The 72,089-nt window shown below is 40.1% G+C and overlaps 2 protein-coding genes and 1 pseudogene across 2 annotated transcripts; all 3 read left to right on the top strand.

Moving 5' to 3' along the window:
- Positions 1–15,612: 15,612 nt before the first annotated feature.
- Positions 15,613–16,364, top strand: LOC127220191 (3-hydroxyacyl-CoA dehydrogenase type-2-like; annotated as a pseudogene).
- A 34,550-nt stretch (positions 16,365–50,914) lies between these two features.
- On the top strand, positions 50,915–52,610 carry LOC127220208 (arylamine N-acetyltransferase 1). The gene has a single exon (XM_051181932.1). The coding sequence runs from the start codon at positions 50,964–50,966 to the stop codon at positions 51,834–51,836; it is 873 nt and encodes a 290-aa protein (XP_051037889.1). The 5' UTR covers positions 50,915–50,963; the 3' UTR covers positions 51,837–52,610.
- Positions 52,611–57,089: 4,479 nt separating this feature from the next.
- On the top strand, positions 57,090–62,817 carry LOC127220209 (arylamine N-acetyltransferase 2). The gene is made up of 2 exons (XM_051181933.1): positions 57,090–57,153; positions 60,875–62,817. Exon 2 carries the CDS (start codon positions 60,881–60,883, stop codon positions 61,580–61,582), a length of 702 nt encoding a protein of 233 aa, XP_051037890.1. The 5' UTR covers positions 57,090–57,153; positions 60,875–60,880; the 3' UTR covers positions 61,583–62,817.
- The last annotated feature ends 9,272 nt before the right edge of the window (positions 62,818–72,089 follow it).

The raw sequence follows: 72,089 nt of genomic DNA, 5'->3' as shown, positions 1-72,089 counted from the left end.
CAATCTTATTTTACATACCGACTCAGTTCCCTTTCCCTCCCACCCTCTCATTGACCCCACCATCTCCCCAAACCACCTCCTATCCATTCTTCAGGAAGGGTAAGGCCTCCCATGGGGGTGGTCATCAAAGTCTGTTGCATTATTTAGGGCAGGACCAAGGCTCCCCACCCAGAATCTAGTCATCCTGCTTTCTTATAGAACCTAGGACCACAAGCCTACAGATAGCACCATCCAAAATGGGCTGGGACCTCTCCCATCAATCATCAATTAAGAAAATATTCTAGAGGCTTATGTAGAGCTTAATTTTGTGTAGTCATCTTCTTAATTGAGGTTCCCTCTTCCCAGATGACTTTATCATATGTCAAGTTGAGTTGACACAAAACTGTCCAGCACACCACTGGGTAGAAGACCCAAGTTTTTAGTTAAGGGTATCTCTTTTCTATTAAGCCTAGATGTGGGAACCATAGCTCTGGTCTCTTCTGGAGTCATAAATTTAGCATAATTGAACTCATACTGACATCTTGTGGCAACTCTGAGTTCTACAACTAGACTTAGAGGGACAAAGCATTAGTTTTGACCACTTTCTGATGTTTTTGTTTGTTTGCTTGCTTGCTTGCTTGCTTGTTTTCCAAAAAAGCCTTGTGGAAGTGTGAACAATCTCAACTTGCAATATATTTTATTCCAGATCAGAGGTCTAGGAGATGGGATGTTCCTAATAGGTTGGCGGTCTCAGCCACTGCCTTGACTGGTGGCAGTCTTTATTTTTAGCCAACAAAATAATTTTCAGAAGTATAATGTGTAATTCCCTCGAAAACATAGTTAAGCAACCTCTCCTAAAACTGTACCTAGCATTATAATTCCTCTGCTTCCTCCTCTTGTCTTTATCTTAGCCAACAAAATAATTTTCAGAAGCATAATGTGTAATTCCCTCGAAAACAGTTAGGCAACCTCTCCTAAAACTGTACCTAGCATTATAATTCCTCTGCTTCCTCCTCTTGTAAAAATATTAGCACATGCCTCCCCCCCAATCCAAGATTTCAAATTGTATTAGCCAAAACAGAGATTTTTTTTAAATTCCTAAATTATTTTATTTGTATGCAAAATTGGAAAAGGCTACATTTATGACCAAGTAAAGAGAGGCTGGTTTTTTGTTTGCTTGCTTGCTTATTTGTTTGTTTGCTCATCCATCCATTTGTTTCCAATGGCTCCAAGAAACTCCTAAATATGGCTGGAAAAAAGAGTATTTCCTTCCAGGCAATAATGTGCCATGAGCAGGATCTTTCTGTTCAAATCCCTGAATGGGGTGTTTCATGTCACAACCTCTCTCTGTATTGCCTTTCTGTTACTAAGAGCCTTGTCACAGACACCTTGCCAAACTGTAACGGTCATTTGCACTTAACACTCTTTTCAGTAAGGGGAACCCCAAATCTCATGCACTACTTGCTGAATTTAGAGCCATCATTAAGGAATTCTCTGATATTGTCACCAACTCCACAGTACCTGGCAAGCAATGAGGGACAAACCTAACACCACTGGCTACAACAGCCTGAGAAGGTCTTCTGAAGCCCCTTCTCATTGCAGCTGGCATCTTGATTATAAGGCAAAAGAACCCCCGGAGCTTATGAGTGTGGAGTGACGTCAGCTTTATTAAGGTAAGTGCAGTATTAGTAGTCCCACTTGGTGTCTTTAATAACAGGTATCCATGTGACTTTGTGTCTTTTGAAGCTGCATTCTTCAAAGGGCTTAAAAGGTTAAGTTAAAATGTTGGGTTTACTTCTTTTTTATTTGAAGAGTTTTTCTTTGGCAAATGACATTATAAGACTGTTTGTAAAGTACATTACACACATTCACAGACAAGAAAGGAGTGGCAGTAAGATAGAAACCATGGATGCTAAGGGCAAAGGAATTCTCACTACACATAGATTGGAGGAAATCAAGGCTTGTGCTGTGAGCGTAAACATGGCTCAGAGTCTGTAGGGAATCTCAGAAAAGCACAGGTCTGAACATGAAAATGGAGTAAGGGCAAACTCAAATGATGCAACTTATAACCTTAAACACAATCCAGTTCTTTTTAACATTCTTGTTTGAAATGTCTCTTAAAAATTAAAAGGTGCTGTGTGTCTATGGGTGGGAACTTTGTCTCTATGGATGGGTTTTGTTTCTCTGAGGGTGGGTACTGTGTCTCTGTGGGTGGGTACTGTGTCTCTGTGGATGGGTACTATGTCTCTGTGGGTGGGTACTGTGTCTCTGTGGATGGGTACTGTGTCTGTGGATGATTTTCATAGGGTGTTTTTGTTGTTGTTTTATTTTGTTTGGGGCTTGTGTCATCATTCTTGGCCTCAGACAGTGCAAAATCTCCCATCAGATCCCTGAGGTAAAAGCTCTCCTCGAACTTCCTGTGTACCCTGAACTTTCTCTGCCTTTCCACCCTGGCTTGGGACATTTTCTCAAGGAATCTGTTTATTAGAGTGGGTGAGTCAGGCTACTCTGGTCTTTCCAAGCTTGTAGACAGGCTCACTGGAGGAGGGAAGCTTGGTAAAGTCAGCTGTGGACAACTGATGAAGATACTGCTGAAGGGCACAAGAACAAATTCACCTCCCTCATCAGACAATCCCTGTGCTCTTTCCAAAGTCTGAACAGAGACAGATTCAGCAAGGTAAGGTACTTCAATGACTTTTAAAGGTCTAAAGACACTATTAAAGAATGCTCAGGACTGGAAGATAGTGAATTTCAAAATGCCCCAAACCGCTCGGCTTTAGTTACTGAAGTACTCCATTCTTGATTTTAGATAGGCTGTCTAAAATGCTTTCTGGGAGAAAGTTATGCCTTAAAAGGAAATCCCACCCCACCCCATGAGGATTCTTGGTGACTCAGCCAGGACACTAAATGACTAAATGAACTCCTCCCGAGAACATGTGATCTTTCTCCATAACCCCTGTACTTTGCTTCTCTCCTACTACTGCCTTTCTTTTTTGTTTTTTTATTTTACTACTTATTATTATTATTTCTTATTTTACTTATCTATTCCAGTTCCTTTACTCTCCAGCTACTCAGTGGAGAAAAAACAATGGAATCTTAAATCGCAAGCAAATGAATGGAACTTGAAGAAACCATCCTGAGTAAGGTAACCCAGGCACAAGGCATATACTCACTCATAAGTGGATTTTAGACATAGAGCAAAGGATCACCAGTCTATGATTCACACCACTAGAGAAACTAGGATACAAGGAGGAACCTAAGAGATTCATACAAGGTCCATCACAGAAGGGGAAAGGGACAAGATGTCCTGAGCATATTGGGAGTAGGGATGGGGGAGGCAGTGAGTGGAGAGGGAGTTAGGAGAAAGAGAAAGTGAAAAGAGGAGGAGTGAGGATAACATGAGGGACCAGAAGGATTGAGTCAGGGGATGAAAAGATAAGAGCAAGAAAAAGGCAACATAATAGAGGGAGCCATTATAGGTTTGAAGAGAAAACTGACACTAGAGAACTGTCCAGAGACTTACAAGGATGACCCAACTAACATTCTGAGCAACAGTGGAGAGGCTACCTTAAATGCCCTTCCCTGATAATGAGATTAATAACTAACTTATATGCCATCCTAGAGCCTTCATCCAATGGCTGATGGAAACGGAAGCAGACACCCACAGCTAAACACTGAGCTGAACTCCTGGAATCCAGTTGCAGAGAGAGAGGAGTGATAAACAAAGGGGTCAAAACAAGACTACAGAAACCCACAGAGACAGCTGACCTGAACAAGGGGGAGCTCATGGACCCCGGACTGATAGCTAGGAAACCAGCATTGGACCAACCCAGACCCCCTGAACATGGGTCTCAGTTAGAAGGCCTAGGCCGTCTAAGGGACCTCTGAGAGTGGAACCAGGATGTAACCCTGGTGCATGAAAGGACTTTGGGAGTACATTCCCCATTGAGGGATACTCCCTTAGCCTAGAGGCAGGAGGGAGGGCCTAGTCCCTACTCCAAATGACTTGACAGATTTTGATGATCCCTCCTGGGAGGGTAAGGGAACTGCCTTTCTTTTAACTACTGCTCCCAATCCTCTTCTCTGGGGACAGAAACCACAAATGTCACATCCTGTGACCACAGGGCCAGCATTTAAAAAGCCTCAGGATATCCACCACTTGGGAATTCCTATGACAGTAAATGGACACAGAGAACAAGAGAAACTTTAGTTTCTCTAAGGACACCACTGCAAGAGAAACTCAGAAGCCAGCTAGAAAGTCTGTGAATGTGCCTTGTTCCAAACCCATGGCAACTCCTTAACAACACCATGTCCAGGGTTAATAAATGCTTTTAACACACCCACCCCCCCCACACACACACGCACGCACACACATGCACACACACACACAGAGGGGGGGGGCATACACACTTTTTGTTGAATATTTGGGCTTTTGTTTGGGGAATTGCCTCAGCTCCACACTCTCCTTAGCCTTCCTGAAGGAAACAGGGGTCTCAAATTCTCAATTTTTTTCTTTAATTCCTTTTCCAAGCTTCCTCCCAGGTAAGGAGATATAGGTATTGCCTGAGATGCCCTTGTTTCATTTATCTCTGGCTAGCTGACATGGGCCCAGGGAAGAATGGAACTCAGAAGTCATCCCCCAGTGCCCTTACATTCATTTCCCAAGCACATCAGTGTCCTGATTTGGGGGAAAGAAGGATGCCACTGTTATAATCAGACATGCATGGCTTGCCCTGCTTCCTTTCCATAGCTGTGTGCCATGACATTTGGTGAAAAACTCTCACTCCACCATGGCGGCAAATGAACCAGTGCTGGGTACTTGGTTTCTCAACCCCTTCTGCCCCTGGCCCAGGCTCTGGACCAGTCTTCCCTTCTGTGAAGATGATAGATCCAGAGAGCCCCATAATGCACACACAGGTTTGCACACAGCTAACCTGTTCCTGCCCTTTATCCTTGGAGCTCTGTGCAATGTAGTTGCTGTGGGATGATCCTTCTGTATGCTGTGATTTGTATTACTCTCACTGGTTAATAAGGAAGCTGATTTGGCCTACAGCAAGGCAGAATGAGGCTAGGCAGGAAAGCCAAAATGAAAATATAGAGATTGTCACTGACTATCCCCAGCCAAGTATGGCAGTCCCTAGAATTAGGGTACTCAAAGACTAGGTGGGTAAGGATTCGGCAGTGACAAACAGAATCAAACACAGAGGCAGTTTGAATCTGAGTGTATTTTGCAGCTTTCAAGCAGAACTTTTATAATAAAACAAATATCTTCTCAGGGTTTGTGTTCAGTGAAGCAATACCCATATGGCAACATTATTCCTAGGCATAGTAAAACACAACTTATCAAAGGTTAAAACAATAAATCAAAAAATCATTCAAGGATAACCGCCTATTTCTAAGATCAGGTTAATAAACTTTTATGGTCAGTTATTGTTTGACATCTGTTACCTAGTTCACAATTGGTTGATATCTGTTGCCTAGTTATAATCAGTCTTTGAAATAGTGGGCTATTTTGACCTTTTCTTATTAAAAAGCTTTCTTTACCAAACATTTAAACCCACTCTCAATTACACATGTACAGCCATATGAGATTTTATTGTTGGGAAAGTTTTATCAATACTATATGTACTTATGTAAATCTCATCAATGATTTGAAAAGTGTTGGTTTTCCTGGAGATGAGGCCAAGGTCAGTGACCACATTTCAGGGGACAGTTTCTCATTTATTCCTTTTGTTTAAAATGTCACCAAAGGCTTTCAGGAACATTTTGCTAATATGGGAAAAGAACAGAAGAATAGAAATTGCCATGAGAACTAGGCTCAATATTTTTCTCTGGCCAAAAGTTCCACAGCCATTTTCAGGAGACCTCCCTTTTGAAATTATCGCCTCAGTCTGTGGCTTGTCACACAGAATCTACTGGATTTGATGTGGCAAGAGATGAAAAAGGACATAGTCAAGGGAGAAGTGAGCCAGTCACAACAGGAACATGTGCTAGAGAACAGGTAAAGTCACAAAGCCACATGACAAAAGTAGATTAATAAACATGGGTTAATTTAAGTTGTAAGAGATAGTTAAAGAGATAGTTAATAATAAGCCTGAGCTTATAGGCCAAACATTCTATAATTAATAAGAGCCTTTGTGTGTTTATTTGGGACCAGGTGACCAGGACAAAAGAAAAGCTCCACCTGTGTTTACATGTGGTGCTGGTGCATATACATCCACATAAAATCTAAAAAAAAAAAAAAAAAAAAAAAAAGACAGAGAAATGGACCTGATAGCAGCTTTATAGTTATATCTTTCATGTGGGCTTTCATGTGGACAACTGTGTCCTCTGGCCTTGGTGGGCTTGAGATGCAACATGACAGAATCCACCATGGTACAAAGAGGTTTCTCCCACCTAGCTGCTGGTTGGCTGTGAGCTTGAGAGCACAACCTTGAGCTTCATGGTGGATTTAGGGGTCTTTCTCAAACAGACAAAAAGGGTTAGCGATGCACAGTAAGGACAGATTCTGACAAAAAGGCCTCTAAACAGGTCACAGCATATTTGAAAAAATGTGTGTAGACTTGAGAGAGAGAAGGGTGTAAACAGTCATAGATAATGATTTAAAAATAATAAAATCCTTATATTTTTGGTTGTGAGCCTAGCCTTTAACAGCTGAACCGTCTCTCCAGACAAAATAATAAAGTCCCTAAAAAGGAATATATACTAAACCATGTAAAGATAGAAAAAACACAGAGAGTCCAGATTATGTATATTATTGTCTTTTCTTTGGGTTTTCTGACTGTCAGTGAGCTAAGTGCTGAGAGAGAGTTGATTGTGAAAGCTACTGAATTAAACCATCCTACATATTTTTTAAATGTTACTTTGGGAAAGAGAGGTTATACTTTTGTTTCCACAGGAAATGAGAAGCTCTAGACTCATTCTGGGCAAAAAAAAAAAAAAAACCCTCAGGTTTGATGGTGGAAGATCCCAATGGGAATGGATGACCCAGCACCTCTGTTGCAGTTTCCTCTGGATTCTACATCCAGAACAGCTTCAAGGCTACAGACTGGTATAATCAAAGCTCGCAGAAATACTCCAGCCAAGACTTAACAATTGCCCTGATTTTCTCAGGGTCCCTCAAAGATTACCAGTGCCCACCAATCAAAAGAAGGTAGTCTAGAAAACTGTGCCCACGTTCCCAAAATATTAGTTATAAATGTTTGTTTTTATTTAAGGGTGATTGGTTACAAATTGTTATTTGTCATAGGCAATCTCTTTCAAAAAGAAGAAAGGGGGAATATAATACAGAAATGGTAGGAAAAAGGTTAGATTATTGAATCTACATTAATCCAAGAAATAATTGCTAATCTCAAAATATCTTACATTGGTATGGATTTTAGTTTATTGATTAAAATTTAAGGTTAATTTTGTTATTGTTATAATATATGTATACTTCTACTCTTGTAGAAATACTAAAAATTAAAAAGGTAAGTTATTATTACATAACACAAAATTACAGTTAGTCATCTATAATAGTCAAACTTACAGTCATGTTAGGTTTTCTAGGTATACAAAGATATATTTTATATAGATAGGTAATCTACAAACACTTCACAGACCTACAAAACATGGCATTAATAACTTGGGCTTTTCATGACAGTGAGAAATCTCTGTTCCTGACAGCTCCAGTGTACTCCGAAGAAGATGATTGGCATCAAAATCTACATGTGGAGTTTTTCTTTATGGCAAAGCTAACCATAGGAGCAAAGAAACTACACTTGTCCCAATTTCTGACAGTTAGTATCCAAAATGGACCAGCATCACACACACACACACACACACACATACACACACACACACACACACACGGGGGGGGGGGTTAGCAGCTGTGGCAGCTGAGTTTTGCCAAGACAAGACAGGACAGTCATTCAAACATCCCTGCTTTACAGAAAAGTCTGTCAGATATCCTCAGCCTGTAGGCCAAAGATAGATGCCATATACTGCAGAGGAAGGCTGGGTGATTATCCAGGCAGCCAGCAGTTTCTGTCATGTCTCACAATTTTTGGAAGTCCCTTGCCTGTGCTTCCTTCTTACTCGGGTAATATTATTTCCTTCTCAGGTCTTTGATGGGGTGGGAGACTAGATAGTTATGGTTACAGCTTTTCTAATTATGATAAAAATTAAATTAGATATAAAACTTTAGACTCACCAAGATAAGATAGATACAAGTATTTTCTCTAATTTTGCCAAATACAAATGGACTGGATATTGTAGCTGTAATTCTTGCTTGATAACTATTTTGTTCTTTGTAATTTTACTGTGTTAAAAGTGAAACCTTCCTTTTTGATTAGGCAGAAAAGAGGAAATACTGTGAGATAATCCTTCTGTATGATGTGAATATGTATTGCTCTCGTTGGTTAATATTGAAGATGATTTAGCCTATAGCAAGGCAGAATGAGGCTAGACAGAAAAGTCAAACTAAAAATACAGAGAGAAAGAAGGGCAGAGTCTAGAGAGACATGAGACAGCTGACAAGGAACAAGATGGGCTAGAGAACAGGTCAAGCCAAGAAATCACATAATAAAATGTAGATTAATAAAAATGGGTTGTTTGAAGTTGTAAGAGCTAGTTAATGTAGGGAGTTTGGTTTTTAGGCCCACCGCCTGGTCTTGTCCCACCACCGCACCAGCCCCAAATAATGCACAGAGACTCTGTATTTGATACAATCCTATTGGCCAGGTGTTAGTTTCTTATCGGCTAGCTCTGTCTTAATTATTAACCCATTTCTATGTATTTCCACGTGGTCTTACCGAGAGCGGAGGAATGGCGGTTCTGTTCTCTCCAGGCTCTCCATCCTGACTCCTTTACTACTTCCTATTTCCTCCTTGACTCCTAGTCCCTTCTATCTTCCTTTCCTATTGGCCAACAGTGCTTTATTCATTAACCAGTATGAGAAACATATACAGAATGACATCTCCCATCAAGTTAATAATAAGCCTGAGCTATAGGCCAAACATTCTGTAATCAATATAAGCTTGTGTGTGTTTATTTGTGACTTGGTGGTTGGAACAAAAGAAAAGCTCCACCTCCATTCACACATAGGTCTGGATTAAACTCTCAGCCTGATGCAGAGATGGAGCCTAAGAGGCAGAGCTACAAAATACTGCAGGAGATGTGTCTTTGGCACTGTGGCCCGACACCTCATTTTCTCCTGAGCTATGGCCTGGAGTTTCAGATCCTCCCTCTGTACCTGGTACAACAAAACGGAAGTCAAAACTCTCGGGTTCATCAAGACCCAGTGGCTGGCAACAGGACCCCATAGTGTGCTATGATAATTCATACTAGAAGTTGTCTTTCTTATTCATCTGACCTTCTTCTAGATGGCATAAGTCACACAGTTCCCAAAACAACACCAACACACACACACACACACACACACACACACACACACACACGTGAAAGAGAGAGATTCCAATACATTAGTCATTAGTCTCAAATGAAGAGGAAAATCTACAAGCTATCAGGTCAGAGGCACTTCACTCTAGATTCTGACAAAAATCCATAAACCAGGAGATCACCTGAATGTTCTGAACATGGCAACCAACAACCCAGACGTGGGCACTGATAGGCTGCTGAAATGGACAGAGTATAGCAGGCTGAGAAGGGATGTCCCCTCTTCAGGGGTCCAGGCTTGCTTGGAAGTCTTGGGCACCAAGAGCATTCTCCTCTTTTTTAGGGCATAGAATGTCTTCGTTCACTCTCTAGCACTCCTCTTGGCTGTGTTCTCAAACACTAGAAAGACCTATGGGTAGATACTGGAAGAAAGGAAAAAAAAAAAAAAAAAAAAACTTTCTTCCAATGTAGACTCAATACAGTCTAATTAGATGATGATAAGGTCTGGACACTAGATAAGAGCTTAAGTTTCAGTGCCATCCTCCAGCTAGATGTGGTCAGCTAGAAAGTGATCAGGGTACCCAGGTACCTTTAAAAGTAACAACTTTTAGGAGAAAAGCCAAACTGTATCTGGAGTTTGCAATCGGAAAATATCTAAGCTTACAGCCTGTGTGGGCAAAAGCTTCCTTCCTCGCTGTAGCCGAACCACAGCAGAGGTGACTCTGAAGGATGGAGATCCAATGTAAGCCCCATCCTTACCACCTGATCAGCCTGTTTTAACTGGGACTTCCTCAACCCGCTGATCAGGCTCCAGTTACCAGCTTCCGTCCTTCATGATTGAGTCCAGCAGGTGGCAGCAGAGGGACAGAGGACCCTGAGTTTATATTTTTCCTTCGCAATGAGAGGTTTAAAGCTTCGTTAGTGGATTCTGGGCGGATCTTACAGAAATTCCAATATATCTTCATCATATCTGATGGCTGGAAGGATTTTTCAGTGCCGCTTCCTCGCTGTCCTACAGCAGATGAAAAGCTTTCGAGGAGTGTCGCCCAACAACGTTGACAAACTGCATACCCTAAACCCAGCCTCCCACCAGAGGGCACTTGCAGTACCAGCCGCGGGTATCCATGGGACCAATCAAGCAAATTGCAATGTTTTGATGTTTGATAGAAGGAATGAGATGTGTGAACAAACTGGGAAATTGGAAAGAGTCAAAGAAATGACTCAGGTACTTAATTAAAGCTCTCCGCTGTTTAAAACAGGCAGGTTGGGACCCTTTAAAAGGAATACAAACTGAAACCCCAGTATTGCTGAAAGTCGAGTTGGGAATGAATATTCACTTTATCCCCCAGTTGGCTCCTGATGTCTACATACCTCTTGGCCCACAGGCACCTACTAGTCAACTCATGAAGGTGCCCTTCTTTGTTAATACGATAGCCAGGCTGAAGAGGAGAGACAAAGAGACACGGTAGAACGTGGCAGGCTTTTGGTCGCTGGAAAAGCACACCTCAAAAAGATCCAGCATGCCTCCCCAAAGACAAGCAAGGCTGCAATGGTGGCCTGCCTCCTTTGCGAGGATGGACATTGGAGTAGGAAGAATCTTCCCACCCTCAAAGGTGGCTACTGCCCAAGATGCCATCAGTGTGTGATGTTCTATTAATACAAGATGGTCCACTGATAAGCAAAGGGAATGCTGGTAGCATGAGTGACTCCAGGTTCAAAGGGGGGCAGGATCAGTCACTAGCAGGTATTTGCTGGCCATGCCTGACTGAAGCTGTTGAGGGTATTCTATGCCCCTCATAAAATTATCTACACTGGTGAAGGGGCCTAGATGATGTGGTAAGGGGACACTTTCCTCACAGGTACAAAGGCATGAGCTCAATTGTTGTCTCTTATCCTGGTAACTTCTCCAAATCTGACATAGTTGTGAGGGTCCATGGAATGTGTCAACTGAAAACATTCACCCAGGCCTTTCTTGTACTTGATAAAATGAGTTAATAACGTGGCAATTTCTAGTTATCCCGAAGTTCCCGACTCTGTTTTGAAATAGTGCTTCCCAAAATGTTAAATCTGAAGGCCACTGACCAAGTCAACTGCTGCTATTCATTGTGCAAAACATAATATGGCAATAAATATGCAAATATACATCAACCAAAACTACAGAGCAGACCAGGCAATTAAAGCAATTCAAACACAAATCCCGAGGGAGCAAAGATAATCAAATAAAGTCAATATAGACCCAGCTAAAGCCAGGACATCTCTCTACCATCACCAGAAAACTGACTCTTCACTAGAATGGAAACTTTTAAGAGATACAGGGTCTTAAGATATGATTTAACTAAACCATGCAAGGCTCCTTCCAATATTGCTATTCCTTCTATAAGTCACACTGAGAATAATAGTAGATAGTTCATCAGCTGAGTTGATGGACTATTTTTGGTCAAAGCAAGCAGTTTGCTGTTTTAGATCCAGAGATGCTTTCTCCTATGTACAGACTCTCACTGCCTGTTTACATTTGAATGAATGTATGTAGTCAGAGTTTTTCTGTCTGGATCACCTGCTCCAAAAATAACCAGCAGCCACTTCCCAGACACTTAATACAAATTATAAATGCTCAGCTAATAGCTCAGACTTGTTACTGTCTAACTCTTACATTTAAATTAACCCATATTTCTTATCTAGGCTTTGCTACATGCCCCATGGCTTGTTACTTTGTTTTCTATGCATCCTGCTTCCTTGGTAGCTGGCTGGTGTCTCTCTAACTCCACCTTTCTTCTTCCCATCATTCTCCTAGTTTGTTTGTCCTGCCATTAATTCCTGCCTGGCTACCAACAAATCAGCATTTTATTAAACCAATCTCAGTGACAAATCTTTACAGAGTACAAGAGGATCACTCCACAGCAGATAGATTCAGTGGTTTCTACTACTCAGCAGTACATTTGAACAGTCCTGCTACCAGGAACTAGAGGCAGCTGCTACCTCTGTGATTAGGAACTCAGAGAGCTTCAAGTCAGCGAAGGTGTTCCATCTCTCATGTAGATTATATCTTAATAGATAGGAAGTCTCCTCAGGAAAAGCAGGATCTCTGAGTTTAGGCAGATAGAGGTCATCCAACAAGACACAAATTACCTAGCTAAAAGGTCCCTACCTATATTACACAATCATCCCAAGAAACATTACAGGAAGAAGGGCCATGCTGAACATCTCTCTCCCTTCCACATAAGCAGTGGCTCAGCAATGAAAGAAATGTCCTCTGCAGGGGCTGGATCTCCAGTCTGAAGTGACTGCAAAGACCACATGCCAGACCCTGAAAGGAGACATTCAAGCACCCATAGGTCTAGAGACATAACACCTGGCTTTACCCCCAATAAAATATGGCTCTGTACAGACAAGTTTTGAGGCCTCTTTTAGTCTTTAGGTAGCTAAGAAGTGGGGAATTAGCCTTGAAGACCTCTAAGGTTTGGGAGATATTTCAAGGCTGGTGGCCTATTTCTCTAAGATATCTGAGACTGTTGTTTAGAGACAGCTTAGACATCACTGAGCTGTAGCAGCCATTGAACCCTAAGGTAGAAAGCTAACAGTGTATGAAGATCACACTCAAGTTTAGGTGGTTTGGGGTAAAACATCAGTGGATTCCAGGAGAAAGATTTTCCAGATTTCAGTATTTACTGATGCACATATTAGAAAAGAATCCCATTTACTGCTGTTCAGGGAACCTCCTTTTCTATTTGTGCACAGAAATCACAGAGCAGACATATCTCAACAGGCCTCATCTTGGAGATCAGCCTCCAAGCAACTCCATTCTCTTGTGGTTTACTCGTAGAAATGATTTTGTTGTAGATGGCGAAAGAAGAATAGTCTGTGTCAACATCAAATTCAAACTGCATAGTTGATGAGTACCACCTAGCACTCCATTTCAAAAGACTGAGCCCATAGATAAAGGGGGGGGGAGGGTTACCATTGTGTCAACATTGCCTTTTAGTACTGCATGCACATGCTGCAATTTGGAAGAAAAGAGAACTCCTCACTGCAAAAATACTTCTGCATTGAATATGATCAGAAATAATCTGTTCTCACCATAAGAGCTGGCTCTTGTTCATCATTTCACCATAGGAGACAACAAAAGAAAGAATATTAACGTGTGTGTGTGTGTGTGTGTGTGTGTGTGTGTGTGTGTGTGTGTGGTATAATTTTGTTTAATGCAATTTTAAAAATATTTATTTTACTTATAGGATTGTTTTGCCTGTGTATATATATGTGCATCACCATAGCCATGCCTGATGCCTGCAGAGTGTGTAAGATTCCCCTGGAACTGGAGTTATAAATGGCTATGATCCCCCATGTGGGTGACAGGACAGAACCCAAAATCCTATGAGAGAGCCATCAGTACTTTTAGATGCTAAGCCATCTCTCCAGCCTGGGAGGCCATTTATAAGCTCTTGTCTGGTCACTGATTCAGAAAGGTGGGCTCCAATATGACACATAATCTAAGACAAGACTAACCAGCTTTGAACAAAATTCTACCAAGCCTTAAAACCAGAATTATCATGACCCCGTCCAGCTGGAGAAACTGGTGGTCCAGAAAACCTACAGAGAATTGAGATGACCACCATCACATCATTTGGAAGTGTGCTAGTTAGTCTGAGCTGACAAGTTAAGACAACCTAAAACTCATTTCCAGAGAGGTTATTAGGAATTATCTGGATCAGTTTGACCTGGGGGCATATTTGTGGCATATTGTCCTGATTTTTAATTGATATGAGAATACTCAGCTTACTGTGGGTGTCAGAATTACCTAGATCTTGAACAGTGTGAGAGGATCAAGCTAGCTGAGAACAAGCAAGCAAGCATGTAGTCTCTTTGCTCTTGAGTGTGGCTGTGATGGGACTAGTTGCTTGAGTGCCTGCCTTGACTTCCCGAAAGTGCTGAAGTATAACCTGAAATTGTAGGCCAAACAAACACTTTTTTCCCTTAGGTCAATTTTTGTCATGGGTGTCTCATCAATAGAAACAAAAGTAGGACAATAGATGACTTTATTAGATTTTGTTGAGCATTTCAATAGCTGTCAAATTTCAGGAAAAGGTTTCTGGATTTCTGTGTACACAATAAAGCTCTAGTTTCCATAAAAGGCATAATGTAAAATGTAAGACAACCCTATTTGCAGCTGTGAGCCAATCAAGAATTTCTTATGTCTCTTCAAAAGGGATAGCAAAGGCCAAACTTCAGCTAAGTAAATCTGAAATCCTTCAAACTTCAGCTGGTAGTTTTGGTATCACCCTCCTTGTGTGTGTGTGGGGGGGTGTTCTGCTAATTCTGTCTTTTGACTGTTAAATGTCTTTCTCCCAAGAAAGTCCTTTCCTGAATTCCATGAAGACATTTTAAAATATTCTCCTCACATGCCAGTGCTGATTCGTCTGCTCTAAATAAATGGAGATCTAATTATGTTAATATTGCTTTTGGGTCTGCCATGCTTATCCTTAGACTCAATCAACACGGCCTCTATTTCACCCAATCTTCAAAGCATATCTTTTCATTTCTGTGCATTATTTGGTAGCTAATTGTTTCTTATTACTATTGGTGCCCTAAAAAACACTCCTGCAGCCAGGCATGTTGGCACATGCCTATAATGCCAGCCCCAAGAAGGCAGTAGCACTAGGATTAGTTTAAGTTTGAGATCAGTCTTGTCTAAACAGTGAACTCCAGACCAGACAAATTGGTCATAAGAGTCCAAACCAAGTAACTTCCAGCCTTTATATTCCAACTTTTCAATCTATTTTTCATGCATAGCAAATCCAACTTATATTGAACCCTACTCTATTGGAACTGTGTGTATGTGTCTGTGTATGTGTGTGTTGTACATTGTGTATGTACAAATGTATGTTTGTATGTATGTGTATGGATGTATATGTGTATGTGTGTATGTGTACAGATGTATGTGTGTGCATAAATATATATATACATAATACATACATACGTGTGTGTGTGTGTGTGTGTGTGTGCATGCGTGTGTGTGTGTGGACTAGAGGTTGATAACTACTATCTTCCTCTATCAGTCTTCACCATAATTTTTGAGGCAGTATCTCTCCCTGACCCAGGATCTCCCTGAATCGTCGGGAGTTAGGAGTGGTTACTTGTTAAGTTTAAAGTTTCAGTATGTAGAGTTGAAAACAATGCAGAGATGGACAGTGCTAAGGAAGTACCTAACAATGTGAATGGGTTCAGTGCCAATGAACTCTATAAAATGGGTAAAATAGGTGCAAGATGGCTGTGGAGTGTCAGAGTGTGAAGGGCATGGTCACAGTAATAACTGGGGGACCTTTGGGTCTTGTCCTGTCTACAGCTGAAAGACTGGTAGGACAAGGGTCATAGTGGGTTTCTGGACCCACCTAACCCAGGAGGTGAGGCCCAAGCCAAGAAGTTAGAGAGAGGTGTGTTGGCCCCAGCCAATATGACTCCCCCCCTCGCAAGGAGGATTCACAAGCAGCTCTAATTCCAGCAAAAGCAGTTTGGACGTGAAGATGGGACTGTCAGCTGTGCAGGTACTTCAGTAGTCATTAAGACACACAACCAAAAGAACTAGGATCATACCTTGAAAGGATTCCAAGGGATGAATCTCATAGGCACTTTCAGTGTGATCTACCTGGCGGCTGCTGAGATGGGCCTAATGAACCAGACCAGGTAGGCCAATCTGGAGTTTTTTTTTTAAGAGTGCCAGTGTGTCTGCCTTTGATGGCCGTGGTGGACATGCTACATACACTGCATTCAAAGGGGACAGAGTGGGCGTGACACGGCCCATTGCTCCAGATCTGGTTTCCCTAGGAATCCATGTGATGACAATTGCTACAGATTTGTTTACCACCCTGCCAGAGAAAGTGCACAACTTCTTGTCCAGCCTGGTATCCTTCCACAGCCAAGCAGGTGACCCTGATGAATATACTCACTTGGCACAGATCATTTTTGAGAGCCCATTCTGTCTGTCTGTCTGTCTGTCAGGTTTTGCTTTTGTTTTGTAACATCCAAACCCAAGTTTCCCCTCCCTCCCCTCTTCTCTATTCTGTCACCCACCTCCTCTTTACCACCTCCCCATCCACTCCTCCTACACTGTTTCTCTTCAGATGCAGGCAGGCATCACATGGATATCAGGCAGCCATTGTATATCAAGTTGTAGTGAGATGAGGTACCTCTTTCTCTACTAAGGCTGGAGGAGGCAATCTGATCAGAGGAATAACAGGCACAGAGTCAGAAACAGCCCTGCTCCCACTTTTAGGAGCCTCATAAGTAGACCAAGCTATACACCTGTCACATATAAGCAGAGGGCCTATGTCAATCCCACGCAGTCTCGCTGGTTGTCAGTTCAGTCTCTGTGAGCCCCTGTAAGTCCAGGTTAGTTGATTCTATGGAGTTTCCTGTGGTGTCCTTAACTCTTCTGTCTCCTTCCATAGGATTCTCCAAAATCCACCTAATGCTTGGCTGTGGGTCTTGGCATCTGTTTCTATTAGTTGCTGGATGAAGTCTCTCTGATGACTGTTGGGCTAGGCAATGATCTATGAGTATAGCAGAATATCATTAGGAGTCATTTCAATGACTTTTTTTATTTTTGGTTTGCCAGTCCTTTCTTGAATGGAGAGGTCAACTGGTTGTCTGGGGCCATTGGCATACAGCATTAAAAGGTGAAAGAGGGAAAACACTAGCTAATTTTCCCATTGGAAGAAACCAGGTCTCATAAATTTTTAAACTTAAAAAATGGCTAAAACAGCACTTTTGTTATGTACATTTTTTAAAGATGTGTTATTTATTGTATATACAATGTTCTCTTTGCATGTATTCCTGCAGGTGAGAAGAAGGACCAGATCTCATTACGGGTAGTTGTGAGCCATCATGTGGTTACTGGGAATTGAACTCAGGTCATCTGAAAGAGCAGCCAGTTCTCTTAACCTGAGCCATCTCTCCAGCCCCCTGTTATGTACATTTTACCACCGTAAAAGGAAGTGCATATGGATCATGGCTAAAGGGACAAAGCAGTCACATTCACTCCAGGACAAAAGACAAGTGGTGGAGTAGAGAGATGGGCACTCGGTAGTTAAAAAGATGAAGTCCTCTGCAGAACAAGGAACAAAAGTCCTTCCAATGATGAGTTGGTAGCACTATTAGTACTTCCATAATTTCAGGATGGCTTGTTCCAATAGACACTCACTCACACTGATGCATAATTCCTTAATGAATCAATGTGGAGTGGCAGGACCTTTAGAAGGGAATTTGACTTTGGTGGCCCCTCCTTGTAAATAGAGCAATATAATTTTTACAAGGCAGTCACAAGAGTGGTTTGCTGTAAAGTAAGTTTGGTGCCTCCCCTTGTTCTCTTACATACCTGTTCTCTCACATGTCCTGCCTGCATTTGGATGTTCTGCCACAAGTTGCTACAGTGTGAAGTCACAACAGAAGACGAGAAAGTGCTGAAACTTAATCATGAACTTCCCAACACCTATATCTATGAGCCAAAACAAACCCTTTGTCATTACTCATTTCCCAATCTCGCCATTGCAACAGATAATGTACTAAGACACTGACATTTTTTCAAGTCTTAGTTTTCTCAGCAATAACAATAATAATAAAAACCAGAAAGGGCAATAATTTTCTTCATTTTTATAGTCTTTCTTCAGCCCTGAAATGGTTATGCAGCTTACCAAGATTTGAGGAGATAAAAACACTGCTATTCCCTGAAATATGAAAACTCAGCCATGGCTGGGTAGTTTTATACAACACACACACACACACACACACACACACACACACATCCATTAATGAATTAACACTATATCACAATACTCTATTCTGCTTCTTTCTTCCTTTGCTTTCCTATCTACCCACCCCATGAGTGCCTGTGCACCCAGAAACACACACACACACACACACACTACCACCACCACCATCACATGCACATTTTGTGAATTTGCTCTCCTCCCACACTAAAAACCACCAGATTTATTTTGTTGGCCAATTTTCTCCCTAGCACTTTTTGGAAGTTGTCTAAGAGGGAAGTATGCATTTGTTGCCAGGCAACAAGCATCTCCAGAATGTGCATTGCTTTTCTTAGATGGAAGAAAGAGCATTTAATTATTGCAAGTGAGGTTTGATTCCAGCCTTTGAAAGGTCACCCTGATAATTCAGAGTAATGACTTCTCTGTGAACACTATAAATCCAGGTTTTCCTTTCCCTGGAGTTAGGATCAGGAACTTTTAGCCAAATTATTGGCCATCTGGTACAAATAGCAAAAGACCTATTGGGTTTTTACAGAAGAGGTAGACTTTAATATGTCTGAGACACTGGGTAAAGAGATAGGATGAAAAGGTTTATATAATGTATGTATCAAGAAAATGTATGACACTAAATCAAAAGAAACATGTATTTTTGTGGAGAGTGGGGGTTTTGTGGTTATTGCTTCAATAACAGGATGGAGTGACATAGTCTCATGCCATCAATCCCACTCCATTACATATAGTCATAACTCATAGGAGGTCACATGTGAAACAAGAAAACTTGTATTATGTTTTTCTTTTAAAAAGTTTTCCAGCCAGATATGATGACTCATGCCTACAATCTAATATGAGAATTCAGGAAGCTGAGGCTATATGGTGACCCTGAGGCCAACCTGAACTACAGATGAGAACTGTCTCAAAACAAACAAACCTGATGGAGAACAAAAGTCCAGTTAAAAATAGTTTTCTTCATCTAACTTTATAAACGAACTTGACAGGAAGTTCAAGTCAATAAGAGATGGTAGCAGGCATGTACACAATACACACATATATATATATATATATATATGGGCAAAACACCTATACATGGAATAAAATATGCATTCTGGTCCTGTAAATAGTAAAATGTAGCTGTCATCTAGAGACATGTTGCCTGGCAACACTTGCCTACACCTGGTTCTGCTTGCATTGGGATATTTGCATTTTTCCAGAAACCTACTCTGCTAGCCTTTCTTTCTGAGAGGTTTTTGTCAGGCTGAGTAGAGTAATTCAATTTTCAGGAAGGAGAAAAGAGCAAAGTCAGAGCTCACACAGACCTCAAGGTCTTCATGCATACACTAGAAACTGTCTGCTTGCTTATTCTTCACCTTCTTTAGAAAGTTATTTTGAAGCAGATAGCATCTCCCAGCAGCCTGTAAATCTGGTGCAAACGGAAGGTGACTAAAGCACAGTATTACTGAAGTGTAAGCCTTTTTCTCTCTCCTTTTTCCTTAATGGAAAGATCCCATGAGAGACCAATAACAAAAGCCACCTTTTTGTTAATCTTTGTCATGGAATAAAAAAGAAAAATGGAGTAATATTGGCCCAGGGCACACGGACTCAATAGACCGTTATTAATAAGACCTCACACACATCTTCAGATGAACTATTGGAGGGGCCTTGGATGCATGTTGACCTTTGGACTAAACTGGACTCCGATTCACTTGTTATTATTTAGGGTTATTAGTTTTATTGGTGAATAAATACACCAGTAGATTCCTGACTATATCCTCTCCCTCCAACTGGGTTCTTCTAAAAGCATGCATGCAAACAACTAATACAACACTAGATGTCAGCAAAGGTAGACAAAAATGTTTTGTTTTTAGCAACTTGAAAACCAGGAAAGAAATTCCCATATACGTCACATTCTATTTCTGTTCATCTTTTGACACTTCCCTGTAGCAATGAGTTTTCTTTTAACTCTTCACATAACTTTGGTAATTGTGGCTCCTCACAGAACTTTGAAGGATGAGAAAATGGTCTAATGCTGAGTATTTGGGTTCTGAAAATGTCTGTCTCATGTTTCATTGTGAATCATAGTTATTCTTGTCTATTTCTTTCAAGTGTATACACTTATCTATTTATATAGATACTTAGGGAACCCTTTGAGTTACCACATAAAGGACTCAATTACTTGATCTGGGTGAAGCACAGGCTTGTTACTCAAGAGGTAAGTTGGAAATAATATTCCACATGATTCCCATCACTTCATCATTAGGGACCTCATGTTTTTATAGACGTCACATTATATCATCCTTGACTAAATTCTATCTTAGTGCTAACAAGTCTTGATTCTCTACATCTACAAATCTCCCCAGACAAAATGACAATGCACTGGTACTAGGGAGCTCAGAAACAGTTCGTCCCAGATCCATAATTTCTTCCAATAAGATCAGGAAATTCCTGAGACTAAACTGGCAAAGCTGCAATCAGATTTATTGGGTTTTGTCCTTTTGTGTTACTGGAGTTAGGGCTAAACAGGAAGCACTCTACCACCGAGCTAAGTGCTCAGCTTCTTCTATCTTTTTGTCTTCTTAATTCTGAGACGGTGCTGTCTCTGCATTACTTGACTGGCCTTCAATTCACAGACCAGACTGGCCTTGGACTAACAGATCTCCTGTATCAGATGAGAATACAGGGCTTGGCTACTAAGATCAGCTTGTTTGAATCCTGTGTCTATAGCATTTGTTTATTCACTAAAGGGCCATCCAAAGCTACACAAGATACTCGACATAAAACATAAAGAGCCATATTTTCCTGTTGTGTATGACCCTGCTCTTAGTGGTATTTACCCAGGGTCATGAGAACAGTCTGATAAGATACATCCATACAAAAGGTTTGCAATAATCCAGGCCCAGTACTGTAATCCAGTACTTGGAAGCTAACAGAGTGATAGTCTGGCCTTGGCTAAATAGCAAGTCTGAGGCCAATATAAGCTACATGAGACTGTCAAAAAAAAAACCACAATCAACTATTCATACAGAAAGGCCTTTGAACAAGCTACTAAGCAGCAGGAATGCTTGACTGATAGCACATTTTCTTACAGAGGAAAAACAAACTGCTTCAAAATAACAAGTGCTCATTCTGTTCACTGTGGACTACTGCTTCTTTGTTTCTTTTCCAAGAAAAGAGAAAAGAACACTGAGGTACAGTAGTTTGACTGTTTAATGTAGACATCAAAATGTAATTGCATTTCATTTTCCCAAATCCCTGCCAGGAAAACTCAAGATCTTTAAACAGCCTATAAGAAGCAGATAGAACCTAGAAAAGTATGTGGATGGATGTGGTGCAGTGACTCTGCATTCATCCTGTCCAGTGCTGCAGTGACTCTGTTCTGCATTCATTGTGTTGTTGTCTTACTAAAAATGTGAATGTTGACAAAAGTAAAATGAAACTCTGGGGGACTCAGAATGGTGTGACAGCCTGGTGAGATTTTAATAAGAACCAGGTTTCTTGACTCTAACCTTAGAAATAGTTTGTATGATAGGATTCAGGTAATTGTGATGCAAATCCTGGTAGTTTGACTAGCTGACATGCAGAGCAATAGCTTTATTTTTTAGTCCCTCTAATCTTGTATCACTTCTCTCTTAGCCCCAAGCTCAGAAAGAGATTCTTTCTGGAACTCCCTTATCTACCTTAAAATCAGACCTTTAAAAGGAACACAATTACCTTCTATCTCTACCCTAAAAAGGAAAATGTAGAACTATTACCACACCTGGTCAGATTTAGTTGCATAACAACACCTATCCTTTGAGCTCATTTAAATTCCCAAAAGACTGAGCAGGCTGGTTTCTGTCACTGGAGAACCATTCATTTTCCATTTATGGTCTACCTTTCCATTTCCATACCAGGATGGTTGGTAACTTTTAAATGTTAAAGTCAACAGGAAGACTTGGTAACAAAATGAGGACACAAAAATTGAATGTCTAGCAAAGATTATATCAGAGACTTGGCTCAGGACCCTCAATTACCCTGAGGCTAGAAAGGGCTCCTCTTTCACACTAGAAACACCAAATTACTACAACCACTATAGGTCTTGTGTCTCTTCTCTGGATTCTGAATCATTAACATAGCATTAGACAGGCTTTGCCTAGGTGTCTGGTCCATATTCCTACCATATGATCTTCCAGGTGGGACATTTGTCCTGCCTCCAGCCTCCAGGTTATGAAGATGCTTCCCCACCTTCCTGGAGCACACTCTAGGTGGGAAGTTTGCTTGGATACTGAGAGGGCCAAGTAAGTTGCAATGTCTTTACTACAGTTGAACTGAGGACTTAGAGATAAAGATAAGCATAAGTTATTATTTTACTTCCTAATAAATTCAGCTCTGTATTATTTCAATACTCCCACTTCTTGAAAAACAAACCCTGGAGGAAAGTCATTGCTCTTCTGTAAGATTCATCTCTATCTTTATTTATCTCCCGAAGCTTTGGATCATCATTCAATATGTTTTTATTCTTTTTTTAAAGAAAAGTCTTAAGAGGAAGAGTGAGGAGTGAGAAATCAGAGGTAGCTTGTTGTTCTGGGTTAATAAGAAAGGAGAAATTTGTGTCAAGTCTTCTTGAATGTGATTCATGAACAAATTAGTTTGGAAAGCAAATTGAAACTCAATGTTTAAAATGCGTGCCCCCCCCCCCGTGAAATGGAGCCTCCATGTGTGCATGCTGGGACTTCTGATGGCATGAGTGATAGCCCTAATTTCTATCTCTATTTTCAGTGACATTTTATGAGAGAAAAACTCAAATGTGCTTGGGATTCTAGCCATGAACAGATTGAAGAGATTTGAAAAGTGGGGTCCTAGGATCAGAGATGAATTCACTTGACTGCTTCCCTAATTTATTATTCTAATTAGGGTAGCATAATATGTTTTCAATTATACACTCTTCTTTTCCTTCTGAGGCACTTAGAGACTCGACCCCATGGAACTGTATCCATTAATACACTGTTAGCACCAAAAAAGAGAAAGATAAAAGGTCTCTAAAGAAGAGAAGAACATAGTGACAAAATGATAACACATAGATATTTGGCAAAGAGGGAATTCCAGAACAATGCCCACACTCCACTTGTTGCTGTTGGTGATGTGGCGGTAGTGAGAATCAAGCCCAGGGCTTTATAAATGCTGTGAAAGAGTTGCAAACTAACATCTCATCTTTGAGCTAATTTCCAGAAGAGTGAGAAGGCTGTTTTCCATCATTGAGAAACTTTCATTCTCCATTTATGGCCCTTCAAAATTGTCTACCTTTCTGTTTCCACACTGGGATGGTTTGTAACTTTTAAATGCTATATAGATATACCCCCAGCCCTTCCATTTTCCTGAACTATGCCACTATGACATAGTTCACTGTGCCAGAAGACCCTGTAGTTGCTGATGGGTCCATCCATTTTGTATGGCTCCCTAACTCAAACACAGATAAGCCATCTATTTTGACATTTACTACCTGCAAAATAGAAACAAAAATGCTAAAAAAAAAAAATGTGCTTAAGTGAGAGAATCCTGGTACCAATAAATCAATGTTACAGCATGCAGAAATTGGGCCAAGGGGACAGCAGCAAGATCCACAGTCATTGGCAGTAGCTGTCAGTGTTATGTCCAAATTCCCAGGCAGCATCACCATACAAGACAACCTAGAACAACATGTCTAAACACGGACTGGATGCTGCAATCTAGAGGCTGTGCTCAGAGATTGAACAAGGCCAAACATCAGAGTATAGAATTACTATTACCACTGCAGCACAGAGTTTAGGCTCATGGCAACCCCCACCCTGGTCATCTGTGATGTTAACCCACCTTTTCATTACTCCTTATGGGCGTTTAAATGAGGTTGCCCCCACTAGAGTGACCAACTTGGTCTTTTTGGGTTGTAACACCAAAATTCATATGCTCTGAAAAGCCCATTAGTCTTAGATAAGCTGAGTCGGTACATGATCTACTCCAATCATCTTGTCCTCTTGAAGCTAGGTAAGTGGTTTCCAGGTCCTATGATAACTCAAGACAAGAGGATCTAAGGTTAAGGAAGGCCTTAGAGATGAAGGTACTATTTCATAGCTTCTCCAGGCAGAATTCGAAGTATGTTAGGTCAGTGCTTCTCAAATGTTGAAGCATATGTGGGTGATTTAGTTAAAATGTGCATTGACTCATTCAGTGTAGATGGGTCTTAAGAGTTAGGGCTTCTGGTCCATAGAGGAGACACACAGACACAAGGTTGGAGTTCAGGTATGGTGCAGGGTCAAACAGGAACAACAGGGAGTCTACTGAAAACTAAGATTAAACACGATGGAAAGCCCAGTGTCCCTCAGCACAGTATTTCCTCAACAGAGTTATTATGGTAAGAGTTTTATGTGCTTGGTAGTTACTGTCTGTGCAGAAGCCCTGGAACAGAGCCAGCGAGCGACAGCCCCATGCTGCCTACCTGAACACAGTAGCAACACGGGAGGTGAGCTCATTGACTTCGTTCCAAGATAAGTCAGCTCTAGAAGGGACATCAAATGCCATTCACAGCATCCCAATATGATCATTTCTGGAAACCTGGCTCTTTAGCTATCATTCCTGTCTAGTTATGAATTATAAATAAATGGAGATTTAAAATATAAAACTCTCTGGCCACCGCACCACCTACCAGAGAACAAATGGAAATACTTCCTGTTCCATAATTCATTAAGAACTAAGGCTCCAGGTTGTGTTCTCTGATTTTGGCTGAAATAGCCCCATTTTTTTTCAAAACACCACCCCCACTGTGCTTAGTCATATTTCCTTGTTCAAAACCAAGTAATTCATGTGTTCTGGATAAAATCGTGCTCCTTTCTGACTTACTATTTTTCTCCCCACAGGGAATCTTCATTACCATCTCACCTTGTGTCTACCTGACTCATAGGCTAGCATTCTAGGTCTAAATCCAAGATATCAATAATGTATAAAAAGATGCAAGTCTAAATTTACGACTGGTTTCACCATAGACATGATCGCTTTCATTTCCAAACACCTATAAGCTATACTTCTTATACTACACACCATAAGAAGCACATTTTGGGGATTGCATTATTTTATGTCTGGATTATCTTTCTACCTAGACTTAATAGTAAGGGCAAGAATCAGAGCATATATACATGCATATATGTATTTATATAGCATGATAATTCAGAATCATCATGAGATAGTGTTATTATTCTCTATTAAATTATGTAGCCCATGTACAGAGAGACTTACAGAATCTGTTCTCTAAGATTCTTGGCACTTTCTCATTATAGCTAGAATTTTAGTTGCCTATAATATGGTTTTACTTAATTTTAAGCTTTGTGTTTATTCTCATCTACTCAGTGGCTTCCCATCCCATCCCAGACATCACAGAGTTCCCAATAAGTTGTTTTATCTAAATCTTACTGTCTACATCATACCTGTAGTATTTATAGTTCTGTCCACCCCTCTGTTCATATTGCTACATCTTATCAGCATCACTCAGTTCCATCATGACACCCACAGTATGAAAGATATTGTTCAGAGCTAAACCTAAGGTGCACTGGTAAGAGGAGAAAGTGTAGCATGGCAGTTTTGATTCTAGATGGGATATTGAAGGGAAAGTAGGAGGTAATGTTGCTTTAAGTTCAACTAATCGTTTTTTTAAGTTTTAATTTATGAGAATAGGTGTTTTGCTTGCGTGTGTGTCTGTATACCATGTGTATGCCTGTTCCCCATGGAAACCAGAAGAGGACATCTCATCGCCTGGAACTGGAGTCACAGATGGTTGTGAGCTGCCATGTGGAAGCTGGGAGTTGAACCTAAGTCTTTTGGAAGAGCAGCCAGTGCTCTTAACAGTAGAGCCATCAGTCTGCACCCCACCCCCTATCTTTTATTGATATAACCTTAGTTCTTAAAACAAGGACTGAATATGAAAGTTGGGTTACTTTGACCAGTCAGAGAAGGAAAGACAGAGACAACCCTGGCTATACCAGTCTTGCTACACTAGGCCAGCATCTCAGCTTAGCTGTGTCAGTTTCTTCACTTCTACGCAGCAGCATATAAGAACTTCTTGATTTATTCCTGGGAGAAGAAGATCATACGGTTTCTTCTTAAATGAAGAACACATTTTGCACACAGAAAGGTGTTTGGGGTCTGGGGAGATAGTTCAGTTTGTAATGTTTTTTTAAATGGCTCATTATGGGGATCCAAACTCAGACCATCCTCAGATTGTCAAAACCTAACAGGGTTGTGAGCATCTGCACAGAGCTAGAGAAGTGTTGACAGAAAGATGCTCAGGCTTGCTGGCCAGCTGTGCCAACCAAATCAGTGATCTCCAGGTTCAGTGAGACACTTTGTCTCAAAAATAAATAAGCAAGCAAACAAACAAACTAATTAATTAATTAATTAAGGTGAATAACAACTGAGGAAGAAACGACAAATCAACTTCTGGCCTCTAGATCATCTGCATCCACATCCACACTCACACACACACACACACACACACACACACACACACACACACACACAGAGAGAGAGAGAGAGAGAGAGAGACCGAGAAAGAGGGAGAGACAGATACATAGAGACATAGAGAGACATACACAGGGATAGAGACATACACACACAAAGAGGAAGAGACAGACAGACACACAGAGAGATGTAGCGAGATATACACAGAGAGAGACATACACACAGAGAAAGAGGGAGAGACAGACAGACACACAGAGAGATGTAGAGAGACATACAAAGAGAGAGAGAGAGAGAGAGAGAGAGAGAGAGAATATGCAAATACTTACATGGAGACCAGAAAGTAAGAAAGTAGCTGGGTAAGGAGTCTTCTAAAATTCTTTCAATGATCTCCCACACTCTGGTATAAATGTCTTTATATATTTCCCTAAGTTTAAGTGTGGAATATCCCTACTATATTTACTGAATATAAAACCTGTAAACATGATATGCGTCACCTCAAGGTTACATGATAGGAATCTGACATCTCTCTCTTTTCCTCTTGCTGCCTAAATTTTAATGAGGCTAGCTGCTATATAGTAAGATTACATATGAATGACTCACATGACAAGGAACTAAGTAAGGGAAACCACCAGCCAAAAGAAGCATGGGAGGGAGTTGAGATCCCTGTTCTAATATCTTATAAGGAAGTCAGTCCTATCAACACACACATAAGTCTGGAGGTGGGACTTGCCCTGTGTAGCTGTCTGGGACTGTATCCCATGGCTCCACTGTGTGTGTGTGTGTGTGGGGGGGGATCTCAGAGTCAACCAAACTGATAACTGTGGAAGACGGTATAGGTGTGGGTGTGTATAGGTATGGATGGGTAGATGTATGTATGCAGGCCACGGCACAACTACAGAAGACACAACTTACAGAGTTGTTTTTTTTTTTTTTTTTTTTTCCCACCATGTAGGTCCCAGGGATCCAATCAGGTGGTCAGGATTGGTGGCCTGAACTCAGCCACTGCTGGCCTCACTCATATCATTTCTAATATACAGTAACGTAAGAGTGTCCAAAACAAGCCAGCTATTCAGTGTATGTAGAAAACAATTAATAGATGAGCAAAAAGAAGAAAATCGTGGAGAAGAGAGCTTATCCACTTATGATAATCATCCCCAGGCCACTCTTCCTAGCTCCTATTAATACTGTCATCTGTGAGTTTAGTCAGCCTTGTTCTTCTGCCTGGAAACATTCTGATTAGTATTTAGATCTACGCCCACACACGCAATTCTCATATTCCCTTGAGGATTTAAATCCTCATTAAGGCATACAGGCATTAAAGTTAAATCTTGATTAAAATGCACATAAACACAGTGAGCTGAGATGTAAACCCAAAATTTAGACCTAAGATGGGCTTACAGTATTAATGACTTGTAGTCAAGTAGCATGATATTTGAAGGATCCTGACTCAGAAGTGAATATCTGATAAACACATACTTTCACAGATCAGCCATATAGTAGTAAATGGACATGCTGATTTCCTATGTTTGATTTTTAAATTTTATATAATTATGTTCATTATAGAAAGACATAGGCAAATAAAATAATAAAAATGTAGCCATTAATCTTTCTCACTGTCTAATAAAAAACATGGTCAGTATATAGGTAAATAAATAAGTCACAATTTTTACCACTTAATTTTTTTCAATTTGTTAAAAAAAAATTAAGGATAGTTATGGAATGCCTTGGTCTGAGCATGAAATATCCCCCATAGCTCGATGTGTTTGTTATATACTTAGTCCTATCTGGTGATATGACTTTGAGAAGTTCTGGCAACTTCAGGAAGTGGGACCTTGTAGGATATTGGAGGCTAATACTTGGGGCATCCTATTCCTTACCTTTCTCTCATTTGCCTATTCCTACCTAACATGCTTCTACCACCTCTGTGGTCTGCTTCCCAATAAGCCCCAAGTGAACAATGCCAATGACTGTGGACTTAAACCTCTAAGTGATAAGCCAGAATAGCCTTTCTTCCCATTAACTGTTTCTTTCAAGTATTTGGTCATGGGCATGGCAAAAGTTAACACGTGGTAATTTTGCAATGATCCTAAGTAGGGCTCAAAATATGGTATTATTTTGTTTTTTATTTTTTGCTGTATTTGTTGGAAAAGAGTATTCTTTATATCAGACATAGAAACAAACAAAGGAAAAAAGAACTGGCAAGGCAATTTCTTTTTGCAAAGAATATGCAATGAACCAACTATGTTAGCAAGAAACACACATGACCAAGAAGATCTTTGGCATTTATCTGCAAGGAAAGGGAGATCTCGGCTGCATATTATTATCTGGAAAGCAGCTTTATAATTTACTCCTGATCGGCTAATTTAGAAACCAATAAAAAGGAAATGAATGGAAGGGGAAAGGGAGGAGGCTGTCTCTGGGCCATCACATTCTAGAAATGCAACGGGCCTTCACATAAACAAAAGATTAACCATGTGTGGTAAATGAAAAGATGTTACTTTCTTTGCATAAAAATTTTAAACGATGGAAGAAGAAATTTATGAACTATTGGTCTTCAGCCTGTTAGCTATCTTTGAAAACAAAAATCCTGAGTTACTCGGGTGAGCTGGGCTAGATTTTATCTATGTTCTAAAAGGTTGAGTTAGACAGAATCCAAAAGTAGTGTATTAATGATCTGATGGAGAAAATTTTTAAATAACATAGTACCCAGGGTATGGCATGGTTTTTGCTTGCTGCTTTTAAGCAGATTTACAGTGATAAAGAGTTTGAATTGCAAACAGAAAGGCTCCATATCTAACTATAGACATTGTTAAAGAGGGTCGTGCCATTACAGGAAAACGCTTGGGGTCATGACTGAACCCATCAAATGACCCTGGGCATAAAAATTTTGCTTTGAGTTTTAAAATCTATTACAGCCATGTTCCAAACAATGACTTCCCATAAGCCACTGAAGCATCATGAGCCTTCCTCAGTAAACAGAGAAAAAGAAATTGGAAACTGAAAGGTTTGTTCTAATCAAGGTTTTAGAATTTTAGATAATTTTGCCTTTATGTAAATAATAATTGTTCTTTCAAAATTGTTATTGTCATTGAAAAATTATGAACATGCCAAAGGATACAACCCTTGCAAGTAAAACATGCATCGGCTCCCCCACATTTCTGGTGTTTGGTAGTAAGTGTTCAGCTTACTCAGAAATCAGAAGAGGGAAAACATACATGCCCTCCTTCTCAAACACCTTCTACTAAAATGGGCACAGTCACAGTAGCCTCATCACATTACATCAAAATTGACTATGGTGACATCAGCAGCTATGGTGAAATTTCTAAAACTTTCCATATTTCTTCTTATCTATGGGCTTCCTTAAAAGCAGTTTTAACTCTCTCTCTCTCTCTCTCTCTCTCTCTCTCTCTCTCTCTCTGTGTGTGTGTGTGTGTGTGTGTGTGTGTGTGTGTGTGTGTGTGTTTGTATGTGATCCCTGCCCATGCAGAGAAAGTGTGTTCTGGAATTTTTAAAAAATAGGAACTAGGAGATGAAGTACGGTTTAGACTAGTATTTTCCAGTAAACAACATTTGTAAAGATTTTTTTTTTAATTTTGTTTGAATTGTTCTTTTCTATTGGTCCAAAATTGTGCTGATTTTAGTGAGTCCAGGTAGACAAGACAGTCTTTAATCTCTATTACACTTCTTTAGATTATAAAATGTATGGATGTATACTGATATAGTCACCAAAACTCCTTATGGGAGAAGGCATAGATTGCAAAAGATAACTCAGTAACCTAGAAGGATGTAAATGAAAAAATGTGAAGTTTGGGGCAGATCCAGAATGAATGCCTCTTTCTTGCTGGAAACTTCAATGGCTTTTCACCATACTACCTACACAACTTCTCAGGGCCAGAACCCACACTGCTATTACACAAAGCACCTATTTAAAGCAGAAACCAAGATATACTAATTCTCTTCCTTTTCTACCCTCTGCCTAGGGTTATACTTTTGAAAATATTGAGCAAATAATTGAAGGAACATTGATGCCACCATGTGTCTCCCTGACCACGTTTCCATTGATCACAACTTGCAAAAATTCAGTTGAAATTTATGGAAATGAAGCACAAATATGCCTTTATCATAGCACATTTAGCTATAATAGCTGACTATGTCATTCCGCAGTGACGACAAATGAGAGTAAAATCGGCTTCTTACACTTAGCAATATACAGACAGCTTTGCCTCTGACACTGTTTTCTAAAGCATTTAGATCCTTCTTCCATCACCAGTGACAAGATAACATCAGCAAGATGATGGAATGGCACTACATGGTGCTTGTCACCTCAATACAAGCATTAATCACAGCAGCTGTCCACTCAGGAAAAGACTGTCATAGAGGCTCATGAATGGTTAGAGCTCCTGGGTGTAACAAAGAGTGAAGAAGAGATGTATCAAAGGGGGTCCCCTCCCCTCCAAACTGAGCAGGTGGTAGGGAGAAAAAAAATCTCTGCATATTATAAAGACACTAAATTGAACATGACTTTACCATGCACCCGAGAACAGACCTACTCCAGTGTCCTTGGTTTCCTGTTTTATTCCACCACTTATGGCTCAATTCCTGGCCTTTCCAAGATTCCAGATCAGTCACATATCCCTAAGCCAGCTTCAGGGAGCTAAGAATTCACATAAAATCAACTCCCAGGCTTCAGCACATGGACCCAGACTCTATAATCAAACCCTGAAGAAGCCCTAGTAGCAAGATGGCTTTACCAGCTGTTGATTCTAGCACCTAGCCCCTGGGCATCTCCTAACTCAGAACCAGCATCCACAGACTGAAGCTCTAGGAGAGTCCCCACCATCTCAGGCACCAGGCTATCACCCACAGCTGTCCCCTACAGATCCAGGCTCATGAAGTCTGACTTCAAGCTCCATACGTGTTTCTTTGGCCCTACAATCCTATGGGCAAAGGCTATGAGCCTGCCTCAGTATAATACCAGCCCTGTTTTGGTTGATACCAACAGCCTCAGGCTCCTGTAGACGAGGTCAGGTTCCAAAGTCTAAGGTTCAAATCTCATCCCATGGTACTTATATTTTACTCCAACTCCTACTGAAACAGACTCTGGACTCACCCCTTTAGACAGAGTCCAGAAGCCCACCCCTGTAGACACTAGTGTCTGATTGGACATTGTAGAGTTAAAAAATGCAGGCATGTTCCAATGGATCCCAGATCCAGGTCTGTTTTTGTGCATGCAGGCTCCAGACAGGTTCTTGTGAATCCAGGGACCAGGCATGCTCACTTTAACCCAGATATCAAGCCAGTCTGCCCAAAAATGCAATGGGGGGGGAGGTAGGGAGGGAAGAAGGAAGGGAGAGGGGAGAAGGCCTATAGAACCTATAGGAACCCAATTGAACTAATGTGCATATTAGGCCTGCCTAAAAGATCAGAGAAAAGAAAGAAGCAGAGAGCTATTTAAAGAATTAGTGACAGGACATTTTATAGCAAATCTTACCAAACACAGTGTGATCCTGTTTCCAAAATGTAAGTACAAGAAGTTTGAAAATAGCAACCCAGCACTTGGGAAGCTGAGGCAAGAAGGCTAACCTGTTTATATGATTAACATATAAACAAAGAACAATAGAACAAAAATAGCAAGTGAGAAAGTAATGTTTCACATATAGCCAAACTTCTGCAAGATCAGGAGATTTTTGGTGGAAAAGTTGGTGTCTACAAGAGAGTCGTGTGGTGGTATGAAGAAGAATGGCTGCCAGAGACTCATAGATTTGAAGGCCACCAGGGCGTGGAGCTAGCATGGAAGAAGTGTATCCCTGGGGGTGGCTTTGGGGTTTCAGATGCTAAGTCAGGCTCACTGTCTCTCTCCCTCCCTGCTGTCTGCTGATCCAGATGGAGAACTCTTAGTTCCTTCTCCAGCATCATGTGTGCCTGTATGACATGATGTCAATGGACTAAGCTCTGAAAATGTAAGCCATCCTCAATTAAATGTTTTCCTTTGTAAGAGTTGCCTTGGTCATGGCGTCCCTTCACAGCATTAGAACACTGACTAATACAAGTGGTTTTGCTGCTTTGTTTGAAGCATAGCCTGGCACCCAAGAATAATATGCCTGACAAGTCTGTCCTTCCTTCAGGATTGAAGGAAAGGTAAGGACTCTCCCACATGAACAAACGCCTCAGACATTCATTGCCACTGCATTTGCTTTTTCGGGAAAGCAAAAGTTAATTGAGTCAAATACAAATAAAAGGACACAGAGTGAAGAATGACATTCTCTGTGTGTGGAAAAAGCAAATTCTAATTCAGACCACTGAGGAGAACAGGAGCTAGACAGAACCTGGCCAGGGGTGTTAGCGTAAAGAAAACCCCTTAAGTGACTAGATTCTTGCTTGACTTGAAGATGGAAATGTTTTTGAGTCTGTTGCCAGCATTGTCCTAGCTGGAAGCCAGGAAGGCCAGAAATATTTAAAGCTGAATGTCCCTAGTTCTGCCATGACCAGAGGCTGGGGTGACAGAAGGGGTCCAGTTTTTTCTTAATTCTTTCTCATGGGAGTCCCTTCCTGGAAACCTTAGTGAGGTTGTAACTGAAACTGAGGTACCTGCACATTTACAGTGAGTTGAACAAATCAGCTCATCCCCCTCCACTTCCTCATCCAGAATAGCCTCATTAACTCCAAGGCAGTGTCCCTCAATGATGTTCTACTTCCAGAGACTCCACGGCAGTGCCCCTAGATATGCTCCACTTCTGGGGACCCTACCTGCCACACAGAGCTCTGCCTCAATGGTGTCTGTCCCCTTCCTGCGGAACCTCTCCTACCACACAAGATCTCTGCCTCAGTGATGTCCCCTTCCCAGGGACCTCTTGCCACAGAGGAGTGCTGTCTTTCCTCTTACTCTTGAGCTCCGGATAAGCACAAATTCCTTTCAGGAACGACCCCATGATCTGTGAGTTTTGTCTTCCAAGCCTCCAGACAAGAATCCAAAGACCATGGACTCAGTGACTGGTTCCACACCTAAACTCTTGAGTGGAAGGTCACACAAGAGCAGAGAAAAAACATACACATGTGCACAGGTGTTTTTAACAAAAGAAATTTTGAATAATTGTAGTGAAATGAAGACCCTAAGGTCATTGAGCTAAGTGAAATAAGTCTGGTGCGAGGTACAGGACACATGATCATATTTGTAGGTGGAATCTAAAAATGTTAAAGTCATAGCAACACAGAGTATTGGTTTTCAGGGTTTAGGAGATGTACACTTGTTGGTCAAAAGATACAAATATTTCAATAGTGGGTGAATAATTTCTAGAAATCTTTTGTACTTTTTGTTAACTATAATTACAATAAAATATTATATACTTGAGAAGTGCTAGAAGAATAAATCACAAAGCTTCTCAACTCAAAAAAGCAATGAGTGTGAGATAAAAGACACATTTGTTAGGTTGATTTAATCATTTCACATTCTTTACATGCATCCATCATACTGAATATCATGCATGCCTAGAATTTTTATTTGTTAGTTACATTCTAACGAAGATGGAGACAGGGAACAAGGAATAGCATAAAATGTTAGCTTTTCAAGGCACAGTCTTCAGAGAAGTCATCCATGAACTGATGCTGAGCTAGCCCTTGCCAAAGGCTTGAATGACACAGCTGATATTTGAGAGACACAGTTAGAAGATCTGATGACCTCTCATTTCTAAATGCTGACCTCTTCATTGTTGTCAAGTAAAAAAAATGTACCAGGCCACATTTTTCAACACTTTCCCAAAATTTAAAAAGTTTATGTTTAGTATTTTCACTCATTCTTGACCTTTTTCTTACATAAGGCCACATGAAACAGATGTTCTAAAGAATGTAACTTCATTTTGTCTTTAGAGATTTTTTTTTTCAGGGTAATTAATCCTCAGCATCTCTACAGTCTTCAATTGAAGCTGAGAACATTGATATTTAACACAATGCCCATCACTGGGGGGTAGTCACTCTAGATTCTTTCTATACTCTATTTCAAAGCTTTTATCTGCAAATATAATGGTTTCTCTTAAAAAGATGAAAACTGTGACTCATTGTGATTTAATAATATTTAATATTTAATATAAATAATAACTATCTCTGTCAGGGTTTGGGGCTGAAATCCAGTGAATGTATTTCATGTGTTATATGCTTCTCTGTATGCTAAAAGAAGATCATAGATTGGCATCCCCTGAAAATTCATGGCATCCATGCAGTGTGAACCCTTCACACTGCCTGACAACCACCCATCTCCCTTAAGTTTTCTCCTTTCTTTCTATGACATTCAATCACCCTACTCCATCTACCTGGTTTGCCTCCCCCTCTTGCTTATACAGTTACTGCTCTCTCAAACTTGTCCTACCCTCTCCACTTATAATGTGATGTCTTTCCTATTTCCCTATAATGACAACAGGAAAAGGATTCTTCCTTTTGGCTTTGGTTACTTTCACTAGTACTGCTGAAAGCAATACATACTCCTTGGATATTTGGTAAACTCCAGCCTATGCACACATTTTTAAAAATTTTTTCTTTATTTTAATTGATGCAAGTATGTCTGTGTGTGAGTTTGTGCATATGTGTACAGATGCCATGAAATCCAGAAGAGGGCATAGGATCATGAAGTAGATGGAATTACAGGTAGTTATGAGCTGCCTGCTATGGGTGCTGGAAACTAAACTTTGGTCCACTAAACAGTATTACGTGTGTTTAACCACTGAGCCATCTTTATAGCCACCTGAACATAGTTTATGAGAATGTTTTAGACTTCCTGACACTTGTTCATGACTCAAGCCCTGCAATGTATTTTCTTCCCACTCCATTGAAATTGTTTCCACGTATAATAAACCTGTCTTTAGAAAATCAGTGTGGCTATCCTAATTTCTAACAAGTTAGACTTCAAACCAAAATTGATCAAAAGAGATGAAGATGGTCATTTCTTATTTATCACAGGAGAAACCCATCAACACAAATTCTCAATTCTGAACAACTATGCCCCAAATACAAAGACACCCACATTCGTAAAAGAAATGCGACTAAAATTCAAACCTCACATAAAACCTCACACACTTATAGTGGGAGACATCAACACACCACTCTCACCACTAGACAGGACCACCAATCAGAAACTCAACAAAGAAACAAAAGAACTAACAGAAGTTATTTCTCAACTGGGGTTAACAGATATCTATAGAACATTCCATCCAAACACAAAAGAATATACCTTCTTCTCTGCTCCACATGGAACTTTCTCTAAAATCGACCACATACTAGGTGGCATAACAAACTTTAACAGATACAAGATAATTGGATTAGTCCCCTGTATCTTATCAGACCACCATGCTTTAAAATTGGAATTCAACAACAACACAAATAGCAGAAAACCTGCAAACTCATGGAAACTGAACAATGTGCAATGGCACCACACCTGGGTCAAAGAAGAAATAAAGAAATAAATTAAGTAATTTCTAAAATTCAACAAGAATGAGGACACAACATAACCTGAACTCATGGGACACCTTGAAAGCAGTGCTACGAGGGAAGTTCATTGCACTAAGTGCCCATATGAAGAAAACAGAGGATAGTCATATAAGGGAATTAACAGTACAACTGAAAGCCTTAGAACAAAAAGAAGCAAATTCACCCCGGAGGAGTAGACGCCAGGAAATAATCAATTTGAAGGCTGAATTCAACAAAAATAGAAACCAGGAAAACAATATAAAAAAAATCAATGCAACAAAGAGTTGGTTTTTTGAGGAAATCAACAAATAGACAAAACTTTATCCAAACTAACAAAAAAGCAGAGAGAACATGCAAATTAACAAAATCAGAAATGAAAAGGGGAACATAACAATTGACACAGAGGAAATCCAGACAATTTTCAGGTCATACTTTGAAAACCTGTACTCCACAAAAATTAAGAATTCAAAGGAAATGGACAAATTTCTGGATAACTATCACTTACCAAAATTAAATCAAGAACAGACAAACAATTTAAATAGACCTATAACCCGCAATGAGATAGATGCAGTCATCAAAAGCCTTCCTAGCAAAAAAAGTCCAGGGCCAGATGGCTACAGTGCAGAATTCTACCAGACATTCAAAGAAGAACTAATTCCAATACTCCTCAAATTGTTCCACAAAATAGAAACAGAAGGTTCATTGCCAAACTCTTTATGGGGCCACAATAACCTTGGTACCCAAGCCTCACAAAGACACAACAAAGAAAGAAAACTACAGACCAATATCCCTGATGAACATCGATGCAAAAATTCTCAATAAAATACTGGCAAGCCGAATTCAAGAATATATCAGAGAAATCATCCACCATGACCAAGTAGGCTTCATCCCTGGATTGCAGGGATGGTTTGACATATGAAAATCTATCAATGTGATTCACCATATGAACAAACTGAAAGAGAAAACCCATATGATTATCTCACTAGATGCTGAAAAAGCCTTCGACAAATTTCAACACCCTTTCATGTTAAAGGTCTTGGAGAGATCAGGGATAACAGGAACATACCTAAACATAATAAGAGTAATATACAGCAAACCAACAGCCAATATCAAACTGAATGGAGAGAAACTTAAGGCAATTCCTCTAAAATCAAGAACAAGTCAGGGCTGCCCTCTTTCTCCATATCTCTTCAATATTGTACTTAAAGTTCTAGCTAAAGCTATAAGACAACAAAAGGAGATCAAGGAGATATAAATTGGAAAGGAAGAAGTCAAACTGTCTCTATTTGCAGATGATATGATAGTTTACATAAGTGACCCAATAAACTATACCAGGGAACTCCTACAGCTGATAATCACCTTCAGCAAACTAGCAGGATACAAGAAAAACTCAAAAACATCAGTAGCCCTACTTTATTCAAATGACAAAGAGGCTGAGAAAGAAATCAGAAAAACATCATCCTTTACAATAGCCACAAACAACATAAAGTATCTTGGGGTAATGCTTACCAAATAAGTGAAAGACCTATACAATAAGGACTTTGCTGTCTTTAAAGAAAGAAATTAAAGAAGATACCGGAAAATGGAAAGATCTCTCACACTCTTGGATAGGTAGGATAAATATCGTAAAAATGGCAATCTTGCCAAAAGCAATCTGCAGATTCAATGCAATCCCCATTAAAATCCCAGGACAATTCTTCACTGAACTTGAAAGGATAATATGGATTATATGGAAAAACAAAAGACCCAGGATAGCCAAAACAATCCTGTACAATAAAAGTACTTCAGGAGGCATCACCATCCCTGACTTTAAGCTCTACTACAGAGCTATGACATTAAAAATAATACATGGGTTAAATTTATCAGGAAATCACAGCAATTAAAAATATGTGGTACCCAGTATTAAAACACCTAAATATCAATTCAACCAAAAAAGTTCCCAAGTTAGCAAATAAATGTATAAAACAATGATGCTATAGAACTTCAGCATGTCACACTGTACATGGATCAGGTCATATACATAGAAAAACAATGAATGAACTACATTTAGGTTAAATTGGTCTAACAGGCTCTATAGATAACCGATCCAATAGCAACAAAGTCCAAATTCCACCAAGGGCAATATTTCCTTTATGAGTTTAGGGGCTGTAATGCTGGGCACATATAGATTTATAATTGTTGCATACTTCTTTTAAATTAAGAGATAACAACCTTCTTTGTCCTTTTATCGAATGTCATTAAAAGTTATTTCATGTGATGTAAGTATGACTAACCCTGCTTCACTGTGAATGCCAATAGAGTGGCTTCCTCCATTGTTCCATTTCTGTGTCTTCACAGGTGAAGTGAATGCCATATAAGCAGCATATAGTGGGTCATATTCTGTCTAGTCAGTCATGCTATGCCATATGACTGAACAATTTAATCCATTTACTTTCAAGGTACTTAGGTGAAGTTGTACTATTGCTTTCTCACTGCTTGTTTTCAACTTTTACTATAGGTGCTTCCTTTCTCTTCTTGTGTACAATCTCTGTGGTTAAATTTTCTTTAGTAGTCTATTTTCTTCAATATTGTTTTAATGTTCCCATTATAAACTTGGGCTCTTTTGTTACAAGATTTTTTTAAAACAAGGTATTTTGGAAATGACTGGCATTGGTTGTAAAGATTGCAACTGAAACCAAAAATAAAAATGCTGATAGAAAAATTCTACACTTGTGCTCCACTTCTTACCATATTTTAGAGATTTTTGATGTTATAATAGAATTGCATTAATTCTCATTTCCCTTTCCTTTATATTATATGTAGCATCCAAATGCAATCCATTCAATCTATATAATGTTACTTGTATGTACATTTCCAGGTATAACAATTTGGTATTGGATAACCAATTGGTGTGCTCCTCCCTAGTGAAGACTATTTTTTCCTAACCCCCAACATTCTTTGGTTGTCTGTGTTCTGTAGTTCCTGTAGTGCAAGGTTGAGACCTTCTGAGTTTTCCATGTCCACTTTGGCATGTCTATTGATGCTATCTTTGTTTAGCTCTTGTTTAGGCAGTTCTGTTGGTTGGTGAGACTTCCTGGGTGAAGCTTCTGACAGTCCTAGGATACACAATCTCACAGCAAACACCCAGATCCTCTGGCATTTACAGTCTTTTGACCCTTTCTTCCATAGTGTTCTCTGAGCCTTAGGTGTGGGAATGTTCTGTAGATGTATTAACTGGGACTGGGCTCAGCTCTGAATTTTCATTGGTTGCAGATTTCTGTAATGGTCTCTGTTTGCTGCACTGAGAAGTTTCCATGATGAGAAGTAAAGCAGTTCAATTAAAACTATTTTGTTTTATGTGTGTGGATGCCACACTGTATGTGTGCAGTTTTAATGTGGATAAGAAGAGGTGTCAGCCAGTGCTCTTCAATACTGAGCAGCCTCTCTAGTCCCATATTTTGAATTTAGAAGCCCCACTTTACACCTTTCTGTATTGCTCATCTCTTGTTATTATTTTTGCTTATTTTAATAGTTTTGTTTTTAGTCTTTATAGTAAACATGTTTATAGCATGCTATGGTTAAGATACTAATACTCATAATTTGTATATTCTTTTTGAGGAATGTTAAGCCTCTGATAACTTTTTCTTATTCATTATTACCTCTTATTTTGGCATTTTCTTACAAGATTCTTTGGTAGTTTCAAATATTGTAGCTATTATTTGTCTGGGAATGAATTTATCACCTTCATTTCTAAAGCAAAACTTTAGTAGGAACAGTGTTTTTGCTTCAGAGTTTATACCCCTTAGTACTTTGACCTGACAGGAAGATGTCAGTTGACAGCTGTGCACAGGGAACTTGTGACACATTGTATATTTTGTTGTGCTGTCTAAGATATTTCTCTTTAGCTTTAAATTTATAGAGTCTTGTTACATTGTATCTTGGAGTAAATTTAGTGATTTTACTCTGATTATTGACTTCTTCTCTTCCATAGTCATGAGCCTGTATTCAGGTTTCGTAGGATTCTGCCTGACCTTGGGACTCACCATGGAAGGAAATTCTTCAGGATCTCATACAAGGAGATGCCTTCCTTTCCCCCAAGGGAGATGGCAAGTGTTGAGTCACTGGGGGAAAAGAAAGAGTGGGATGGGCATGTTTATGGTCACTGACATTGCAATGATGGGTCACACCCAGAGCACACAGCCTGCTGAGGTCAGTGCAACCAAGAAACAGGACCAAAGTTCATATTACCATGGGCTGCCTACTTGGGCTACACACTCATGAACAATAAAAGCTACAATCAGCCACAGTGATGTTGTTTGAATTAGGATTATGACTGACAAGAATTTTGGATTGCCACTGGACCAACCTGAGTCTGAAGAGTTTGCCTCTGAGTACTGTGTTAGGCTCCGTGAGCTCATCACTTAGTGCCAAGATACAGCCTGTGTCTTTTTTTTTTTTTTTTCTGCACCAATACCCACTAGGAAGAACTTTATTCTTTGGTGTGCTACCAAGGGATGGGAAGGGACAGTGAACTAAGTCTCTTGGCTCTCCAACGTTACAGTCAACCAGATCATATCTGAATTCCATTGACCTGTATTGTTTCTTATGGTAAGTTTCCTATTAGTGGAACTAAGACTGCATACATTTTCCTTGCTTCTAGAGTTTTCTGTCTTTGTCTCTGTCTTGTACTTGTTATTTGACTTTGAGTACATTTGATAGAGTTCACTCTCTCAGGTGACCCTTAACCCATCATGTACCTGAATAGTTTTTAACATTTCTGTGTTTTGAAGGTTGTTGGTGTTACTCCTTTGATGATACTCCTAACTCTTTGCACTCACAAGTATATCTTTAACTCCAATATTCTGGGCATTTGATGCTGTAATCCCATGCTTAAGTTCCTGGAAACTTTCTTCATTCTCCTTAGTTATCTATCTACATGTCATTTCATTCTTGGTGCTGCTCTGGGGACGTGCATTTGTGTGTCTGTTACACCTAGCCAGGCATAGCCCACAAGACAGTACTGTAGTAGGGAGTGCCACATTATTCACTAGGAAATGATAAGAATGCCCACTACATTTGATGCTAGAAGCATCAACTCTTTCATAAATAAGAAAGTTATCCACCACAAGTGGAAACAGAGACTAGTACAACCACTACAGAAATCAGTAAGGATCCTCAGGAAATTCAAAATGGTGCTGTTGCATGGCCTGTTTGCCAATTTTGAGTTCATACCTAAAGGATTCTGTATCTTCCCAAGGAGATTTGCATGTCTTCATTTATTAATTCTCTATTTACAACAGCAAGAAAATGGAGTCAGCCTCAATGTCTATCAACAGAGGAATGGATAAGGAAAATGTGCCATACTTACACATGGAATTATACAAAAAAATAGAATTACAAATAATTTTCAGGGCATTAAGTAGAAATGCAAAGTATTCTATTGAGGTTAGCTCCTTCTCAGAGAGATTAAAATTACATGCTGTCTTTCATATGCAGATCTGAACTTTTTAATGGTTGTGTGTATATAAATAAGGAGATGTGACAGTAGGTATAGATTATGGAATTATATAGCAGACTATATAGAAGGGAGCAGGGGTGTTAAGAAGGGAGGGGAAGGAGGGGTAAAGATCCTCTGTCATCTGAAGATAGAAGGGAAGCTACTGGGTGTGGGAGGGCACAAGGAAGGACAGAAGATGGGAAAGGACAGCAAGGAGAAACAATAAAAAAATCTTGCTTTAAAAACGCCCTAATAAAACTAACTTTGGTGATAATATAAATTATATTATATATTATATACAGTATATAATGTATAATACCATGTATAAATATAATATGTATATTGTATAAATATTTATACATAAACATTATGTACATTTATATATCTTATATATGAAACATATCTTATATATATGTAACATGTTATATAGATGGAAATGTCTAAGAAACATTCAGAATTGTAGACTAATGTCTTTGCTATAATTTGAAAATACAAGAAGGTCAAACTGGCACTGATGCAGCATCTGTAGATACATTTCTGACATTACCAGGTAGCTTTAGGAAGAGCTGTAAATGAGAGTGAGTTCGGGGTTGGGAAGAAAGATGAAAACTGGAATAATAAGACTACCATAGCTGGTAGTGTGAATAAACTGTATCAGCCTCTCCTGATGCTCTGGGTCCTGGATCGGGTTTGTCGGGACCTTTCCCATGCTCTGACCTTCCATATAAGTCAGGAATAGTCCTAACTCAGGCTCACAGCAGACAGGAACAACGTGAAGGACAGAGAGCCCTCACAGCCTGAGGCTTGAGAATCACCAGGCAGCTGAACCTTGGCACATTTGCAGGAAAACGGGAGGCCCTGCAACTACAGTTCCCAGAGAGCCCGGGGTTATTCTAAGCAGCCTTGGGGGCAGGGCAGTTGGACAGCCAATGAGCTCTCCTACTGCAGACCTTGGCTAGGAGTGGACAGCCATCCACCACTTCCTGGTTGCAGGCCTGATGTAGAGGGTGAGTTGAGCTCCGTGGCTGCCTGACCACTTGCAGAGAAGTACTTCTAAATCCCAGCTTCAGCCGGTTTCACAGGAAGACCAAGAAGCCGAATTCTACCCGGTCCTGTACGGCAAGTTCTAAAGTTGTTCAGAAAGTTTTGTGGTTCATGCTTGGAAACTCACGCTGTAAATATTTAACAGGGCATGGGTGGGTGTCAGTCACCTGTGGGTCATATATCACGTTTACATTACGATTCATAACAGTAGCAATGTTACAGTTATAAAGTAGCATCGAAATAATTTTATAGTTGAGGGTCACCACAACAGAGGAACTATTTGAGTCACACATTAAGAAGGGTGAGAACCACTTGCAAGAGGGATGCTTGATTCAACCTGTCTGGTGAGACGTTTTTACCAGTGAGAATTTAAGTAACTCTTCCCTTGTCTAAATTCTGTATCTCAACAGTAAGATGAGAGCTAATGATGTTGTTTACTTAAAGGTTTGTTGCCAGTATTAAGTAGATATATTAATAGAACTGTTACAATTGTATTTCCTTCAGGAACACTTCTGACACTAATGTCCACTCGTCCTCTGTCCCCAAGAGGGAAAGTTGCAAAGGACAAAGTTAATGGTACAGGGAGCAAACTGGTAACATTTCCAGCTCAACCTGCAGTACCTGAAGAAAAATACTTCGATGGCCCTAATTGTCCAGCCTCGTTGGATTGTGCATGTTCAACAAAGTTGTAGCATGCTGTACAGAACAGTAGAAAGGGCTTTCAGGAGTTATCAATGACAAAAGACCAACTTCACTTTCAGTCAGACTGTGAAACCAGCCCTGATCACAGTCCAGAATTTTACAGAGGCAAGGAGCGTTCCAAGGCTCAGAGCCTCATGTGCTCCGTTCTGGACTGCTTCTGGCTCATGGACAGGATGGACACCAGAAGAAGCTTCCTGGATCTCTTCTGAACTTCTGTTCTCTTTCTCTAAGTCATCGTCATCCATCTGTTTGTCCGTCCGTCCTGTCTAACCCCCCAACCCTGCATCAGGCATCAGTCCAAACAACGACTCTACCCTGAATTCCTCTGAATTCCCCAGTGCCCTCAGTGTTCAGCTCCCCTTGTTGTATTGCTTACCGTCTATGCACATCCTGGAGGCCAGCAGGCCCAAAATGTTTCATGTGAGTCCCGATGCATGTTTTTTAAGGGTGTTGTGATTGCTTTGGGCAACCTGTGATTGCTAGCTAACTTTTAAACAGCTTCAACCCTCCCTATTTTGTTATAACTAAACACCCATTACAGTGCGCTGCAGTAGCTTAATAGAGTGCATGCTGCCTGATGTTCCAGTCTGAAGCCTTGGAGTCTACAGACAATCTACTTTAATTAATTGAATATATTTCCTTTGCATTGTCTGAGTATTATAAAAGTTGTCTCTAGTCACAGCCCCTTTGGAATGCAGAACTTCGTGGCTTGCTTTCTCAATTGCTGTCTGCTAAAATAAGGTATTTAATTTGAATGTCCCTACATTTATGTTTGGCTAGTTCCAGATCTTTCTAGTTCTGGTCATTCAAGTTTCATTTTGATTTTGTTTGTTTGTTTGTTTGTTTGTTTGTTTTGACATGGGTTTCACAGGTACTAGGCTGGCCTTGTACTCCCTGTATGAACTTGAACTTCTCAACCCCCTACCTCCACTTAGGGGTGGCAGCATCACAGGCATAGGCTTCTACACCTCGGTTTCTGTGAGGCTGAGAATGCAAGTGATGGCTTTGTGGGCACTAGGAAAGTGCTCAACTGAGTTATACTGCTAACCCCTAAATCTTATTTTATGCATAAGGGTGTTTTTCCTGCATGCATATTTGTGTACTGTGTACATGCCTGGTACCTGCTAAGGCCAGAAGAGGGTATCAGATGCCTTAGAACTGGAATCATAGATGAGTGGCTAAGTGGGTGCTGGAATCTGAACCCTGTGGAAGAACAGACAGTGGTCTTTACTGTTGAACCATCTCTCCTACCTCAATTTTTGACTTCTCTGTTCCTTAAGAGCCAAATTTGAGTGGAAATGCGGACAGTGATGTGCTTCTGGGGTTTCAGATAGAAGGGAAGAATCTACTGGGGATTGGACTAGACGGCACCCATGTCACACCATGTCATAGGATCTCCCAAGGCATTGTGTTAGGATGAGCTTGAAGGAGACAGGACTGTTCACTGGGTGAAGGAGATTTCAGGGCAGCACAGAGTTCTGGAAGTGACATGGATACTGTTGATTGATTACAGATAGCGAGACTTGAGTTCACTGAGAAACTGAACTGAAAGATTTGAAAAACTTGCAATTCAGCTGAAACAAGCACATATATGAAGCTTCATGAAGAAGAAGTACAGTTCTTGGGTCTCATAAAAAGAAGTCAGGCATGATCAGTTCACTGGGACAATAGAAAATAATGCTTTGGAGGCATCTCTGGAAAGAGCTGTCTGCACCCTCTCAGTCTCAAAGATGTGAAAGTGAGAAGTTGCCTTTAATGTTTTCTAGGACAGAATCTTCTGATAAGGAGGGAATTGTGCCTCTCTGGAGCCTCCTTGGGTTAACCTCATGATGTTTTCAAGCTGCTGCCAATGAAAACAGTCTGCATTGTACAGGTGATACTGGTCTCTCAAATAAAATGTAAGGGTCTGAGTTAGCATGATTGCAGAGTCGGTGTGGTGAGGTGCCTACCACCAAGCCTGATCTGAGTTTCAGACCCAGAAACCACATGGTAAAAGGAAAGAAGCAGTTCACCTGGGTTCCTGGGTTGCCCTCTGACTTCCACAGGCACACACACACACACACACACACACACACACACACACACTCACACACACACTCACACACACACTCACACCCACACACACACACACACTCTCACACCCACCCACACACACACACACACGCGCGCGCGCTTAAAAACAAAAATAGCAGAGTCACTGCTATAAAGATTTCAACTTCGACTTAGATTTCGAAGGAAGTCCTGGGAGGCTAGGCAGTGTGTGGACGGGAGGACCCATGTAAGCAGAGCCTAGCAAACTGACTCATACATCTGCTAGAGGGAAGCTTGAATGCCCTGGGCACCTAGGAAGTTGGGGAAGCTGCACTAAAATACCTGTGAGTGGCAGCTGTAGACTACAAGCAAAGCTGCTCCAGAAGATACTGGTATGGGCCAGAGAGTAAGACCTTGAGAGTTAAGTTTCTCATGCTCTAAGAGCCCACATCCTGGATATAGAGACATACTGTAAGAGAAAGTTATTGGTGTATTTTAGGGCACCTTGTTTTGAAATTAGCTCTGCTTTGTAAATTTGCCTCCTGGTTTTCAGTTCTTTGTACTACATTGTAACTTTGTAAAGAATGACTAATGGATAGAGTCAACAACCCCAATAAAAGGAGATAAGGATGCAGAAAGACTGTTCTAGATGTCCTGTCCAGTAACATTGCATTAGCTTTTTAAAAGCTCTGGAAACATCTGGTCTTTATAACACCAGAGAGTAACCAGTGACTTGCCAAATGCTGCTCTGTAATTAAAAGAAGAATGTCTGGCTCCCATGAAAATGATGTTTGCCAAAAATATTACAGGGCAGATTTTAGGACAGGGCCCAAGAGAGGAGGATCATCTGTAACCAAAGGGTTAAATCAACTGAAGAGAAAAATAATATTCCCTGAATGGCCCAAATGACCATCAAGTAGCTATGCATGACTGTGTAGCCTTTCTGTTGAAAGAACCTCCTTTAAATATCTTAAAAAATTGATCATATCAACTAGTTCAGGGAAACTGGACAAGGAGGTCCACTGTACACTGGTCACAGTACCTCAATCAGTGGTGTTTCTTTAGTTTTCAGAACCCCTGGGTGGGTCTTGTGGTCTTTGAATATCAATGATGTGGAAACATTTCTGTGCTCCTGCTGTCCTCTGATCAAAAGACAGCATAGTGGTCAACATCCAGGAAAGTAATATGCTTATCTGAGGGCTAGCACATCTTAATAAGACCTGGTTTGTCCTACTGGAAAGTTCATCTCCCTTTGGTTTTCTTGTTCCTTATTATTGCTCTTTATCCTTCCTTTACAATGACAGCACTAACCATGGGACATTGTTTATCAAAATGTAACTCATTTAATTTGCACAGAAGTTCCCAGCTCAGCCGGCCTGGAGTCTCAGAGGAGAAGTCTGACTTGAACTTTTGAGTGAAACTGGACAGTTAAACTTTAGAAGTATGGGATATGGAGTAAATACATTTTTCATTTTATGAGGAACTTGAGCCTGTGGGACTGAGGGAGTAACACTGTCGTTTAAATAAAGTACATTGCAATAGGTGTTATTCCAGTTTGTCCCATGATTTGAAAGTCACAGGCTGTCAAATCATTGAGGATGCGACCTTGAAGAGGATTTTGGGAGGCTGGTCCCTTCCTGTCTCATTCATTGCTTTCCAGATTGAGCAAATTAAGCTGCTTTCCAAATCGCATGATCTTGCCATGCTGCATTTTGCCACCACAGACTCAAAGCAGTAGAGCTATAGATGGAGAAGTCCAAATGGCTAAACAAAATTACCACTCCCTCTTGCTAAAGTATGCGTTCATTTGGCATATGCTGTGTGCATGTAGAGACCAGAGATTAACCTCAGGTGTCTTCTTCAATCACTGTCGACCTTTGTTTTAGAGACAAGGTCCCTCTCTAAGCCTGCTCATTGATTTGGTTAGGCTGACTGGACGGCGAACATCGGATCCATCTATCTCCCCATCCCATCTCCACCCTGCCCATAACTTACAGATTCATTCCCAGAGTTATGGAATTGCACTCATGTCATATTTATGCTTATGTGGCAGGCCCTTTACAAATGAACCATCACCTAATCCCAAATACATTATTTTATCTGGTTATTTCTAACTTTTGCTTATTAAGAGTCTGTACTGTCAAATCCTCTAAGGAAGTTCTTTTTTACTGTTCTATTTCTTCTTCTAATGGTTCTAGTCTTTTTTTTTTTTTTTTTTTTTTTTTTGCATGTATGTCTTGTCTTCCTTCCCTAATAGTATAGTGTATTTTCATTTGTCTTGTCATTATAGTCATGTATTCATAACTCTACCTCTATGTTTATTTATTTCTCAAATCTGATGTCACCGGTGTGATATATGGCTGTTGTTAGGCATGGACTCCTCAGTCTTGCCAGATGCAGAGTAAGACAATGAATTTGACAAAAGACTTTTTCATGGAAATTCTCTGTGTAAGTGGCTAGTCTTCTCTTTTCTGCCTCTATTAATATAATACTGTGTTTTCCTGCCCCATATATAATCATCTCCTGCAGGAAGACCAGATGCTATCACTTCTTACTGGTTTGGTGTCCATCCTTGCTGTCCCATGGCAATTAGTCATCTGGTTGGCCGATAGATGACTCATTACTTCTAGACCTCACAGTTTCCACTCTGTCATGGTAATCAGCTCCTATAATAATGCTTTGAATAAATGTCCCCATATATATCAGATGCCACCTTACTATCTTGTCAGCTCCTCCTCAGATTATTTAGGACTTTTTCATAACTTGTGGACCACATAAAACTACCATTTTGTTTTTAAGAAAAGCTATGTTGGGGCTGGAGAAATGATGGGGTAGTTAGTAGTTCTTAGTGTTCTTGCAGAGAACTTGGGTTCAGTTCCCAGCACCCACATAGGTGGTTCACAAGCAGGGGCTATCTTCTTGTCTCTGTAGCTGCCTGTGGGCATGTGGTACCCATAAAGTCAAGCAGGCACACACAGACACACATAAGTAAAAAGATAATGTTTTTAAAAGGAAAAAACTATGTTATCTACATTTGAAATTATTTTTATTGTTTCTACAGTTTTCATCAGGAAGAAGAAACATCCTGAGATATCTGAATTAAACCTGACAATCAGCCTACTTTGAGCATACCAGGACAGGTATGAAGAGTCTGACAGCTCTCAGTAGTCTCCTTTAACTCCTTCAGTCTCCTTGTATTGATGAGGAAGTGGAAAGGAAGGGATGTTGTTTACAAAGATGCTGCAAGTCATTATGCGGACCTGGCAGGGTTTCCCTTGAGTTTCTTGGCAACTAGTTTATAAGTGTTTTCAGCATTTCAATTTGAATCTCATCGTCAATAATATATAATTAAAATATGCTTAGGCATAGGCTAGTCAAAGTATGGATCGATTACAAGATGTCACTAGTATTGAGGTCTCTAGCAATTTTCGTCCTGATGGAGCTTCCATCAGTACTCTACAGTTTGGCATTTTATCTTAAAGAAGACTTTTGTTAGTGAAAAAGAAGGTGCACAGAGAAAGAGGGAAGTGGGAAAGGGAGTGGACAGCGATAGAGAAGGTGCAAACCTGAACTATAAATATAACACTTAAAAAGAAACATAATTTCCTAATAGGAAGCATGATGACCAAATACTTTTTCCAATTTAGTTCAGCCTCCCTCTCTCTTCCTACCATACTTAGTACAGATTCTAGGACAGGGGCCAGGGAGAGCTTAGGATGTTCTGACAAACACCACTTGTTCTTTCTAGGACTGAATAATAGATTTTTAGAGGCTGTCTAAATGCCAAGGAAGGGTGATGGTATAACAGAGCTAATGATTTAAGGGAAGTGTTGCAGACATTGCTGACAGAGAAAGTGTAAACCCTGATAATGTGGGAAGGATAGCTGTATGACAAATAAACGATGCTGTGGTGAAGTGTAAGATAAGTGTTCAGGGCATCACTGTTGATCTGAGGGCCAGGCCCCCTGTACTGTATCATTTCAGAGTGCTCTACACTGTAAAGGTGTTCATCTCAGGGTCTGTGTTCTTCTATCACATTCAAAGTCTCAGGAAATTAAGGTTCCTGGGTAGCAGGTTACCAAACACTTCCTAGATAGACTGATTAAAATGATTTTAGAGAGTGGAGAGTTCGTATTACCTAACAGATAATAGCATTAGCACTAATCCCTTCATTTTCTCTCGCATGTTCATTGTATTTTTTTGTTTGTTTGTTTTTTCTTTTTTTCCATCATTTCAGTAGGTTCGGTTCTGCTGAAGAACATAAGTCTGTCAATAACATCTCACTAATACATTTGAACCACACATGTGTCATGAATCAAACTTTGGTCCTGGAGTATAATTGTTTTGAACTGGTACTACTGGCTGCATTTGGTCATTGATAGTGGTAGGCAATCCATTATCCAAAGGTTAGCCAGAAAACTGAATTTGACTGCAGCAAGTATTGGCACAGTCTAATGCTCCTCTAAGAGTTCTGTCATTTACACTTGTCATCATTTTCAGCAAAACTCACAGGGGACCCGTTAGCCATGAAGACATTGGTGACAGTGAGAGCTCTTCTCAGTCCATTCTTGTCACTTTTTGTCCCAATCATCCTGGCTTTCTATTGCTTCTGCTAGGAACCACCTTCCTCCCACATATTTGCAGGGCCCAATCTCTAGCATCCTTCAAGTGTGAGTGAGGCTTGCTTCGCCTACATTATTTCACAACTCTCCCTGTACCTCTTTCCTTGTTTTAGTTATCCTGGGGACAGTTACCACATGGCTTTTTAAAAATAAATTTACTCAGTTCACTTTATGTATTACTTTAATGCCCACTAAAATGCAAAATCTTAGAGGGCAAGGAAACGCTAGATGAATAGTGAGTATCTCCAGGGTATTCATTAATCCATTCATGAAAGAATGAACCCTTGGTCAATCAATGTAAATCTTTGAGGAGGAAGGTTTGTGTAGCATTGAATTAAATGGAATGATGCAGTGGACCACTCAGCATGTTCTCTGTTACATAATTCTTGCCTTTTTATGAATGTCTTAGTTAGGGTTTTATTGTTGTGAAAAGACACCATGACTATGGCAATTCTTACAAAGAAAACATTTAATTGAGCTGATGGCTTACAGTTTCAGAGGTTCAGTCCATTGCTATCATTGTAGGGAGCATGACAGCATACACATAGATGGGGTGTTGGCTAAGTCTTGAGCAGAAGGCTGCAGGAAGTCAACTGAGGAAAACTTGAGAAAAAGAAACCTCAAAGCCCATTCCCACAGTAACACACTACTTCCAACAAGGCCACACCTCCTAATAGCACCACTCCCTTTACAGACCATTTTCTTTCGAACTACCACAATGGATAACTGTTTAGAAATTTATTTACAGGTTACCAGAGGCAATGCTTACCATTTACCACCTTGGAGACTACATCTAAGCTGTTAGTCTTTTGACTGGCCATTTAATCTGACTTGAAAATACAAGGAATAACAAAACTCCCCTACAATGGTCACTGAGAATATTTAATGAACTGCATGTAAAAGCAAGCAAGTCATACATTAGAAGCAATATGATTATTGAGTTGTTTAAGGCATTATTTGTTTATACAAGTTAGCAGTATATTCTAGCTACAGCTAGCCAACTCCAGGGCACGCACAAGGAACTGTTGTAATGTTTAGTTGGTTTCATGTTGTTTGCCTTAGGGGATCATGGACATCGAAGAATATTTTGAAAGGATTGGTTATAAGAACTCAACCAATAAATTGGACTTGGCCACTCTAACTGAAGTTCTTCAGCACCAGATGCGAACAGTTCCTTTTGAGAATCTTAACATGCATTGTGGAGAAGCCATGGATCTGGGCTTAGAGGCTACTTTTGACCAAATAGTGAGGAAGAAGAGGGGCGGGTGGTGTCTCCAGGTTAATCATCTCCTGTACTGGGCTCTGACCAAAATGGGCTTTGAAACCACAATGTTGGGAGGATATGTTTACATAGTCCCAGTCAGTAAATACAGCAGTGAGATGATTCACCTTCTAGTACAGGTCACCATCAGTGACAGAAACTACATTGTTGATGCTGCCTATGGAGGCTCCTACCAGATGTGGGAGCCTGTGGAATTAGCATCAGGGAAGGACCAGCCTCAGGTGCCTGCCATCTTCCGATTGACAGAAGAGAACGAAACCTGGTACTTGGACCAAATCAGAAGAGAGCAGTATATTCCAAACCAAGAATTTGTTAACTCAGACCTCCTTGAGAAGAACACATATAGAAAGATTTATTCTTTTACTCTCAAACCCCGCACTATAGAGGATTTTGAATATGCGAATACTTACCTTCAGATTTCGCCCGCATCTGTGTTTGTGAACACATCATTTTGTTCCTTGCAAACCTCAGAAGGGGTTTGCTGTTTAATAGGCTCCACCATCGCAAGGAGAAAATTCAGTTATAAGGATAATGTAGATCTGGTGGAGTTTAAGAGTGTGAGTGAGGAAGAAATAGAAGATATACTGAAAACTTCATTTGGCCTTTCTTTAGAGAGAAAGTTTGTGCCCAAAAATGGTAACCTATCTTTTAGTATTTAGGGTAAAGAGCAAAATTGTTTTTCATTATTATTTCATGTTCTTAAACACTTGAAATATATGTAAATATAGTCCATAAGAACCCTTAAAGAATCATTACCAAGCTAGATATTGACCAACTAATGACTTGTATCTTCTGTTTACTACATTTTATAAAGAAGAAATCCTAGCTGTCCTGTTGTTTCACCAATAAAAATATCATCAGTTATAGTTAAATAAAAAACTTAATGAATATAGCCACAATCCTTTTCAAGAGTGATCACACAAAATTTTCCTAATGAAGATGCATTTAACTTGAAAGCCATATTCATTTGTAACAGAAAACCTTCAAACATTATGTTATTGTTGTAATCACATAAAACTTATACTAGTAGTTAACTATGAATAAACAGAGGACTACAGGCATTAAATTTATCCAGAATAAATCTGATGTCCAAGATTTACAAGAAGCTACCTTCACAACTTAGGATCAGAACAAAGCAAACAAGAATGAGCCATCATTTCTGTCCCGGGAAATTTCTTAGACCTCAAGACAAAACTCAAGCCAATGCATGGAGCTCTATGAGTAGGTTCCAAGACAATGGCATGGCTTAGAATTTCTTACAGGGTTAATTTTGCAGACACAGTTCTGTTTATATTTGACTTTTTTAAAGGTATAGTAGCAGTGATATTTTGAATTAGGTGATTTATGCCTCATAAAATGTATGATACCTTGAAAAATGTTGTTTATAAAGCATATTATTGATGAATATAATAAAATAGTATTGGCTAATATAATATGAGTCAAAGGTTTCTTGGAAGTATTGGGATATGGTAAGATATATGTTATCTGTAAGGTATGTGTTGCTTTCATGCAAGTTTAATATCCCTGCTATATTCTTCTACTCCATGCTACACTTTAGCTTAAGAGGAACAAGCAAGCAAACCAAACATGTGTTTTAGTGGATCTTGGGAGTTCAAATCTTGAGCACATTGGTGGGTAAACTTGTGGATCTGATGCAAGAAATAAAACTGAGTTTGAGACATTCCGTACCAGACATAAAGACCACAAATGTAGGGCTAGGGGGTTAGTTCCCAGTGTTAGACTACTGGCCCAGTATTCTGGGAACCCAGAATTTGGTTTATAGCACTACCATACACAAAAGTGTTTTGCTCTGGGATGAAGAAATAATGTTGGTAATTACTTCTAAGTTTTTCCATCTTTCTTAACTTCGCTCCTGTTGAAATCCTGTCTTATTGTGAGATGCCTATTGTGTGCTTGATGAGGACAGATGCCAAAGACAGAAATATATGGCTTGTGCCCCAGAATCCTAATCTTTAACTTCTCTGTACTTTGTGATTTCTGACTGGATTCTCTAACAGTGTCATGTTAGAATCTAGTCGCTATTCAGGCCTCAATACTTTCAGCAGTCTTCACTCTATAGCCACAGATAGTGATTGACAGGTGCCCTATCTGTGAGTCCCTGGGGGAACAGGAAGTCCTGGTGCCAGTGAACATCATGGGAAACGTTGGCTTTGGCACTATAGGTGTCACATATCCTCCTCCTCATCCCTTCCTAGATTCCTGCTTGAGAATCAAGAGATCCTGGATGCAGGCTCTTGCTGTGAGCTTCCTCCATTCTCAAAAGGGACAAGAGGCTCCCTCCTCTACCACACGCCCTCTTGTTTTCTCTAGAGACCTCGTCATACTGTCTGTCTTTGGAACTGAGGCTTGAACTCTCCTTGGAGCCCTGTTGTTGCCCCTCAGTCGATATGCCCATGCTGCTAATAACTCTTCCAACAAATCCATCATTCCCCAGTAATCCAGCCCAGAGTGCTCTTGGATAACCCCCTCCATGCTTATCCCAATGTCAGGACTCTGATTAACACTGGATAGTCCACTTTTCTTCAGCCTTCAACTGGTCATGATTATATTAAGGTTAACAAAAAAGCCGGGGCTGGAATAGTCCCAAAGATACAGGTTATATTGCCACAGGGGTGGGTGTTTTGTTTAGTTTTGTATTTAGGGGAGTGGTCTTATGGTAACCCAAACTGGTCTTGAACTTGCTAAGGAAGTCAGAATGGCCTTGAGTTCTTGATTGCCTCACCTGCACTTCCCAAGTGCTATGGTTACATATATTCGCCACAGTGCAGCTGTTTTTCTGTTGTTTTGTTTTGATTGTTTGTTTGTAGCCATGTAATAGTTGGGAAGTGCTAGGGCAGGTATAAAACTATACAAGCAGATTGCCAACAAATGGTTGTCACCAACAGAGGACACAAAATCCCTTAGAGCAACACTGAGAGGTACATGACTCAGAGGGACCCATCTAAGCAGGCAGCAAGTGGGGATATGGATTCTATAACTCGCCCCTCCTCACCTGACCCCACCCCCAGAAGCTGAAATCTAACAATATATTCTGGCTACCCAGAATATAAGAATACTTTGTGCCAAATATGTAACAGGAAGGACTGATTCTGCCATGAATCAGTGTACAGGGAAACAGCTAAGAAACAGCAAGCAGTATCTGCTAATATCATTCATATACATAAAAAACAGCAGAAATACAACCACACAACCTGTGTCCTGTTTACAGCACATGTACAGGCACATGTCATACACATTTCACAGTAGCTTTGCGAGAGAAGTAGAAGGCCTGAAGATGAGAGGTGAAAGAAAGAAAAAGGAAAACAAACTGATAGAAGGTGATTCCTGAACTGGGCATGTGAATGAGTTGTGGCCATCCCCTCCTCCTGAATCTGCTTTGTCTGAGCCCTTTTCAGGCCTTGACCTCCCACAGGCTCCCAGAGAGCACAAACTCTGTGAAATGCCAAGGCCCTTCACAAAGTACCTCACTCCTTTTCAAAGAAAGAACTTGAGAAAGAGTTCACCAGGGGAGGGTGAAGCCCTACAACTACATTTCCCAGAGATCAGTGGGTTGGCTTTACCCAGGCATGGAGGCGGATCAACTTGGACAGCCAATGAAAGCACTTTCTTTGCAGACTTTGAGGTTGTTCTCAGCCTCCTTCCTTGTCTTCCTGGCCAAGGTCCTAGTAACAGGGTAAGTGGGTCCTCCCAGATAGACTTGGAAACCAACAGCATAACTCAGCTGGGAATTTCCAGTCGTAAGATTGTTGAGAAGGTTTGGGTGGCACAGACTTGGAACCCATGCTATAAATACTGTATAAGTACCCAGGTGCTTCTAACAAATGTTTTGTTCAAGTGGGTGACAGCCACAGCACGATCTATTAGAAAGACTTTTAGAACCATTTAGTTCTGTTAATACTGTACTTATCAGTCAAGGACACACTAGTAATGGTGCCTACTCAAGGGTTTGTGAGAATTAAAGAGGTGTGTTAACAGCTCAATCTTTAATTGAAACCACTCCACCCCCTACTCTCACCCCTGCTTGGATTCTCTTAACAATGCTGATCACAGCACATCTAGAGGAATTCATGAAGGGACTTTTGTCATGCTTGAAGAAGGGTTCATGTGGAGGGTATTTAGGTGCTGTCAATAACACTGGAAATTAATAACTTCCTATGAATCCGGACTGAGACATTGCCTTTGAACACAAACTATAAGATTACACAGCAGAAAGGCCCTAGCTTATGCTAGAGTCCCAGGAGCTAGCCGCCTGCCTATGGGACCTCTTGCTCTGTTCTGTACTGTGGGCATGATGTCAACCACAATGCTTTGCTATTTTCTGATAACAGTTCTTCCGTTTCTGTAGCCCCTCCTTTGACTGACTGACTCAGGCACAAGGCAACTAACTCCACCCTGTCTTTCTAAAAGAGAAAAGAAAGAAATGCCTTTTTAGCTCATCTGCCAAAGACTATGTGGTCATGCCTTGTTCACCTGTGGCCCTATCTCTCTTTCTCCTTGTTTTTGTCTTCCTGGTAGGATCCCTAGCCTTTGCCTGGCTGCTAGAGGCCTTTGCTGGAAACCCCTGGTGCCATGGAGGTTTCTTATAACCTAAGCGCAGCTTGTTACTGCTCTTTGCATATGGCCAGGCCAGTCTCTTCCATCCAGTTAATCAAAGAGATTGCTTGGGGTTGGCCACAGAGTTAGATGCTGTGGGCTTCAGAGCAGAAATGAAAGAGAAAAGTAAAGAACTTGTGGGGAGGTTGCAGACAGGGACTATACATACAAAATTATAAGCAATTCATTAGTTCTCATTGTAACTCTTCATTGAATATTGCCAATAATCCATGAAATGATTATAGTGGCCCCTCAATGGTATATCTTGCTTTTAACATGACAGTGTGTCACTCAGAGGTGTTCTCCTTGGATTAAGCTCTAACTTTCCTATGTTGGCCTCTTGCTCACAAGCCCATGTGGGTAAAGGACAAGGAGTTCTCTTATTAAAACAGTTGAAAATCAATCTTTTACATTAAAGATGCAGAGGTTCTAAAGACTGGGAGTTAAGCAATAAGGGCTCTGCACACCAGCCTGTTCTATGAATGGGAGTTGTGCAATGTATCTATAAAGGACAACTTATGACTTTCAGGGACAAGGCCATGTCATTTAGGGACAAAGTACAGCAGCTGGTTTAACTATTGCATATTGATCATTTTACTAAATAAATATTTCTGTAATCTACAGAAAACAGGGGAACTCCTGTGGCACTGCAGACCTCTCTAGAAGTCTCTCACTTTGTCTGATTTTAACCTTATTATACACAGTTCCATGGAACAGACTTGAAGATGGTCAAATGCAAATTCCCCCAAACCAGATGCTGGGGCAAAGTTACATATACAAGAGAACTAAGGAAGTGCTGGGGAAAAACAGCTCTTCCTGTACAGATTATAACTCCAAGTTTGTCCACAAAGGGCAAGCAAGCTGTGCCAAGACTCTTTGTGCCAACAAGTCCTTGGTTCACAGCTGAGAGGACACTGACTTATTCATGCTTGTCATTTATGGCCATCAGTAAAAGAAGCAAGGGAGGCCCAGAAGCTGTTGGGGAGTTCCCAAATAAAATACGGGGTGCAGGACCATGTCTGTGTATGTGTTTAAATCATGCCACAGATTAGTGAAAGTGATACAAAGAATCTACAGATCTAAGTGAATTACTGACAGGATCCTCACAAACTCACCTTGGTCTTCTGTCTTCTCCAAGCCCCTGTGCCCTCTTTGGATGCACAAGCATGCCATGTTCTTTGTTCTTCAACGTGCTTGGTGAAGAAAAGTACATGTAAAGGGACTTTGTGTGAATCAAGGTGTACTTGAAACTTTATTTTGTTTTTATTGTCATTATTGTTGTCTGTCTTTCAGGTAGTACCTTTCCCTACGGAGCCATCTCACCAGCCCCATATTTTCTTAAGTGTATTTTTGGCATTTTAGGTAAGAAATGTGATCCAACTTATCTTGGGACTTCCCCTTCCTTTTTATTGCATGCATTTCTGCCTCATATGTCAATAAATTATCTAGGTAAAGGATTCGTTTCTACTTAAGGTTTGGATACATATTGTACACATGAATAGCTCAAATGTTGAAGGCTGATCCTCAGCTGCTGGGGCTATTTGCCAGTGATTTAGTTGTGAGGGTGTTCACCTCATCAGTGGACTCAGTTCACATGTGAGTGGGCTCTTAGGAAGTGTGGCCTACTTGGAGCAAGTAAGGGATATCTTGTCACTGGCTCCTTCCTCTTTGTCTCTACTTTCAGGCCACCATGAAGTGAGCATGTTTACCTTGCCACACCTGCCACTATAATACTTCTGTCTCATCACAAACCCAGAGTAAATGTAGGCTGCTCACCATAGTCTGGCATACCTGAAACTGTCATCCAAACTAGAGCTTTCTTCTTCCAGGTTTTCTGCTTAACATGTATTCCTGTTTAATCATGACAACAGAAAATAGCTAAACATCTGTTAGAGAGCCTTCATGTGGCCTTTGGACTGGGTGACTCCAGTGTTTGTCATTCACAAAATAAACAATAGATGAAAGCTAGAGACTTTGCCTATTAGAAGCTGCCAACCTATCTGAGGAGTTTCTACCTTGTCTCATCAAACGCGATCATTGTTCTTGTCTGGGAGAGCATTAGAAAAGTTTTCACCAGCCATAGCCCAACTGGAACACTGAGCAGGTTGAGGACTGTGCTGTCTAACCCATGGATTGTCAGCTCACATTAGCTATTGCAGAATCAGATGTTCTATGATTTACTTATGTCTACCTATTTCTCTATAAGACAAAGTGACTTGACCAGGAGTCACAATGTGTAGCCCTTTTCTACTCTTCTCTGTGTGAAAAACACCCAGTGCTTGTAGCATCCCATCAAGCTGTCCTCTCTACTTCTCGTCTCTCCTGTTCACCTACTGGCTGGTAAAGAAGCATTTTACCAGGGTAGCCTGGCTGGTAAAGAAGCATTTTACCAGGGTAGTTCACAGTTGCTTCTCAAGTTCTTTCACATTTGAGATTGTCTTTGCATGCCTGGTGACTTTCTAACTCACTGGAATCCCAACAGAATAACAAGCACCATGTCAGTGCTTTTTAGACATGGTTCCATTGTGCGTTTCTGTGGGAAAGTCTGTTGCCAGGCTGATAACTTCCTGATGAACTACTTATTTCTCTGCCAGGTGCTTGAGCAGCTCTTCATGATTTTAGATTTAAATGTTTAAATAGATATAGTCACATGCCATGCACATATAATTCAGTTTTTCCTAGAATGTTACATCACTTGTTTTTCTGATATTATTTCTGCAGAATTCATACATACATATCTAACATCATAAATATTTTTCTATTCTAATTTTGCACTTTCCATTTCAGAACTTTGGTTGCTTTTTATGTGTCAGCATTTAACTGGCTTTGACATGGCTTTATTATTTAATTAGCATTGATTCTGGCCATCAAGCTATCTTTCTACATACCTAATGTGTTATTGTGTTCTATCTATAGAGTACTGTTCATCGTAATTAATGTAATATCTTGCTTTATGTCCTTAATTAGTTTCTAAGTTTGAAATCTTTCTTTGCATAAACCATATTGTTTAGTCACTGTATCTGTCACTTCTATGAAGAACTTGTAGTACTTTTTTTGTTTTTATTCCTTTTTGATGTGTATGTCATATCTCATCTCCTCGTGCCAATGTCTTGGTGTATTTTCATTCATTGTTTCACTTTATTTAATCATAAGTGTGCACCATTGTCTCTGCCCTTAATTTCTTCTTTGAATCCAGTTTCACTAGTGAAATGTCCATCCATAATTGGGCTTTGACTTTATTGTATCGGAAAAGGTGGGAGAATCAGACATGATAGGAGATTCTTTGGTGGCATGTCTCCCACACAGTTGTCCCTCTCCTTCTCTGATACTATCCTTGTTAAGATCGCCACTTTCTTTTCCTGCCCTTAGGCCCCTGCTGTAGGTGTTACCTCAAGGAAGGCCACTGTACAAACTGCTTTCTGTGTGCAGTCTGTATTTAGGTAGTAATCAGGGACATCAAACATGCTTTATCCTCTTTGCTGTTCCTATGGCAACTAATGATTGTTGCTTCTGGGCCCTGTACTTATGAGAAAGTCCCAAGCTTAGACCTATCATGGTGCTACTATCTCTTAATATCATACTTCCTAAAGGCTTCCCTGTGTAGCTCAGATGTTCACTTCCATGCAGTTTTTACTCAGTTTGTACTGTTCTGTGATTCCTCATAATTTATGATACAAAACTAACCTTTTCTTTCAAGAAAATTAATATCATATTTCACATTGTATATTTACTTGGGGGTTGTCTACCATGACAATGGGGCTGAAAATTTGTGAGAGCTGGTTTTCTCCATCCCCCTTCCAAGTTATGAGGATCAAATTCAAGTTTTCAAGCTTGGAGTCAGGTACTCTCCTCCCTTTAGGCTGCCCTCCCAGCCCATGTTATATTTCATTCTAAACCTTCATTTTTAGAGTTTGTACCAGGAAGAAGAAGCACACTGGGACTTTTGAATTAAAGCCAGCAATCTTTGAACTGATGCATATAAAATGTACTTTCTAAGAATCTTAAAGGATCTAAGTGTGTTCACTGGCCTTGTCTAAGTCTTGTCTACATTGATGACCAGGGTGAAGGGAGGGTTTGTCCTTGTGGAGAGACTCTGCTAGCCTGCATGTGAACATAATTGTATTTTCACCCATCTCCTTCCCTACCACCTACTCTCCATGAACTCACAGGATTTCACCTTGAATTTTACCCAGCTTCATCAATATACAATTGAAGTATATTTAGTTACAGAATACCCAGGTATGATTTGCTTACAAAATATAGCTAATGTAGAGGCTCTAGCAAAAACTGATGTAACTATAACAAATCTACAGTTACTAAATGTAAATTCCAACTCAAACTTAGTCTTCAAACAAAAAACAAAACCTGACTACTGTTTATACCAATATTTCTGTTATTCCACCACAATGCCGCTAATTTGTTTCCAAGTATATGTTCCAGTCCCATCTTCCATATATTCTCATTTCATTCTTCTTCCCCAGTCCTGGGGAAGCAACAGTCAGGTGACTAGTCACACAAAAACCACCATACATTCTACTCCCTTGCAGTGCAAAGACTGAATAAGGAGCCAAACAAGGATAGAGACATCTAACTAAATTCCATTTGTTCTTTCTGAGCATTAGATGTTTTATACCTATGAAAATGGTGGCAGCTATATACTGTTTTATATAAATTTTCTGATTCTATGAAGAACTGTTCAGAAATCCATTTTCATGGATTCTGATTGGAATCTTTTTGCTGTTTGTCCTTGCCTGGCTTTTTACTTGGTACCTGGGTACACACAGGAAGGAGTGCAGAGCATCCTCCATCTGAGCAGTTTATTGTCTGGCTCATAGTTTGACCTGTATTTTAAGGAAATGAGAAAACATTCATCCTGAGTCGCTGAGAAAAGTCAACACTTGTCTAAGTGTTATGAACACTTATTGTGTGTCAGTTCATATAACAGGAGCAAGATAAATATAGATAGGTATAGGTATTGCCTATATTTATTTGTTGAAAATGAGTTTTAAACGTAGTTGTCCTACTCCAATAAATCCATGAGCAAAACTAGTAATAGCTTTTTGGATTCTTTTCTTTGCCTTAGGGGACCATGAACATTGAAGCATATTTTGAAAGGATTGGTTACCAGAACTCCAAGAACAAACTGGACTTGCAAACATTAACTGAAATCCTTCAGCACCAGATACGAGCTATTCCCTTTGAGAATTTGAACATCCATTGCGGAGAATCCATGGAGCTGAGCTTAGGGGCCATCTTTGATCAAATTGTGAGGAAGAAGAGGGGCGGGTGGTGTCTCCAGGTTAATCATCTCCTGTACTGGGCTCTGACCAAAATGGGCTTTGAAACCACAATGTTGGGAGGATATGTCTTTAACACACCAGCTAATAAGTATAGCAGTGGTATGATTCACCTCCTAGTACAGGTGACAATCAATGACAAAGACTACATTGTTGATGCGGGGTTTGGACGTTCCCTCCAGATGTGGGAGCCTCTGGAATTAGTATCAGGAAAGGACCAGCATCAGGTGCCTGCCATCTTCCGATTGACAGAAGAGAACGAAACCTGGTATTTGGACCAAATCAGAAGAGAGCAGTATATTCCAAACCAAGAATTTGTTAACTCAGACCTCCTTGAGAAGAACACATATAGAAAGATCTATTCTTTTACTCTCAAACCCCGCACTATTGAGGACTTTGAGTCCATAAATACCTACCTTCAGACATCGCCAGCATCTGTATTCACAAGCAAGTCATTTTGTTCCTTGCAGACCCCAGAAGGGGTTCACTGTTAAGTGGGCTGCACCCTCACCTATAGGAGGTTCAGTTATAAGGACAATGTAGATCTTGTAGAGTTTAGGAGTCTGAAGGAGGAAGAAATAGAAGGTGTACTGAAAACTATATTTGGCATTTCTTTAGAGAAAAAACTTGTGCCTAAACATGGTGATAGATTTTTTACCATTTAGAATAAGCAGTAGTAAAAGTTTTCAGCGTCCCTCCATGTACCTGGACTTTCTATGATTATTTTTCAAACATATGTACAATATATGTAATCATGTAAGCCTTTTTGCATTTGTCCCCAGCTTACCAGTTATTGATAACTAATATTTTTTGTATCCTCTCTAGTCATGTATTTTCATTAGCAATAATCTCATAGTGGATAAACCTCGTTGGCTATGATACTGCCTCTGTGAAAAGCTCTACTCCTATGTTTTATTGGAAGAAAACCCTAAACATTTCATCCATAAAATATCAGCACTGTTGGTTACATGACTTTTGAATGAAACATAGATACTCAAGGAGTACTAAAGCAAGGACATGGGCATATTGGTGACCCCACCTGACACGTGCTAGGAAATACCCAACATTGGCTTACTGCTAAATTCACATAGTATTTTTGCTAATTGTTAAATAAAAGAAATAATGAGAAAAGCACCATTAAATTCAACCAGCATTTAGTTAGTATCTAATTTTTATGATATATTGGTTACCTGTATAACTTAGCATTTGAATGCAGCAAAGAAGAATGGGAGGTTGTGTTGGTTTCAAATTAACTGTGTAGTCTTCAATGTATGACTTACACCAACACTTAGGGATGTGTGATGAGGACACAAGAGAAGCAGTCACGCAGCTAATCATTTCTTTCTGTGTTGTCTTTGTATCTAATTCTTTTATTTTTCTTACTGTGGGAACGAATACCAATATTTATAAATTTGATCTTCTACATTTTAAAAATGTATGCCTGAAATAATATACACAATGAAATATGTCTCCAAAACATTTTCAAAGAGTAATGTAGTATGAATGAGAGAGTTTGACTGGAGGAGTTAGGGTATAATGGAGGTTGGTGTCTTCTCCAAGGGAATCTTGTGTTTATTTTACTCCTCAGTCATGCTGATTAATCTCCACTGCCAATTTGACTAGATTTGTAATCACATAGAAGAATTCTGGGCATTCTGTTAATATTTTTAGAGCTGTTTAACTGAAGGGGGAAACCCATCTGATGAAGGAATGTGGGTGACATCATGGCCTTGTTTAGGTCCTGGGCTGAATAAAATAGAAAAGATGAGAAAGTGAGCTAAGAAATGTTTATTCAATTGTCCTCTGACTATGACACAGTGTGACCAGTGGCCTTGTGTTCTCTCCTATTTAGCAATCACTGAGCCCTCAAACTATGAAGTATGTATGGGTGAACTCATTTTTTCTATGACAAGTCAACCACCGACTTAGATGTTTGTGTGTGTGGGGGGGGAAGTAATTTCATGCCTACCATAAACACTAGATAAATATCTATTAGATGGATGCCTGGGCAATGCCATTAAGTCAATAATTTTGACAGTAGATGAGCTTTTTTTTTCTCTCAAATTCTTTATTGGGAATTTCACATCATGTACCCCAATACCACTCACCTCCCAGTCCTTCCATATCTGCCCCTCACCCCTGCAGCATACCCCCCAAATTAATTCAAAACAATAACAAAAAAAACCACCTTGCTCCTCTGTCATTCCAATACCTCTTCATTCAGACTTAGTGTCATCAGGAGCTGTGCTGTGTCAATCAATACACACTTTTGTGCAATCAGCCTCACCCATACAATGTTCATGCAATGAGTCATTGTCTAGTTCAAGGTCCCTGGCACACCATCATCACTGGGCCCTCATTGAAACTCCTCTTAACCAGTCCTTTTACTCTCTCCAGCAGGTCATAGATGTGATAGATGTTAGGGTGAGCCAACTCAGGGCCCCAAGAGGTGTGTCTTGGCGGTAGCTGAGTTGGTTGAGCTGGCCACTGGAACCATCCTGATCAGGCAAAGTACAAAGCCAGGCACATGCCATAGGAGCCAGCTCTCCCATGCCTGTTGTGAGGGGTGGGACCATCTCTCCTAAGTGCAGAGGGCCAGTTCTCCCTATGTGGGGTAGGGACAACACTCATGACACACAGTCCAGCAAGGAGCAGGACAAGCTGTCCCAGAGCCAGTGAGGGGCATGGCTGGCTTAGCACAACACTAGGATTTCAACATGCATGATTCCTATGAAACCCTGTGGTGACATGGGCCATGGACACCAAATCCTGGCTGCTGCTGGGCCACAGACCCAGACATGGCCAACATCAGCAGCCTGGATCCAGACAATACCATGGCTACATGTGACACTGCAAGCCACCCAAATCAACAGTGAGCATAGCCCTTGGAGACCAACAAGATCATAGGATATGGTCTAGACCCCAGGCATCTGTGTGGCTTTTGTTGGCAGCATGGGCCACCATCATCAACATAGCCCCCAGCTGTGGTAGGACCATATACTCAGACATAGTTCCTGGAAGCAGACTGGACTCACATGTCACCATGACCCCTGGTGGCAATGTAGGACACTCAGATCCACATGGCCCTCTTGGTATAGTGGCTCCAGACACCAACATAGCTCCAGGTGCCCAGATCCATGGCATATGCATGGCCTTCGATGTCTAACATTTTTTATTCTTGGTGTCACATCATGCATCTCAATTGCATCCATCTTTCTGTCCTGCCATATCCACTCTTGAAAGCCCCCCCCAACAAAATAAAAGAAAATTTAACAGAAGAGAGAGAAGGAAAATTTTGTCATGGAAGCTATAGTGTGACATAGTATACCCTCTAGTCCATGTATCTTTATTAGCAAGTGTTCATTGCAAAGAGTCATCGGTCTGTTTCAAGCACCCTGGTTTCTGCTGCATTATCTATACGGGGCCTTCCCTGGAGCTCCTCTAGGATATCCTGATTTTCCCTGTGTCCTGAGATCCTGCAGCTTTGCATCTGCAGGACCTGCTCTTTCATGTGCTCCATCTGATCATAGATGGGGTGAGTCAACTCATAACCCTGGTTCTTGGCCTGGGGAGTTGCTTGGTCCTACAGCTCTCCTCTGCTCTCCCCACCAGTGGGAGCTCTCCAGAGCTACCCTAGCTAGTTCACCCTATGCAGCAAGGAGCAAGAGGCAGGACCAGTTCTCTTGCTTTCACACCCACAAGGATACCACCAGGGCCAGAGTGTTGCCCTCGCGAGGTGCAGAGGCCACTTTCCTGAGTGTTGCATCTGGTGAGGAACAGGAACAACTCTCCCACTCTTATGACCTTAAGGCCAACTATCCCAAGTACCTCAAGTATGAAGTGTGCGTGTGGGGGTGGGGGACTTGGAGAAGAGATCTCTCCCTGTCCGTGCCAGTATATGGCAGATGAGGGGCAACACCAGATCTCCTACACTCACCCCTGCACCCATCAACATAACTCTACTACGCTGCCCAGGTGTGGTGTAGTCCCTGCTCTCCCAAGGACAGAGTGAAATCTCCCTGGTGTTGCAGCCTATGAAGGGTGGGGCCAACTCTGAACAGCTCTGTCCTCTTAGCTTTTGGTGCTATCAAGAGCCATGGACATCAGCACAGACTATGGCTGCAGCAGAGTCATGGATCCAGACAGGGACCCTCAAAGCAGCCCAGCCCTGGGCATTCCCATGACCCTGGGTGGCAAGCAAGCCAGCTACCTCAGCCTGCTCTTCACTGCCTTCACCTCTTCAGATCTGTCTCTCTCCAAATGAACTTACCCATCTGTCTCTCTCTCTTTTTCCCATCCTATACCATATATTTGCTCACCACAATAGCGCCTGACCACCCAGCACCAGAAGATCTTGAGACCTGTAAGTATGCCTAGCACTTCAAGATTGGAATGCTGACTTTTCATTACCTCATATTTTTTATTGTGCTTCCCAGTATCAGGGATAGAATGTAAAATTCACACTTATTCTGAGAGTAGTATTCTCTCTTCAACTCTGATTATCAAGAAAATATGAAGTGAGAAGCAATATTAGAATAGAAGAAAATTCTTTAAACTAGAAGATTTCCACATGGATATTTTATATGTGATGGAGATAAAAGGTGAGAGGGTGCATGTCCTAGGCAGGGGTTGTCAAGAGGCCTGACTTTAGTAAAAATAAATTTAAAATAATGCTTCAGTTAGAGACACTTTCCCACCTCCCTTCTTTGGCTTTGTTTACCTCCACTATTTTCCTTGCCAATGACAAATCTGCCTGGTACTTCTGAACAGAAAAGAATTTCATATATTGCTGAAGACATTGCCACTGAAGACAACACATTAAGCCAATCAAAATATGGCCCAATGAGAATGATGTGGCTTTAGGACACTCTCAGTGAAGTTATCTGTACTAACCCCAGTCTAGTTGGTTTTCCTTAAAGCTTTGTTTCATATGGGGAAAACAAAAATTTATCAAAATATACAATGACATAAAATTTACTCATTAGGACCTGAGTGAAGACTGCACACTGTTAGTTTCTATGCAATAAAACTTAAATGAATAAAGAAAGGAGAATCTCTCCAAATTGTATAGCCAGAGAGTTTAAGATATTCCCATATTCTTTATGGTTACACAAACAGTTGTCTGTCCTTCTGGTACCACCACAGAGATTAGGATATGCCAGCTTTGGTCAGAGTCTAGACAAATAAGGTTGAAGAAGTCTGACCCCATGGGTATGTCTGGAACAGTTCTAAATAGTGAACTGTGTATCAGTTCCTTCTGTCTTTAAGATGGAGCCAAGTGAAGTCCATGTCCTACTCTACAGAGTGCAAGTAGAGGATCCGTGACAAATATAAGTATCCCTTAAGTCCTATGAAGAGTTTAACTTTTAACTCTGCAGAGGCAACCACACAAATAGGTTATATCAGCAATTTCAATGGTCTAGGACCCCTGGGGATAAAAAGCTCTGATGCAGCCAAAGCAGTTCTATGAGTGATATTTGGAGTAAAGTGCCTACGCTGAAAGAGAGGAAAAACCAATCAAATAAACAATCTAACACTATATTCTCAGGTACTCAAAAAGCAGTTAATGGAAGGGAGATATAAAAATGAAGAGTAAAGATTCAGATCACACAATAACAAAGAAATAGAAAAGTTCAGCAACACAGTTGGACTTTGGAAAAGTTAGATGTTCTGGGAAACAATTAATTAGACTACATGGAAATAAAAAGTACCAAAACCCAGACAGTGAGGGGGAGACCTTATAACTAATAACAGCTACATTTGTTTCTAAGAGATTACTATGAACAATGAATGAGCCAACAAATTAAACTGAGGAAAAGATAAGTTTGTAGAAACATATAACTTACCAATGCTGAACCAGAAAGAGATAGGATATTTGAACAGACCAATATTGAGAAAGGGCACTGAATCACAAGTCTTTAATTGATGAAAAATCCAGAACCATATGGCCTGATAGCTGTTTCATTTGAAGAAAAATTAGTAACAGTATTTCTCTATCTCTTCCTGAAAATTGAAGAAGGAGGCACATTTATAACCCTAAGTCACCTGACAAAGCTAGTGATGTCCTCAGAAAAGAAAACTGCAGCCAAGTGTTCCTAATAACATAGATGCAAAACCTCAAGGACACTGTTTCCAATAGCATGTCAAAGGTGGAATAACATGATATGTAGGATTTGTTCTCTAGGTGCAAGGATGACTCAACACACAGATCAATTAATGTGATTTGCCATACCAAAAATATAAAAACTATATAATCACTTCAAGAGATGTATAAAAAAAAACTTCTCTCAAAATTCAACTCACTTTCCTGATAAAATGTCTCAAAGACTTTGTCACTGAATGTTCCTGAAAAGAAGAAAAGTCACATGTGACAAACTCACAGCTAACATCATAATCTAAGGTGAAAAGTTAACATTCTTCCCTCTCAGGTAGGCAGTGGTCCAGGATGCTTACTCCCAGCATTCTGTTCAACCTAGTGTGAGACACTCTAGTGTCATAGGAGATGAGAGAGATTCAAATGCAAATGGAAGAAGTGAAATCCTTTGTCTTTGCTAACTGTGATAATATATGAAATCCTATGGTCTCCACCGAAAAGACTTTTTTTCTCCTCCTCCTCTTCTTTCTTCTTCTTCTTCTCCTCCTCCTCCTTCTTCTACCTCTGTTCTGTTCTGTTTTGTTTTGAGAAAGGGTCTCCTTGGACTTTTGGAGATCAGGTTGGCTTTGAACTCAGAAATCTGTCTTCTGCCTTCTAAGAACTGGAATTAAAGATGTATACCACCATGCCCAGCTGAGACTTTTAGAAGTAAACAAACTCAGTAAATTTTTGTAATATTACAGTGATCTTTAAAAATCAATAGCATCTTCAGTGTTTATCCAGTCATCATTAGAGAAGTTTCTTATTGCAACAAATGGGAACAAATACAAATACCCACAGCCAGACAACACACACACACACAGACACACAGAGAGACCTTGGAACAAATAGCTCTAAAGGTGGTATATCCATCAAATCCCTCCCCCTATAGCTCAGAGAAACCCACAAAAGAGGAGACACAAGTATATAGGCCAAAGGGGATGGAGGACTCCAGGAGAACACGGCTCTCCAAATCCACTGAGCAAAACTTATCTGAACTCACAGAGACTGAAGCCTGCATGAATCTGTGCCAGGCCCTTGATATACATAGTATAGTTTTCACTTTAATGTTTTTTGGGGGGATTCCTGAGTGTGTGAATGACTCAGTTTCTAATTCTTGTGCTTTCTCTTGGAATTTACTTCTATTTGCCTTGTCTAAATTCAATGTGATGGTCTTTGTTTTAACTTATTATATTTTTATTTTGTCATGTTTTGTTATTATATCTTAGAAGCCTGTATTTTGTTAATGAGAGACAGAAAGGGAGTGGATCTGTGTGGAAGGTCTGGTGAAGAGTGGAGGGAGGGGTAATCAGGATGCATTGTATGAGGAAATAATCTATTTTTAATAAAAGGTGAAAGAAATAAATTCCAAAAGTCCATCTCAGTTTTATAGTTGGATATATAAAATATCTATTAAATGAGCCCCATTTAGAAATAACAGTACTTACTGTAATTAGATTTGACATGTGATGTGACAGCACTATGACAAATGAGGGAAGGCAGCATTCACATGTCTATAAATCTGAATATATTAGGCAAATGTTGGACCTTTGGAAACAAGAAACTTAATAGCATCTCTATAAGCTAATGTTAGACCTTTGGAAACAAAAGATAGAAAGCTGTCTCTTTTATATTAGCATCAAAAGTAAATAAATAGGCTAAATAATTGGCCTAGTGGTAGAATTCTCATTTAGCATGAGATATTGGGTTCAGTCCCCAGCAGAAGAAAATAAACAACAGAAAATAAAATAAAATCATATATATATATATATATATGTATGTATCTATATACTGTTCATATATATTTAAGCAAGCATATATATTTAAGCAAGGAAACAAAGTATCTGTAGACTAAAAATGATAAATGCTTTGTGATAAAAACTATTCATGCTTCATAGAAATTGAAAAATAATCTAAACTTTACGTGGAGCCCCAAAATACATTTAGTCCACTCTTTGCTCCTAAAATAGAATACTTGATAGCTTATAACCCATGTAGACTTATTTCTCAGAGTTCTATATGAAAAAACCGAAGAGTTCAGGGTGGGAATTAGTACAAGGGCTTTCCTGTTGTATGGTATTAGGTGATAGGCATACCATGGGCAGAAAGTAGACATGTGCTAGATAGAGTCTCTCTTCTTCCTCTTATAGAGCCAATACTCCCATTATAACCTTCTGTAAATGGAGTTCTTAATTGGTCTAAATAACAATAATAATAAAAAAACAGAGTCAGGTATAGAGGAAAAGCTGAGAGATAAGAGAGAAGGAGAAGCCAAAGGCATCTTTACCTCATTAGTTTCTCAATAGAAAAGAAAGCAAATCCTTTTTCTACACACACACACACACACACACACACACACACACCCATATATATATATATATATATATATATATATATATATATATATATAATTGGAGGTAAGCCTGAGCAATATAATAAGATCTATATATAATAGATATATAAAATAGCCAAATGTGTAAGAATAGAATAGAATGATAATTATCAGGTGTTTAGAGCCAGGGGAAAGGGACAACAGTGATAAAGGTTTCAGACAGATAAAATTAGACTCAGTGATGGGGAACTATTAAATAGAGTAGTGAACATAGCTAATAACAATATATTATATATTTACTTTGTTTCTTTTTCTGCTTATATTGAAAATAGATTTATTCCCCACACATAATATAATTTGATATGGTTTCCTCTACCTCAATCCCTCCTAGCTTCTCTCACCTCTCATCTGATCTAGATCTACCCCTTTCTGTCTCATTATAAAACCAACATATATCTTTGGGATAATAATAGAATATAATTTAATAAGAGAAAACAAAAACTAACTAATCAGAATAGGACAAAACAAACAGAAAGAAAAAATTCCAAGAAAAGATACATAAAAGATTATCCACTCTTTTCCACTCTAAGGAATTCCATAACAACACTAAACTGACCTCTAGGGTAAAAGGAGAAAAGAAGAAGAAAAAAACAAGAATTAAAACTTCAAAATAAGATAAAATTAACAAAAGAAAACCAGTGGCACAACATTATGAGAAAAGGAACCTTTAAAGATGCTATTGAATTTATCTATCTCTGTGCATGCAACAATTTACTCAGGAGTAGTTTTTCCTCCAGGGAAACTCCTTGTGGAAACTATTTATTTTCAAGTGGTTATTATTTGAAAATTTCTTCTGGTGAGGGCTCAGAGCCATTACTTCCATCAGATCTAGGACCCCAGCTGGTGCAGACCCACGTAGTCCCTGTGCTACCTCTCTCTGTGAATTCATATGTGCTTTGATTCTGTCCATTTAAAGGGTCTTGTTTTTTTTTTTTTTTTAGTGTCCCCTATTGTTTCTGGTTTTAACGCTCTTTCCTCTTCTTCCACAGGGTTCCCAGATCCCTGAGGGGAGGGATTTGATGAACACATCTCTTTTTGGGCTGAATGTTCCAAGATCCCTCACCCTCTGTATAATGTCTGGCTGTTGGTTTCTGTATTTGTTTCCATCTGCTGTAGAAGGAAGGTTCTCTGATGATGCCTGAGCAAGGCACTGATCTATGAATATGAATGTCATTAAGGGTGTACTACATTGTTTGTTTATTTTGTTCCTTTTACAACAGTAATATTTGGTCTTGCCATAGGTCCTTGGGATGTCTTATTTCGGGTTCTTGATCATTCAAGCAGAGTTAGGTATGGGTTCCATTTCAAGGGTCTGCCTTAAGTCAAGTCAAATTGATTGGTTATTTCCCCAAGCTTTGTGCCACCATTTCACTAGCATATCTTTCAGGCAGGACATCATTGCAGATCAATTGATTTGTGGCTATACTGGTGTTTATGTTTCTCCTGCAGAGTACCTTCCTGTACCAAAGACACATAGGGATGAATGCTCTATGTGGGTACAAGCTTAACTTCTCCATATTCAATGAGTTGTGTAGTGTTATCTTCAGCAATGAACACTTACAATCTGTTTGTGGAGAACAACATATAGCCTTGGCAGTAGCTTGGGTTATTTGGGGATTTCCATGGGACCTCTTTGGCCAACGTCTTAATTAGATGTAACACAATCTCAGTAATGGAATCTTCAATTTGTGAAAATAGATGAAGAGATGTTCAGTTGGGTCTTTGACTCACCCACTACTGGGCAATTTCATTTAGAATCACCTTCATATATGTATATGTTTTAGGAAGATTCTACTGTATTAGGTATCCATAGTATTCCTCAAATGGCCCTTAGTTTTAGTTGTCACTTCCCATATTCTCTCTTCCATCCCCCTCTCCTTCCTCTCCTCATTTGATCCTCACATTCCAGCTCCCCCCCCACACACACACATTCATAATTTTGTGTTCCATTTCTCTTACCTAGGGTTATCTGTCCTCCTTACTCTCTTACTTTATACATAACTTCTGTCACTCTACAGTTTATAGGATGATTATTGTTAACAGCAATTATCCACAAGTAAGTGAATTCATAATATATTTGTCTTTCTGGGTCTGGGCCTCTTCCCAGATGATTTTCTAGTTACGTCCATTTGAAATAATATGATTTCAATTTTTTAAATGATTGAGTAATATTCTATTGTGTAAATCTACCACATTTTCTTTATCCATTCTTCTGAGACCTCTAGGTTATTTCCAATGTCTGACTATTATGAATAGAGCAGAAATGAATCTGATTAAACACTTATCCCTGTGTTAGGATGAAGTATCCTTTGGATATATGCCCAGGGGTGGTATATTTGTATCTTGAGGTAGATAAATTCTTGTCTTACCGAGGAACTATTACACTGATTTCCATAATGGTGTAAGACTTTGCACTCCTGCCAGCAACAGAGAAGTGTTTCCCTTGCTCCACATCCTCACCAGCAAGAACTTTCAT

The sequence above is a fragment of the Phodopus roborovskii genome, unplaced genomic scaffold (assembly GCF_943737965.1).
Source record: "Phodopus roborovskii unplaced genomic scaffold, PHOROB, whole genome shotgun sequence".
NCBI classification, from domain to species: domain Eukaryota; kingdom Metazoa; phylum Chordata; class Mammalia; order Rodentia; family Cricetidae; genus Phodopus; species Phodopus roborovskii.
Note: the sequence above shows the minus strand (reverse complement) of the source record. Positions and strands in the feature narration are given on the sequence as shown.

Bases quoted from the DNA above. Each gene is read 5' to 3' on its own strand.
- LOC127220208 (XM_051181932.1), top strand. From the start codon at position 50,964: ATGGACATCGAAGAATATTTTGAAAGGATTGGTTATAAGAACTCAACC.
- LOC127220209 (XM_051181933.1), top strand. From the start codon at position 60,881: ATGAACATTGAAGCATATTTTGAAAGGATTGGTTACCAGAACTCCAAG.